General features: G+C 41.7%; 2 protein-coding genes, 1 long non-coding RNA gene and 1 pseudogene across 4 annotated transcripts in view; 2 read left to right on the forward strand and 2 right to left on the reverse strand.

Annotated features, from left to right (window-relative positions):
* Positions 1-2,969: 2,969 nt before the first annotated feature.
* Clec2j lies at positions 2,970-4,892 on the reverse strand (annotated as a pseudogene).
* A 371-nt stretch (positions 4,893-5,263) lies between these two features.
* On the forward strand, positions 5,264-6,987 carry Gm34617. The gene is made up of 2 exons (XR_003956524.1): positions 5,264-6,060; positions 6,900-6,987. It is a non-coding gene; the product is annotated as a predicted gene, 34617 (long non-coding RNA).
* A 3,262-nt stretch (positions 6,988-10,249) lies between these two features.
* Positions 10,250-25,239, forward strand: Clec2h (C-type lectin domain family 2, member h). The gene is made up of 5 exons (NM_053165.5): positions 10,250-10,397; positions 18,646-18,771; positions 21,841-22,025; positions 22,597-22,703; positions 23,646-25,239. Exons 1-5 carry the CDS (start codon positions 10,307-10,309, stop codon positions 23,791-23,793), a joined length of 657 nt encoding a protein of 218 aa, NP_444395.2. The 5' UTR covers positions 10,250-10,306; the 3' UTR covers positions 23,794-25,239.
* A 28,718-nt stretch (positions 25,240-53,957) lies between these two features.
* Klrb1 (killer cell lectin-like receptor subfamily B member 1) overlaps positions 53,958-72,089 on the reverse strand; it is an 18,238-nt gene continuing 106 nt past the window's right edge. The window contains exons 2-7 of one of the 2 annotated variants that reach the window (XM_017321281.1): positions 70,827-70,962; positions 61,448-61,537; positions 60,122-60,196; positions 58,390-58,544; positions 57,912-58,027; positions 53,958-54,496 (exon numbers count right to left, since the gene is read on the reverse strand). In XM_017321281.1, coding sequence (XP_017176770.1) covers positions 54,373-54,496; positions 57,912-58,027; positions 58,390-58,544; positions 60,122-60,196; positions 61,448-61,537; positions 70,827-70,962 — 696 coding nt within the window. In that variant the 3' untranslated portion in view covers positions 53,958-54,372. Of the gene's footprint in view, positions 54,497-57,911; positions 58,028-58,389; positions 58,545-60,121; positions 60,197-61,447; positions 61,538-70,826; positions 70,963-72,089 lie in introns of those variants that run through there. The other variant, NM_001099918.2, reaches the window with a different exon arrangement.

Consider the following 72,089-nt stretch of genomic DNA (forward strand, 5'->3'; position numbering starts at 1 on the left):
TCTGGGACTTTCTGTTGACTACCCCTAGTTCCCCATCCCCCATTGCTACACACCTCTATTCAATTTCCTGATCCTCTGTATATCTCCCACCCCACCCCTGTCTCAAGCACACATATGAATAGTCCTCAGAGAGAGTTGTTGTCATCTTTGATGCAACCATGCATTATGCACTGATTGTGATAATGATTTTAGCAGGTCGTTAATGAGGCAGCAACAATAAATAAGTTGTTATGTGTTGCTCATGATTGCTATGACATAGCCAGGACACAAAACTGCTAGCACAGTAAGGTGTAGTTACTGGATTTGCTACAAATCCACTTCCTTTCTGTGTAGTTTCTGCTACTGCTGATCCCATTGTCACGCAGGAAGCCATGTATTTCATTTCCTTGGCTGGAAACCCTAAATATATATATATATATATATATATATATATATATTCTGCAGAGTCTGCCATTGCACTCACGTCTTCAATCATATCTCACTCCTCTTCACCACTTATTTATGATATGAATCAGATGCAGAGTCCACTGGAATCCCATGCACCAGTTTTGCACCTAGGGACTTGTGCAAACCTTAGGGCTTGATTTGATCACCACACTTCTGACACTCATCCATGTTGAACCCTGGAATGTGTGTACAATGCTTGCTGCCATGTTCAAATGAACTGCAGCAGTGGGTAGCCTCACAAGGGTGATTATCAAAGCTCTCTTGAAGTATTTTACACATGTATAAAAGTGGGAGGAAATGCACTACTTAGGAAATTGCGGTCTTTTACTATGGAGGCAACTGGCTCTGTGTTTTACCATTACCGTGAAATGGGTCTGTTCAAAATGGCTGTGCTTGCATTCAAGAGCTGTTCCCAGTGCTCATTGATGACAAGACCTTAGGGGAGATTCTCACTGCCCCTGGAGTCTCTACTTCTGTGAACAGGGACAACCATGCAAACAGAGGACTGAAACTTCTCAGGCTTGCAGTTCTGAAATAGCTTCCTGTGGTTTTAGAGCCCTTGGTGGCCAACAGCAGGGCTGTATACATCATACAAGGGCCATTATCAGCAAGGAAAGATTTTTAAGTGGTGATAGCAGATATCTACCCCAGATGCCACATTCATGCTAAATATTTGGAATGGAATCAGTATGTAAATGCTTTAAGTGTTGTGTCTGGCCAGCAGACCACAGCCTGGGTTCTAGCCTGGAAAGGCATTTTGGAAACCTGGAAGAGGAGAGGGGCTAGGTGGCGAGAGAAAGAAATGTAGCCAAGACAGTTACTCTGATCAAAGCTCCAATTTTACTGTTGCGACACTCAGTTATGAAGGAAGGGGGAGGGGACCCGATTCCCGCTGAATAATCTCTGGTCCAGTAGAAAGGTGCACGTGTGTGGCTCCGCAGGTTCCAGCAGTGGGCGTGGCAGAACGAACGAGCAGGAAGCTCCACCCCTGAGCAAGCAGGTTTCAGGCTGGGGGAGGGGAGACTACATTTCCTCCCTTTTATTAACAAAATTTAAAAAAAGAAAAAGCTGGCCTGAGGGGGGGGGGGGAAATTATCTATGCTCAATAGTTCTGCCTGGAATCTAGGGCTAAAGAAAAAACCTGCTTTTCTGGGATTCTTTAACTTTTTTAATGGTAAACTGTATCTGGCTAGACTGTCCTTTCTTATCTTAGTAAACAACTAACTGAAAAGCCTGGAGCTGCAGGCTGTGACTGTATAATGCTAATTAGTACTGAGTAGGTAACTTTCTAGTGGAATTTTAAGTAGGGCGTTGGAACTCTGGCTAAGTTTGACTGAACAATTTTGAAATACACTATAATAAGAATAACACTAAGTTGATATTCCTCCGCATTTTTGGATGATAGGTGGGAAACAGGGAGAAGGGGTTCGACCGGCTCTGTAGTACAAGGCCAATTGGCTTTTTTATTTGGGTGGGAGGCAGTGAAGGGCTTGCCCTTTCAATAGTACGGTCTCCAATCTCTCTCCCCCCTATTAATTAAGTTAAATAAGGCAACACTTAATTGAGGTGATCAAATGATTTTCTCATCCGTAGATGAGTGGGCTTTTAACCTTGGCTTGGGTGGACATTGACCCGATTCCTCCCGTGGGTACTGTTAAGACCCACACTTGTGGCTCTCGGTATCTTTTGGGGAGGGGAGGCAGAGCCGAAAAATATTTTTGATTTTTAGCCAAAATTTGATACCAACCTCTTTCAAACCGGGTTTATCTCACAGGAAACTCAGAAATGGTCAAGCTGGACCTTCCCCTGCAGTAGCTCTCTGCACCAAGCGATGCCCATACTGAATTTGTACGATCACAAACCAGTATGCACAGTTCTGAGTGCTGTGCGGCTCCTAAAGGAGAATTATCAACCTCAGATTTAGCAAAGCCTAAGCAAGAATTATGTCATTAGTAACACCACGACTTGTGGCTAAAATAGGAGCTGGAAGTCGTTCCTCCTCATCCCTGTTTTTTCCACAGCCTAAGGACTAAGGGGACCTCGCAGTAACAGCAAGGGTGAAAAGCCAGAGGCCAGCTAAGGGACTAAGCCCGTCTATCAAAATAAAAACCAATCCTTATTAATATAGAAATATTTACTTTTCTAGCCCTCTAGAAAAACCTAATTTTTAACTCAGACTGAAAGCCACGTGCTGGAAATGTCTTTGGAATGGAGATAACAGCAGCCACCCTTTGCTCTCAAGGGGGGGCGGGGATGCACATCCGCTGGTCCGGCTCGAGAATGTTGATTTACCTGTTTGAAAGACAAAATCTCGACAGTGAGAAAGTAGGAAAGCAGAACTTTTTTGGGGGGGCTAATAAATAGAGAATATCCAGTTGATTTAAATTTGCCAGGATGTGGAGTTCCTTGGGGATTGATTGTTGCATGTAAACACATGCTCTACCTCTGAGCCACATCTCCAGCCCAAGGGTTCATTTTTTTTCTTCCTTCCCAGTACAGTTGGTTTCACATGAAACAGGCTTTCAACCCTCATAGCCACAACTCACACACATCACAACGCATGAACACAGTAGGAGGACAAACATTGTAAAAACATCTGTGTTGTTATACTCAGTGTTGTCTGTCCACTTCCAAGCACGCTCTGACGACTCTCTGTGCAGGCCAATCCAGAAATCAAAAGTCCCCTTGTATCTCATTAGGAAATTCTGTAATAAAACACAAAAAGCCAAGAGTACATGTGTCTCTTTCCTTCAGGTGATCCTGGAGTCTCTCCACTCCACACCTTCCTCTAGAGATAACAGGAGGGTGTAACTGAGGCTCATAGATTTTGGAGCTGTATTACCCCCTAGTTCTCCTCTTGACATCTGTAAGTCTAAAGTACCTCATTTGAATCAAAGTAGCAAGTGTAACAACACATTCCTCTGTGGCCTGGTTAGTTCTGGGTTAACCTCACATTGCCATCTTACATGTGCCATCTTAAAGGAATGCACTCATGACCACCAACTATCCCAGTAAAATGCATATTTGACCTTCCACCTGACTATGAGCACTTCATGAGAGAATGTTTCTTGACTATCTCAGGGCTCCAGTCAGAAGTCAAGCATCAGCAAATGGCACACACTCACATTCCCTATGTCTCCATGTTCTTGGGTTGGGATTCTTCTTAGGCCTCATCTGTAACTCTCTATTGCAAGGCAATGTAATATTCAACATAACAGACAGACGAACCAATCCCTGCCCATTGATTACCAGCTCATCCTGGTTGTCAAATCGAGCTAGTTGGGCCTCTTGTGCCATGCAGAAGTTCTGGGCGAATGTCCAGTTACTTGTGTATTCAGAAAAATAAAAACATTTATTTCCAGATCCAATCCAGTTTTGCGGGCAAGCAGCATAGGTCTTGTTGACTAGGATCTGTTCTGTCTTTGTTGCTAAAATGTAGAGAATACAATGGATCATGACAAGCAGGTCTTCTCTCGTTTTGGCACACCCTCCTGAGCTCAGCTGTGAGGTGTGAATCTGATGGTAGCTTTCCTAACTAATCTGTAGGAATCCTCTCCTGAGTGTGATGGGCCTTTAATTAATGGCCTCCCACCGTGGGCCTGTGTCCCATTCTCTCTCAGGTGCTCACTGTCAGTAGGGCTCCCAGGAAGTGCACTTCTATAACAGCATCACTTTCTGAGCTTTGGATGACCATTGACTACAGTGGGGATTGCTACAGCGGCAAGCACTCTGTAGGGACACCTACTGACACCCAGCCTGATAACTGAGATTACTGTGAGAACTTGTGGGTAGGTAGTATATACGGTGCAGACACGTTGCACTAAAGGATGACTTCAAATACTTAAGGGGACAGTGCAAGATTGTATTGCACTATTCTGAACAGTAGTGGTACCAAAATCCTATAAATTTATTACTTCGTGGACTTTCCATTTAATACTTTCAAAATAGAGTTGAGCCTGGTATCTAAACTCATGGGTCATGGTTGGAGGCACTGTACCTTCCTGGCCTCACTTTTGAAGTTCCTACTTGGAGATTTCCTCTTGCTATTCTCTGCCTTCAATAGTTCCCCCAAGGGGACCTATGTCCCCTGCATCTCTGTCTAGAGCTTGCTGGATGTCATCTTCCCGGGGATGTGCCCATCAAAGCCTCTGTGTTCCTTCACTGCATCTTCCTGCTGGAACCTAAATTGTCAGAGAACAGGACCTTCCAGTGTGTTTTCTCTAGAGCCCTTGCCACAGTGCCTGGCTCACAGTGCTTAGAAAGTATAACTGGCAATGTGAATATGGACAGAGTGTCACAGAATTTGGAGGGTATGTCACTTACCTGACAAAGCAACAGAAAGAGCAACTACAGCTACAGTGAGGACCATGATCACTCCACAACAGCAGTAAAGCTTAGCAGGAGACTCAGGGAAGATGGTTCTGAGACTTTTTCCTTGGAGAATTTTACCTGTAAGATATGAATATAAGAATGCCAATTTCAAGAATTTCTTAAGGAAAATAAAATAAATTTACCACAAAACCCACTTTACAATTGTCTATCAGTTCCTGAAAGGCTTCTGCCAACCCTTTTAGAGAAGGCCCTGGTCTACAAAGGATGTCCACGCAGTCAACAGACACTTAACAGTGATGAATGGTTTTTAGACAGGAAAAGGGTGGCATTGCTACACTATGTACTACTGAAACAACCTGCTGTCGGTCTGCTAAAATTAAAAAAAAAAACAACAACTCAAAACTACTACAGTCCATCTGTAGATGTACAGACTCAAGCACAAAATTTAATACTGTAAAGTCATTAGATGTTTAGAAAAGTAAGGAAGAATGTTTGTGAACTTGTTGAGCAAAAATCATCTTAGATTTAAGAGCAAAATCACTGTCTGCATAACAGGATGGTTATACATTGATGCGGATGACGATGTTGACGTAGAACTAACACCTTTTTAAGGCTAAATTGTACAGCGACTACAAAGCTGTTTGTAAGTGTAAAATGTGATATGCTCCTATCCTACCCACATATTCCCACACTGGAAGGACAGCCTGCATTTAAGTTGCAAAAAAATCTATGTGAATATTTACAGCAGCTTTAAGGATCTCTGTGAAAACGACACATTTGTGACCATTGAAACATCCCTAAGCTGATGACAAGGTAAACCTTCTCTCAACACAAGAAACAGCCCAGAACACGAGCTTGTGCTTGCCCTATCTCATGCCACTTTCACAGGCTAAATGTCTCAAGGGCTTCTTACCCCAAAAGTCCCTAAACTAAGCCTGCAAGTAAGCTTATGCAATTGAGGTCAGAGAGCTACAGGGAGTGGTCCCTTGAGAAGAGACCCCCAACTACCACTACTCTTTCCTCCTCTCACTTCTCTAGAAGGCTCCTGAGAGCTTTTCATAACCTTTTTGTATAATATTTGCTGGTGAGATTCATGCAAATTTCTGAATTCAGGTGTTGTAGACATGGTCTCTCAGCATCTCACCAGCAGTGCATGTTTCTGACACACTACTGATTGGCACTGCACTGTGAGTGATGAGCAGAGGCCATTGCTGTGACAAGCTGAAAGAACTCTTGTGGGACATCTCTGCTTCATGGACCCATTTTATGGCATCTGGAAAGGTGAGTACTCACGGCTATGGCCGAGGAGTGGTGAGAGCGAGAGCGTCTGCAGCAGACAATGGGGGAACAGGTAGGGTAGGGAGTCTGCATATACTTTGAAAACTATTGTTTTAGTCTTATGTAGTTTACATGTAAGAGAGCTTTGTCTGCCTCTGTGTGTGTGTGTGTGTGTACGTACATATGTATGTATGTATGCATGTATGTTTGTATACTCCATGAATACCTAGTGTTAGAAGAGCTTAGAAAAGTGTGTTGGATCCCTGAAAATGGAGTTAGGGGTGGGTGTGTGAGCCAACATTTGGGTGCTGGGAATGAAACCTCAGGTCTCTGCAAGAGCAATAAATGCTCTCAGTGGTTGAGCCAAGTCTCCAGCCCATATATATCTTGATGAAGAACACCTGACTATATGTTTTCAAAATTCATGGAAATGTATACCAAATGAATTAATTTTATTGAGTGCTAATTATAGTTTTTACAGAGTTTTCACTGACTTTAACCCTTGCATTTTGCTCATTTTCGCACACCTAAAATACCAGGAAGCTTCTATTACATTAACAAGCAGGAAAAGGATCCTTAGGATTAGAAAGAAGGCTTTAAGCACTGAGCTTTTGGAGTTTGGATCCACACAGAACTCCCAGGCTTCATTCTTTCTAGTTCTACAGGATATAAAAAGATAGCATGATAAATTCTCCTGTGCTCATTTCCAGCCCCAGCACCTCTCAGCCATGTGTTGCTGTGAGCCCTCCTCAGCCCTCCTCACACTCCCTATAGAAAGTAAGTCTTGGGAGATTTCTAAACCCCTTCATATTCTAAAGGCATGGTTTCATTGTGATTTCTAGTTCTGCACTGTGCTTTAAGAAAATCTTTCCAAATCCAAGAAAAGAGTGGAAACTCCTGTCTGCTTTTAACATTTCCTCTATAACTGGTGAGTAATGTTGGACTTTCAGTGCCTAACTAATTTGTCTCAGCATGTCACTAAGGTCCAGCCATGCTGTCACAAAAGACATCCTATCTTACTAGTACATAGTATTCCAGTATATATGGGAGTATGTATCACAGGTTTTCCACACTCATCCACTGATAGATGTTGATGTATATTTGGTTGGAGCCTTCCACTTGGCCCATACCCCACACCTCCCACCACCCCAGCCCTGGCACCAAAAGCCCAGTTCCACATTCATGGTAGCTCTAGCAACCTTCTCTCCAGCCTAGGTGACCACTCTGGGACTCAAGCCCAGCTTGTGGCAGACAGGTCATTTTCCTTCACCAACAATCTATAAGAACACCTTCCCTGCCATAGCCTGGGCAGGACTTCCCCGTTGTGCCCTGAGACTGGTGACCTTGCCCTGGAACTGTTCTGAAACAAATATGCTTTTCTACTTTTAATTCAGCTCGAATTGGCTTATTAAGTCAGCAGAGAAGCCTATTAGTGTGTTCCATGTGCTGGCTATTGTGAACACACAAGTAACTAAAAATATCTCTTACTAGGGGCTGTGGGGAGTAGAGACAGAACAGATAATAATTTCTTTAAAGTGATATCAGATCTGGTGTTCAAAGGCACAGTAGGATGAATACCACTCACAACGTACCATATTTCCTTTAGACAGGAACAATTCTGGGTTAAAATTTTTGAGATGGGTGGCTGGCCCCGCCCTTTACTGGGTGGGGGGCATATCTATCTACTGGAGGTGGTCTCTTCAGGTTCTACCTCCCCAATGTTGGGCATTTCAGCTAATGCCAGCCCCATTGGGTCCCAGGAGCCTCTTGCATCCCTGGATCTGGCACTTTCTATTGGTTACACTTCTGCCCTCCATTCCCCACCCCCACCCCCACGCCCTGTGCTACATGTTTCTCCTCTCCTAGTCTTCTGGACTTCTCTCCTGTCTCTTCCCATACCTTATTCAGAACTCCCTTTCCCCCTCTTTTTCCCTCTCCCACCCAGGTTCCTTTCTTTCTCTCACTCACATGATTATTTTGTTTCCTGTTCTAAGTGAGATTAAATCATCCACACTTTGGTCTCCTACTTCTTAAGCTTCATATGGTCTGTGAGTTGTATCCTGTGTATTCTGAGCTTTGGGGCTAATAACCACTGATCAGTGAGTTCAGACCATATATGTTCTTTTGGATCTGGGTTACCTCACTCAGGATGTTATTTTCTAGGTCTATGCATTTGCCTGCAAATTTCATGAAGTCTTTGGTTTTTTTTTTGTTTGTTTGTTTGTTTGTTTTTGTTTTTTTGTTTTTTTTGTTTTTTGCTTTTTGTTTTGAGACAGGGTTTCTCTGTGTAGTCCTGGCTGTCCTGGAACTCACTCTGTAGACCAGGCTATCCTCAAACTCAGAAATCTGCCTGCCTCTGCCGCCAAAGTGTGCCACCACTGCCCGGCAGCCCTTGTTTTTAACAGCTGAGTAATATTTCATTGTGTAAATGTAACACAACTTCTTCCCTTAAGGGAGATCTGCAGTGTTTCCAGCTTTTGATTATTATAAAAAAGGCTATTATGAACATAGTTGAGCAAGTGTCTTTGTGGAACAATGGAACATCTCTTGGATATATGACCAGGAGTTGTGTAGCTAGTTATTCAGGAAGAACTATTTCCAATTTTCTGAGTAGCTGGCAGGTTGATTTCTAAAATGGTTGCACCAGCTTGCAATCCCACCAGCAATAGAGCAATGTTCCCCTTTCTCCACATCCTCGCTGGCATCTGCTATCACCTGAGTTTTTTATCTTAGCCATTCTGACTGGTGTAAGGTAGAACCTCAGGGTTATTTTGATTTGCATTTTCCTGATGACTAAGGATGTCAAACATTTTTTTTAGGTGCTTCTCAGCCATTCAAGATTCCTCCGTTGAGAATTCTTTGTATCCCAGTTATGCTGGGTGTTGGGAAAGATATTGTGGCCCTGGCTGTGATCTTGAGTATGTCAGAGCTCCAGTGCTCCTGAGTGTGTCTGATCTGGGAATTGAGCTTCCCCTGTGATCCTGTGATCCTGGGCATTTCAGTGTACCTGGGAATGGGACCCCCTCTGGGTATTTGAACAATAGGTGCAGAGCCAACAACCTAGGTCTGCTCCAGATGCAGGTTCAGACTGGAAGGAATCTGTGCCACTGGCTGGGCAGGAGTCCCTGTGTCCCTGGATCTTGTTGGACCCAGTTACTCTGGCTTTTGGAGCAGATGTTGTGGCCTCCTCACCTCTGATCTTGTGTGTGTTAGAACATCTGGGAGTTGAGCTTTCGGTGTTGTGGAACTGGGTACAGAGTCAAATGGCTAAAGTCCTACATGATACATATGGTGGATATACTGGACTTTGCTCTCAATTACTGTTGCTCATTATACTAGGGAACTATTATACAATAAATTTCTTTACTACATGGATATATTTTACTTTAAGAACATGTAGTGAATGCTCCTTCCTCTCTTATCTGTTGTACTTAGTTCTTTGATAAAAATCTATTGCATTGCTGACATAGCTGCTGTATGTTTCGAATTTACTTACTGTAAATATCTCTCTCAAATGTTCCTGTGTCTGCACATTTTGTGTTGTACCCACTAGGATGGAGCTGCTGCTCCTGGGACAGGTTCCTGGACAGGTCATGGCTCTGTAATTGTGTATTCGCCTTCATCTGCATTTCAGCAGTGCCCTCATTTTCTAATCTACATCATAATTATTCATGATCAGAAGAATGGCCAAATCTAGAGATTCTGTGTGTAAAAATGTTCCAAAATTAAAATATATGGGCTGAGTGTGGTGACTTGCATTTTTAAGGCTAACACTTATGAGCAGAGGCAAGCTGTTTTCCAAGAATTTGAGTCCGTCCTGATCTACAAAGTGAGACTGGAGCTAGCCAGAAGTACAAGTGAGACCCCATTTCAAAATAAATAGTTCCTCCAATTAATAACAGCATCTTTCATCAAAGCATTATTTTTCTCAAAGAACCGGTGATAAGTAAGGGATATTTTCTAATTCTCAGGCATTTATCAGTTTCATTTATTGTGTTTAAAGTCCACTTAATTTCATGTCAATATCCCCTACCTTGTGATTCTGTTTCTCCAACAAACAGAAAACTATGTGCTGACACATGATGTGCTCAGTACTGAGAAGTGATTAATGAATCACCAGTCTGGGCTGGGCTTGTAAAGTCCTTGTTAGGAAGCACATACAGTATATAAGGCTCCTTCTCCTTGACAGTTTCCTTTCAAATCACCTCCTGAATTCAGTTGAGTCATAGTTCTTCCTCTCAGCTCACAGATGAATGCTGCAAAGGTTGAAACGAGTTCCATGGGCATGCTGCAGAGGGCAGACCTCACTGCTGCAGACTGCCTGCAGGAGGGAGAAATGGGTATGCATTTTAATGCACTTTAAATTAAGCTAAAGGGATAGAGGGAAGTTTCAACAGAGACCCTCAGAGGAGCTGAGTGTCCTGCCTGTTAGCCTGCCATGGTGAATCTCTGTAGAAGTGGTGATGTTTGGAGGCATCTGTTATATAAGTTACTCTATCAGAGTATTTAATACTCAAGTATTTCTGAGCAAGAGAAATGAATAATGGATTAACCACAAGAGCCTAAGCCATAGGATTTGTTTGCTTTGGTTTTGATTTTTGGTTGTTTGGTTGCTTTTGAGGTTAGGGTTTTGTTGTATATTCGTTTTCATTTGTTTCTTTAGCGTGTTTTTGGTGTGTGTGTGTGTGTGTGTGTGTGTGTGTGTGTGTGTGTGTGTGTGTGTATATAGCTTGCTAGGACACTCTGGTGAATTAGAGGATGTTGCTGTAGAGCATGCTCCTTATAACCCAGAGTGAAGGAAGCTCTAACAGCACAGTTTTCAATGAACACAGCTGTGAAGTTCCCTGTGGTACTGGGGCTTTGCATAGGTGCTTCAAAAGGAAGAGGAAAGGTGAGGTACAGGGTGAAGCTGAATCCACCCCCCCCCCCCCACCAGCAAATCTTCTGGCATGTATGGTTTGTGCTAAATTACAGAAAATGAACAATCCTTTGGAATTTCTGTTTCAGTATTCAGAAAGAAAACCCTTTTCTACATGGAAACTGTTTCATTCTTTTATTTTTTTATTTCTTTCTACCCTCTTTCATTACTTTAATTTTTGTTTGCTTGTTTGTTTTACTGAAAAAAAATATTGGTTTTCCTGGAAAACAGTGTTCATACTCACCAAGAAAGCAAGATCAAAAAACTGTAGATGCTTTTCAACTGAACAAAAATTGTTCCATAATTGGAACATTTTATTTTCTGAATAGATATACATACACACCCCATAGTTCTGTGAGAGAACTTATCCTGAGTTGAGAATTTATCATACTGTTTTTTGTATATGCTTCAAATTTTTCATAATAAACACTTGAGGTTTAAATAAAAGAAGGAGAAACAAGAAGAGGAGGAGTTAGTATATAAAATTAAAACTATTTTGTGCATTCTTATATATTTCCTGCAACATTATAAACTCATTTATGACTTTTAGAGCCCCTGTAATAGATTCTTTAGAAATATATAAGTAGATATATCCATGTAGTCTTACTATTAAAACTTTTATCTCTTTTCATGATGATTGACTGTGATTTCTTATTCTTGCCCTTCTGTCCTGGACAGGACCCCCAGAGTCAAACTAGAATGGTGTGAGCAGACATCCTTGCCTTGTTCTGGGTCACTGCAGAAAAGCATTTGTGCTGACTGATTTTTGTTTTTGTGTATCATGGTCTTAATTAGGGATTCTATGCTTGGAGGAAACACCATGGCCAAAGTAATTTGGGAATTAGAGTGTTGATTGGGCTTACATAGCACTGTTCATCTCTGAAGAAAATCAGGCCAGGAATTCACACAGGGCAGGAACCTGGAGTCAGCAGCTGACACAGAGGCTGTTGAGGGGTACTGCTTACTAACTTGCTCCTAGCAATTTGCTCCTAATTCTTCTTATAGAAGACAGGACAACCATCCCAGGAATGACATCACCCACAATGCACTGGGTTCTTCCACACCAATCACTAATTAAGAAAATGTAGCACTGTCTTTCCTACAACCCAGACTTATGGAGGTGTTCTATTAATTCGGGTCCCCTACTTCCAAATGACTTTAGCTTATGTCAAGTTGACATAAACCTATCCAGTACAAACATTTTCTCAAGTTAGGGAAGTTCCCTCAATTCTTAATGTGCTCAGAATTGTTATTTTGGATTTACCTAGAATTTTGAACATGCTTTTGCCGATTTTAATGAAATGGTTGTTTTAATTTTCTTATTCTGGTAATATATTGAATTACATATCATTAGGTGGTTCTTTAGAGTGAGTGAGTGAATTATCTAGTTAGCTACATTCATAGAGAGATAGAACAGGGTCTGATAGTTCTCTCAGCCTCTTACTCAATATTTAGCCAAGATCAGCCTTGAAGTCCTTACTTTTTTGTACTAGTAGCCACATTCCTGAGCCACCACTCCTGGCACATTGATTTTTTTCCTCTTTATTATTATTATTATGGTTTCTTCAGCCCTAAGTAGGTCAATTCATATATCTATAGATATACAAATATCTATAGATACTATATCTCTAGATATACTATATCTCTAGATACTATACTATAGATATACTATATCTATAGATACTATACAATTGGCGTCCCACACGGGGCCTGGGAAAAGACAGAGGACACGGGAAGGAACACTGCTGGTTTACAGCTCCATGGAAGAAGAAAATAATTAAAGAAAATTCATACCAGAGAAGGTTGGTATGGGCTAAGCTGGAGCAGTGCTAAACCCGCTTGCTAGATTTTCACTTAGATTCAGCAGTGAGATAATCAGGATCTAGGAACGTAACAGGCAGTTAGCCGCAGCTTCCAGAAGCTGCTTTTTTAGGCGTAAGAAAAGAAAGGGTTTAATAAAAAGGATTTAATAATTAAGTGGATTAGCCGCAGTTAGAAACTGCATCAGTGGGATTGCAAGCTTGTACAACCACTCTGGAAATCAGTCTGGCGGTTCCTCAGAAAATTGGACATAGTACTACCGGAGGATACAGCAATACCTCTCCTGGGCATATATCCAGAAGATGCCCCAACCGTTAAGAAGGACACATGCTCCACTATGTTCATAGCAGCCTTATTTATATTAGCCAGAAGCTGGAAAGAACCCAGATGCCCCTCAACAGAGGAATGGATACAGAAAATGTGGTACATTTACACAATGGAGTACTACTCAGCTATTAAAAAGAATGAATTTATGAAATTCCTAAGCAAATGGATGGACCTGGAGGGCATCATCCTGAGTGAGGTAACCCAATCACAAAGGAACTCGCACAATATGTACTCACTGATAAGTGGATATTAGCCCAGAAACTTAGGCTACACAAGATATAAGATATAATTTGCTAAACGCATGAAACTCAAGAAGAACAAAGACCAAAGTATGGACACTTTGCCCCTTCTTAGAAATGGGAACAAAACACCCATGGAAGGAGTTACAGAGACAAAATTTGGAGCTGTGATGAAAGGATGGACCATCTAGTGATTGCCATATCCAGGGATCCATCCCATAATCAGCTTCCAAACGCTGACACCATTGCATACACTAGCAAGATTTTGCTGAAAGGACTCAGATATAGATGTCTCTTGTGAGACTATGCCGGGACCTAGCAAACACAGAAGTGGATGCTCACAGTCAGCTATTGAATGGACCACAGGGCCCCCAATGGAGGAGCTAGAGAAAGTACGCAAGGAGCTAAAGGGAACTGCAACCCTATAGGTGGAACAACAACATGAACTAACCAGTACCCCGGAGCTCTTGACTCTAGCTGCATATGTATCAAAAGATGGCCTAGTCAGCCATCACTGGAAAGAGAGGCCCTTTGGACTTGCAAACTTTATATGCCCCTTACAGGGGAACGCCAGGGCCAAAAAGTTGGAGTGGGTGGGTAGGGGGTTGGGGTTGGGGTGGGTATGGGGGACTTTTGGGATAGCATTGGAAATGTAAACGAGGAAAATACCTAATTAAAAAAAGAGAGAGAGAGAAAAAAAAAGAAACTGCATCAGGCGGGAAGAAAATGTCCCAGAAGCAGAGAGAAATTTTAGGGGTGCCCTGCTTTGATCTCTCTGGGCCTTACAGCAGAAGTTCTCTGCCCTCTTTGTGTTTTTGTCTAAGGTATTGTCTAATGTCTGGTGCACCAGTCCGTTTACATGTCAATTCATGTGTGGTTTTTTTTTCGTTGTCTGAATGACTGAATGTTCTGTGTTTTCATGTTAGAAAATAAAGATGACTAAATCTTTCTCTGTTGGTATAACAAAGCTGAGAGTGGCCACAGGCTTTAGCCAGAAATCAGGCACATAGCAGGAGGGCCCCTGCTGGAGAAACTGTTCTTTAAAGGAAAAAAGGAGAGTCTGCAGCCTCATAATTTTGGGGCAGAAAAAGCTGATAGATGGTTTGTTCTAAGAAAATTCTCTGCATTCGTGATTATTGCGTTTAGCCAATGATAAAGTGCTTTTTATCTTATGATTGTAGTTAGAAAAATTAATATTCTCTGATTGGTCTAAGTGTAACTGCTTCATTTGTTTGTTTTTTTTTTTATTGGTAATGTGCTCTGCATGTTTTCACAATCAGCTCATAAGTTATTGGTTAAGATTAAATAATTGTTACATTGGTAACAGAAGGTTAGCCTTAAATTGACAACTCAAGAGTCTTTTCATAAGCAGGCCAAAAAACTGGGCCTCCTAAGAGACTTTTAGCTGAGATAATATTTAATGTGATTCTTATCCTAGAAAGTAAGATTAAGATAAGATTTAAAGCAATGTCTCTTTAATGAAGCATTAAAGTTTACATTGTCATACATTCATAGATATAAATTGGCAGCCAAATTTCGCAATGTAGTAGAGAAGTTTTAATGTTGAATCTTAAAGTGATAAATTGTTTTGAAATTGAGTTTTGCTTTCCCAAGGTTATAGTTACAATCCAATATTACTAAGGAACTTAGTAGTTCAAAAATTCGGTCTTCATTACGTGAGAGCCATAATGCTTGAGTTGGAAAAATTTTTCTTATGTTCGAGTTATTGCAAGTTCAGAGCAGCCTCGGGGAAGCTGGCTCGAAATCTCCTTTGTTTCACAAACAGTGACTGAGGAACTTCCCGTGATCTCCAACCTTACCTCTCCCTGCCTTCAGGGAAGATTCCTTAAGATTCAGAGGGAATATCTTTTAATACCTAGGTTTTTTAGTTATACTAGAAAATTGTGGCCCAGAAAATCTAAGAAAAAAAATTGATTTGCTTCAAAATTTTATTTTCAAAGGCTTCCAAGAGATGTTAATTGGCTAAGACCTCACCTTAAACTCACCACAAGAGAACTTAAGCCTTTGTCAGGTGCTACTAAGTGAGACACAAATTAATTGACAAAGAACACAAATTAATTTGCAGAAAATAAAGAAAGCTTTTATAGTTGTTATCAATTATAATCAATGGCAATTAAATATTAGCTGTGCCCACAACAATTCTTTGGCAAGAGAAAACATTATTGTAAAGTTATTTTTCTCATCCTCCCAGCCGAGATTGTTGTCCCACGTGGAGCCAGCTAGCTGCTGGCTGCTGTAGGGTGGGGCCTTGGGACACACAGTTTCCCAGAGCTATAGTGGTTCCTCAGCGAACTCAGAAGAGGGCTGCTTTCACCTTTGCCCCATGAGCCTCCACATGTCCCAACCGGGGTAGCCGTATTTTTCCCCCGCTAAGACTCAGGGTTCTCTGCTGTCCTCGCTTGGGTTTTCTGGTCTACAACAAATTGGGCTGCCTTCAGCCTCTTCTGCCTGAGAAGGCCAAGGGTGGGCAAGGCCGAGGTGGTTTTCACCTCAAAACACAGTTTCAACATCCTATTAGAACCACTCTGGTGCTAATAAAGAATTGTAAAATATATTTGTGTGTTTTAGAAAACCTATAACAAAAATTGTGTCTTAAAAACCTGACTAAGTGTCTGTTCCGTGTTCAAAACAGCATTTAATTTTGTTATTACAGAATATTAATAATTGATCTATTACATACCATCATTTTAAATAAGATTGACAATCAATATCCCAAAGATAAGTTAAAATTGTTTTTATGCATGCTTTTGTATCTTCTATAAATTCATGCATGCATACATCCCAGTTACTGTGTTTAAAAACAACCCCTCTATTGGGAAATAACTAGATGTGAATTAGGTCACATGCTTATTCTTTGAGTTTCCCCTTGTTTCAGCACAGATAATTAAGTTGTGTGCTGTAGATGGTGTTTCAGAATGCTGAACAATTAAACCTTAATTTGTATATTAATAGTCAATGTTATATCTCAGAGCTCACAATTGCTTAAGATTGTTCGTCCTTCAGAAGCTATTAATTCTCAAATTTGCAATTGCTTATGCATATACAATTCATAGAAAAAATGCTGTCCTTTTAAGAAGGCAGTTTTTAGACATTTAATAAATTGTTCTAGATTGCCTAGACATCCTAAAGCAATGCCATGCTAGATTTATATCTCAGGCAATCTATAGGTCCTACATATAAGATAGATTGGATATATAATCTCGTTCTTTATATATTCAAAACAGTTATGATTTAAGATAATATTTTAATATTCTTGGAAATTGTGCATGTCAATTTCTGCTATTAGCGTCCTCAGTTACTGCTTGTCTCCACATAATAGTGTTAATTCTTGAAGACTTATACTTAATAAATTGCTGCAAATAAATACTCTTATTTCTAGTTAATAAATAAATAAATTATGCACATGTGACTATTAATAACTTTTCAAGCTTTCTAGTTACAACCGCTCCTTAAGAGAAACAATTGAAAGTGCAGTTAGTCACTGGCCATGTTACATGAATACTGACTATAACAGTCAAGTAGTTGAGATGTTTTGTCAACAAGTTATTAATTCTAAAGGACAAGATATTGTGGAACTTTAAAACTTTAACTTCTTAAAAGACAAAGAAGGGGGAAATTATATCCCCGTGCATATTATTTAGTGCATTCCCATGCACACTATTTAAATCATACTTTTATTTTAGAATTTTAAAATTTGGATGTCAAAGAGTTTAATAAATGCTTTACAGTATCTTAAAAGGATCTACTTATTGGCATATGGTTTGATTAGTCATTTAATAGAGTCATAATGATTTTTCTCTTTTCTTCAATGTGACCAGTCATTCTAACTCAATCTTGGACTGGTCTAATATTAAGTCCAATATTAGAGATTCCTATTGTAGATAGCTAAAATTAATTACCTAGCAAAGTTAATTTAGAGCTCAACCTCCACTTCCAGAGATTCTCTGGCTTTCCTGCAATTCTCAAAAACCAGCTCCCCCACACCTGGAGGCCAGAGCCTAAGCTTGATTGTTGCTAATTTGCAACTGAATAATTACCTGGGCTTCCCCAAAAGAAGCTTTATACTGTTGCTTTTCACTGTCCCACCTTTGTTTCTCAAGCAGGCCAGCAATGCCCTTCAGCCTGTCTACAGCAGATGTAAAACCTCGCCTCCAACAAGGCAGGATGGCAGTTATTAATTTTCCTCAAGAAGAATTCTAAGTACATATTGTGGCTTTGGTCTGATTTGGGAATATGGTGTGAGATGAAGGCCTGACAGTCAATGATGGGCAACCAGATTACGGAATCATACCAATCTAAGACAGGGGTACATGCCAAAAGGCAGTGGTTATTGATAAAACACCACAGAGCCATGTTTGTGTAATTTATTACACATCCTAGCTGCATGTAACCTCCTATGACGGAATTGGATGGTTCGGAGGATCTGAGATCCTAATTCCCAGGCAGGACTTTAGAGCATAAATAAATTTTATGCCTCGGTCCAGTTTTGTTTTATATTATTTAAAGGAAGAGAAATGTTACCTCCTTCCAGCCTAGCTAGGCTGGCCTCAGACCATCTTAGGCAGAGCCACCTGCTGTGCTGCTTCTCAGCACTCTCCTTTGATGTGCCACTACCTGCCTGAGGCCGAACCTGCCTGAGGCCAAACCGGTTCTCTGAGATTTGGTTCTCAGAGATTTTCCAGAGTTAGCACTTAAAAGGCTGATCTGTCTACTTCGAAGGAATTTTGCCTGGCTGGGAATGGGCCTCCCCTCTTTTTTATAAAGCATGTTTGCCAACATTAAAGTTGAGCTTTGATCAGAATCTTCTCTTAGCTCTATCCTTTCTCTTGCTGCCTAGATTCCCTCTTTTCTTCCAGATTCCAAGATGCCTTCCAGGCTTGAACCCAGACATGTGAGCTGCTGGCTGGCCTCAACACTATACTATAGATATACTATATAGATATAGTATAGATAGTATATCTATAGATATAGTATATCTATAGATAACCCTGTTGATGTTTCTTCTTCATTCTGATCTTCACTTTTTCTGTTTCTTGCTCTTTCATTGGCCTTTAGTCAATAACTGGAAGATTACATGACAAAAAGTCTGTTTCCCTTTCCTCTAGTGTTTTGTGATCCAAGGACATCATTTATGGACTGAAAACTTCTGTGAAGGGGTTTGCACTAGGGGAGTACAAGCCAAATGTACATGATTCTGGGGTAAATTTTATATTTTTCTATAAAAGGTTTTCAAAATTGACATTCTCAGATTTATATTTTCAGGTAAAAAAATCCAAGGAAAATGTTTCAGAATCATCTCCACTGTGTCTCCTGTTAAACTTTACTGCTGCTATGGAGTGATCATGGTCCTCACTGTAGCTGTAATTGCTCTTTCAGTTGCTTTGTCAGGTAAGTGACTTATTCTCCAAATTCTGCAGCACTCTGTCCATATTCACACTGTCAGTTATACTTACTGATCACTGTGACCCAGGCATTGTGGGAAGGGCTCTAGAGAAATCACACTAGAAATTCCTATTGTCTGTGAACTTAGGTTCGAGCAGTAAGATGCAGTGAAGGAACACATAGCCCATGGTGTACACAGGAGTCTTGACTCAACATCCCTGGGAAGATGACATCCTGCAAGCTCTAGACAGACATGCAGGGGACATAGGTCCCCTTGGGGAACTATTCAAGGCAGAGAACAAGGAGAGGAAATCTCAAAGTAGGAACCTCAAGGAGTAGGAACCCAAATCTGCAGCTAAAGGGAAGTGAGGACAGTAAGGAGTCATATGGTTGGGAAGGGTAGAGAACCCATGACCCATGGGTAGAAAGTTCTATAATATATGATTCCTAAGGGATTAGTTGTGGACTGTTTTGAATAATGTGATAAAATCTTATATAACTTTGCTGCCATAGCTGGAGTAAATATTCCATGATATTGGTTTATATCATAGTTTCTGGAGACAGGGCTTCTCTGTGTACCCCTGGTTGCCCTGATACTCAGTATTTATACCAGGCTGGCTTTGAACTTGGAGATCAGCCTGCCTCTGGTTCTCAAGTGCTAGAATTAAAGGTGTGAACCACCAACACCAAATAATGCAATCAACTTTAACTGCACTAATGACAAATACATAAGTTTAAAGGAGTAAACATTTTCCAGTAAATATTAGTCAGTGTAACCTGAACTGCTATGTAACCCTAAAAATACTCAGATAAGAGAAATGACATCACGCTCACTGCTCGCAGCATTTGTCCCTTTCACTGAACCTTCACGGTACTGGGTATGAGAACTGGGAGCAACTATGACACGGTCCCCCACACTAAAAATATTTAGGGGATCATTTCCTGAACTTAACATTTTTGCTTCAAAAGTCACTTGTTTCTTGAAACTCACTAGAACTTTGAAGAGCAGCATATTCATTCTGATATGTTTTTTGTGTTTTTTGCTTTTGTTTTTTCAAGACAGGGTGTCTCTGTGTAGCCCTGGCTGTCCTGGAATTCACTCTGTAGACCAAGCTGGCCTCGAACTCAGAAATCTACCTGTCTCTGGCCCCAAGTGCTGGGATTAAAGTCATGTGACACCACTGCCTGGCTTCATTCTGATATATTAAAGCAAGGAAAAGGAGATGGTAGGAAAGAAAAATGTGCGTATTGTTTCTAAGACATGCTCTGAAATTTTGCTGCATTCAGACCTTCTTATACACACACACAGAAATATTCACCAACAGCAGCAACAGCCTACACACACATGCTTGCACAATTGCACGCACACACACACACACACACACACACATTACTTTAATAGACTCACAGGTGAACACATTACACAGTTCCATCAACATAGCCACTCAAAAACTTGCCAAGTCCCAAACCCTCGTACCTAGCTAACTTTTACACAGAATAGCCATTCTGAAGCCATGAAGCTTTGCTGATGGTTTAGCCTTTCATTGTCAGTCACATTTTTATACACTTCTCTGCCACACACACAAAAAAATTGTGGTAGAGTTGAAACTACAAGCACAATTCTGCTTTTAAACTTTTCACAACTGACAGCCTGTTACTTACATTCTGCCCTTCCTCATCACTTTATGTTACTCTTCCTTCTTCTCCTATGTACATGGTATTCCATGCCCACACACACATCTGCTCACATTGTACACAATAGGCTGGGGCTGCATGTGAGGGAGTACAATGGGCTTGTTTTCTTTGAACTTGGGTGCCCTTCCTTAATATTATACTTTCTAAGTCCCACCACTTTGGAACAAATTTCATTTACAGCTAAAAAATTCTGGTCTGGACCTGTAAGATATTTACATTGTCTGTTATTTAGGTCCATTTACATGCTATTATAGACACTGAGGCAATAAACAAGGATGTGCAAGTATCTCTGTGGTAGGATGTTGAGTTCTCTTCATATATTCCCGGGATGGCATAGTTGGGTCACATGGCAGGTCTATTTTTAAGTTTTCTGAGGACCCTCCAAATGGGCTATATCAGCTTGTACTCCTACCAGCAGTAAATAAGTGTTCCCGAGTCTGCACGTGCTCCTAAGCAAGCTGAGTTTTGCCTACCTATGCCTCCCAATTGCTAGGGTTAAAGGCATATATATACCACCACTCCCCAGCATGGTTGTCAGATTTTTTTTTTTTTTTCAAGACAGGGTTTCTCTGTATAGTCCTGGCTGTCCTGGAACTTACTCTGTAAACCAGGCTGGCCTCAAACTCAGAAATACCACCTGCCTCTGCCTCCCGAGTGCTGGGATTAAAGGCATGTGCTGTCAGATTTCTTAAGGATAGCCAACCTGAGTAGATATAACAAGAGCCAGTGTGTGTGTGTGTGTGTGTGTGTGTGTGTGTGTGTGTGTGTGTGTGTGTGTATGTGTGTGTGATAGAATTATAGAAAGTTTATGATCAAAATTTTGGATTCAAAAACCAGTTGACCCTGCCATGTTTTGCACGCTGGAATTTCCTAATAGTAAAATCCAGGCAAGTGAGGAGTTTCCTTTCTTTTGTTAGAGAAAAAGAGGATGTGAAGGAAGATTATGGGAAAGGAAGGTATGTGATTCTAGGAATCCAGGACAGTCCTAAGGAGTTGATGGCCTAGAAATGAGTTCCTCGCAGGTTATGGTCACTTTGGTCCTAGCACTCAGAAAGCACATCCAAGTGGATTACTGCAGCTCCAGATAAGTTCAGTCTACACAGTGAGATAAAGGCCAGGCAGTGGGACACAGCTAGATTCTGTCTCAAAACACAAAATACAAAGGAAAAAAAGAAAAAAAAAAAAAACCAAACATTTCTTTAGAGCCTCCTGGAAGGCTCTGGATTGGGGACCTTCATGCTGTGAGGGGTCTCTTAGTGATTAGTCAGGAAAACTACAGTGCAAGCCCCAACTTCACAAGTGAGATTTGGATGGCTAGGCAAAGGGCCCAGACATGGAAATGTCTCTTTATTACATTTTACATCACTGTCTTGATTTTAGTGAGAAATAAAATCCCAGCCATGGAAGACCGTGAACCTTGCTACACCGCATGCCCAAGTGGCTGGATTGGATTTGGAAGTAAATGCTTTTATTTTTCTGAAGACATGGGAAACTGGACCTTCAGTCAGTCCTCCTGCGTAGCATCAAATTCCCATCTAGCACTGTTTCACAGCCTGGAGGAGCTGGTGAGAAATGATCAATAATAGATTTGTTGTGTGTCTGTTGAATATGTACTGCCTTGATATAGGGAGCATGAGGCTAAATCATGAGGAAGGATCTCACCCAGGCAGGTGGGGTTTATGCGGAGATCCGTAGTTTTTGACATTTCCTGATGTTATTGCTTCTGGCTTGAGCCCTAAGCTATTGTAGAGATCTGCTCTTGTGTAGTGCTCACAGTAATATCTTCCAGGCCAGGCATACAATCTCCTGAAGAGGTTTTCTGAAGAGATACCATGTGGTCATGTAAGCTTTTCTCCAAGCATTCACATGTTGCATACTGAACGAGGCATCTATTAAAAATGGCAAGGACATCATAAATCATGGACTTCCAAGCCAGAGTTGGACAGGTGATCATTATTATATCTTAGGTTATGGATGTAAAATGCTTACACTGAGAACTGAGGGTCATTATAGCTCCAAAATTGAAGACCCTGAGTTACTCGATGTTGCCATCCTGAGAGGAAGCTTTATGGTGGAAACTCAAAGGTCATGTGAAACTGAGAGACACATATATTTCCTTTATCTGTGTTGTGACAGAATTTTCTGAAGAGATACAAGGGGACTTCTGACCACTGGATTGGCCTGCACAGAGCATCAACACAGCACCCTTGGATATGGACAGACAACACTGAATATAGCAACTTGTACGTTTTCAGAAAACTTTCCCTTATACTGTGTTTATTTGCTGTGAAATGTGTGAGTTGTATCTGTAAGAGATGAATGACTATATCATGTGAAGCCAACTTTACTGAGAAGAAAGAAAACATAAATCTTCAAAGTGCAGGTGTGGCTCAGAGCCAGATTGTCTGCTTACACTCAGAGCCATCACCAGCAACACCACCACATCACAAACCTAAGTCCTTCGGATATGCTCCCATTTATTGGCCATGATTTTCAAGGCATTTACTTAATTCAATTTCTCTCAAAACCTTTCACATGGTGATGATATCTAGGGGAGTTATTGTCTGCTCCATCACCAATGGAAAACTTTTCTTTGCTGGTGTCAGAACTATAGGTGGGTGTTGGGGGCTCCAAAGCCCAGCAAGCCAGTGCAGAACTGCATGGGTAAGACTTGTTGGTTCTCTGTTTGCACTGTACCTGTTCACTGAAGCAAAGACTCAGGGGATATTGGGAACCTCTCTAAAGTCTTCTCATCAAAACTCATGAGATAGCTCTTGTGTGTGAGCATGGCTAGCCATTTTGAGTGGAGTCATTTCACTGGAGTGATAAAACACAGACCCATTCACAGCCATCATAAAAGGCCTTTCAGACATTTACTAAGAATTGGGTTTTTCCTCACTTGTATAACTTATATAAAATACTTCAAAGTAGAACTGAAAATCTCCATCAGTGAGGTCAGATGTGGCAGCAGTTTGTTTGAAAATGGCAGCAAACACCAGTCAATTTCCTTGTACACATTACATAGTTCAACACTGAAGAATAATGAAGGTGTGGTTCAAATTGAGCCCTGAAGATGTAAAACATTCTCAGTGCAACTAGCACTGGTGTTTAAATGCACTGTTGACGTGTGCAGTAACTATTGATTGTTTATTTATTTATTTATTTATTTATTTATTTTGATTTAGGGTTCTCACGAGAGGAGGAGGAGAATGTGGCTTCCTGAGTGATAATGGGATCAGCAGTGGCAGGAGCTACACACATAGGAAGTGGATTTGTAGCAAGTTTGTCAGTAGTTGTAAATCCAGAGTAGGAAGTGTACCAAGGCATGTGTGAGAATCAATCAGATGCTCTATGACCTGTTATCTACAGTTGGTGCTCTGCTCCTGATCAACCAAAACCATTATCAAAAACCAAAACCATTATCAAAATCCAGCAATAATCACATTGACAGCCAAGATGAAAATTAGTTTAGAGGAGTGTTGGGCACCGGACAACCTGAGTAGGAGACAACCTGAGTCCCGCCAGAGTACTGGTGCTCTGGGCGGCCATACTCAGGAGTACTGCTGCAAACTTTCAACGTGGCCCCGGGTGGGTGTCTGGCTGTGGGAAGCCAGAGAACCCCAGCCCGCGGGAGTTGGGGTGTGTGGACAAGTGGCATTCCGAGGTCTCTGAGCCTCATGGATGCCAGAGATAACAGGTTCTCCGTCTCGAGCATCCCAGACACCGTTGGACACTGTGAAAGAGCTAAGGACAAAGTGGGAGCCCAGGGGGCAGCTTGGACAATTTTTCCTGATCTGAAAAGAATCTAGTAAAGAGTAAAATTCAAATGGCATACACACGTATGGAATTCTCAAAAAAGATGAGACTCTCGCCTCGCCCCCTGCTGTCTCCTCCCTTTGGTCCTGGGGATGGCCAAGCACTATTTATTGATATTGATCTTACTTCCTGTGCTAAGCACATTATTTTGAGAAATGTTTTGCAGTTCTTATCAAGTTTAGTGTATCTGGTTTTATACTGAAGTCTTTGGTCCATGTCGAACTAAGTTTGGTACAGAGTGATAAGTATGATATATTTGCATTTTTCTAATAAAGACAGTTTGAAGATCAGTTTCACCAGTTTCATTTGTTGAAGATGCTGGCTTTTTATCTGGTGTGTATTTATAGATTCTTTATCAAACATCAAGTGTCCAGGGGCTGGAGACTCTGCTGTTAAGAGCATTGGCTGCTCTTCCAGAGGAACACAGTTCAGTTCCCAGCACCCATGTGGCAGCTCACATCTATTTGTAACTCTAGCTCCAGGAGATTGACACTGTAACACAGACACACATACAGGTAAAACATCAGTGCACAGAACTGGAGAGACGACTCAGTGGTTAAGAGCACTGACTGCTCTTCCAGAGGTCCTGAGTTCAATTCCTACCAACCACATAAAATGAGGATCCTATGTCCTCTTCTGGTATGTCTGAAGACAGCAACAGTGTACTCACATACATTAAATAAATAAATAAATAAATAAATAAATAAATAAATAAATAAATGGATGGATCTTAGATGACCACAGGAGGAGGGACACTGAACCAAGGTTATCTACTGTCCCAAAAAATTAAAATCAATGCACATAAAAATAAATCCTTAAAAAAATGTGAGATGTCCATAAGCATGTAGACTTACATTTCTGTCATTAATATGATTCTGATGCTCAGCAGGTTTGCTTTTTGGTTTTGTTTTAACACTGTGCTGTTTGCATCACTATACCTTTGTAATAAAATCTGAGATCACAGAGAGTGATACCTCCAGCAAATTCTTTTATTGCTCAAGACTGTTTAACTATCATGTGTTTGTGTGTGTGTGTGTCAATATATAGCTAAAGATTGTCCTTTCAATATCTGTGAAGAATTGTGCTGGACTTTTAATAGGGATTACATGGAATCTGTAGATTGCTTTATGTAGGATGGTCATTTTTACTATATTAATCTTACTGATCCATGAGCATGGGAGATCTCTCCATCTTCTAAGTGTTTATCATCTGTAGGACCTTCCCAAAGGAATTTAGAGACTCACCTATATATACTATCATGTCTTCTGTGAAATAAGGTACTTTGACCTTTTTCTTTCCTATTTGTATCCTCGTGATCTCCTTCTGTTGTCTTATAGCTCTAGCTAAGCCTTCAAGTACTATATTGAAAAGGTATGGAGAGGGTGGAAAACCTTATCTTGTTCCTGATTTTAGTGGAAATGCTTTGAGTTTCTCTCTATTTAGGTTGATGTTGGCAGGATGTTAGCTGTAACCTTCATTTCTTATGTTGACTTTCATCATAAATTGATGTTGAATTTTTTTTCTAAATGTGATTTTTTTTCATCTAATGAGATGATCACATGGTTATGTCCTTTGAACCATCCCTATATCTCTGATATGATATCTACTTGATCATGGTTGATGATCTTTTTTTATTGTTCTTACAATTCAGATTGAGAATTTTTGTATCTATGTTCATAATGGAAATTTGTTGGTAATACTCTTTCTTTGTTGTGTGTTAGGTGTATCAGACTAATTGTGGCCTTGTTTGTAAAAAAAAAAATTATACAATGGTTCTACTGTTTATATTTCGTGGAATAATTTGAGGAGTTTTGACATCAAGTCTTTAAACGTTTGTGGAATTCTGTTCTAAATCAATCTATCCTGGGCCGTTTTTTGGTTGGTAGACATTTAATTACCACTTCTATTTCACTAGGGATTATATGTCTGCTCAAATGCCTGCCTAATATTGGTTTAACTTTGGTAAGTGGTATATGTCAACAAATTTATCCATGTCTTTTAATTTTTTCAATTAGGTATACTATAGATTTTTAAAATATGTCCTGGATTTCTTTGTTGCCTGTTGTTATATACACATTTTTCTCTAATTTTTTAATTTGCATTTTCCCTCACTGTCTTTTAGTTAAGTTGGCTAAGGATTTATGAATCCTCTTGATTTCATCAAAGAACCAACCGTTTATTACATTGATTCTTAGAATGGTGTTTGCTTATTGAAAGCTGTTTGTGTCTATTTTACTGATTTCAGCCCTCATTTTGATTATTTCTTGCTATCTACTTGCTCAAGTACTGTGAGCTACTCACCAGAGAAGAATACCCAGACACAGGTTTAATCCAATATAAAGCCTTTATTAGCCACCCGCGAACTAAACTGCCTCTTCAGGACCCCAGGGTAGGCCCAAGTTTATTCCAGTGTGAACTTTTGAGCACAAAACAAAACAAAACGAAACATACTGCCCCTCCAATTTTCTGTCTGTACCCAGAGCTGATCCTGTGCCACAGTGCTCTGTACCCACCCAAATATCTCCAGGAGAGAGCTGGTCTCCCAGGGATGCTGTGAGCACAGGTAAGACCAACACTTCTGCTCTGAGGGACCCACCCGGAGACCTCAGGACTCAGGAGTGGAGGAGCAGCTTGGGACAAGATCCTGCCAGTTTCCATCTGCACCCAGAGCTGATCCTGTGCCACAGCACTCCATACTGAAATACTGCCAGGGAGAGAGATGGTCTCCCAGGAGTTCTGGCACACCTGTGAGCATCACTTCTGTTCAAATTCTTGGCCCAAGAGGAACCAGCATAGTGTCATCGAGACACAGAAACCATTCAACAGCTAGGGACAGGACCTTTCAGGTTTCTGTCTGCACCCCAGAGCTGACACTGTTCCACATCTCTCCATACCCAATGTCCTCCTGGAGAGAACTGGTCTCCCAGGAGTACTGACAGGAAAGCTTGCAGGAAGGACAAGCCACAGTCAGAGACAGCAAAACCAGCTAACACCAGAGATATCCAGATGGTGAGAGGCAAGGGCAAGAACATGAGCAACAAAAGCAAGGCTATTTGGCATTATTAGAACCCAGTTCTCTCACCATAGCGAGCCCTGGATACTCCCAACAAACCAGAATAGCAAGAAGCGGATTTAAAGTCACATCTCATGATGATGATAGAGGACATTAAGAAGGACATAAATAACTCTCTTAAGGAAATAAAGGAGATTTTTCTATCCAGGGTCTCTCTGAGGCTGGCCTGCACAGGAGAGGCACAGGCTGTAAAAGCAACAGAGCTTCTTGGACAGGGTCCTTTCAGGCCTTCATCCTCATCCAGGAAGCAAAGCTGAACCTCAGACCTCTGTGCACCTTCCCTGCCAGAGGAGTGTTGGCCCTGGCCTACTAGGGAGTGCTCTGACCCTGGAACTCAGGAGAGAGCTAGTCTCCCAGGAGTGCTGACAAAGACTAACAGACTAACAGTAAGAAAAAGCTCCAGCCAGACACACCTAGAACATCTAACACCAGAGATTACCAGATGGCAACAGACAAGCATGAGAATCTTACTAACAGAAATCAAGACTGCTCAGCATTATCAGAACCCAGTACTCCCACCACAGTGAGTCCTGGATACCGCAACACACCAGAAAAAGCAATATTTGGATTTAAAATCATATCTAATGATGCTGGTAGCAGATTTTTTTTTTTTTTTTTTTTTAGCATATCTGGCTTATTTTACTTAAAATGTTTTCAAGATTCAGCTATATTGTAGTATGTATCAGATTTTTCTTTCTTTCTTTTTTTTTTTTCCATTTTTTATTAGGTATTTAGCTCATTTACATTTCCAATGCTATACCAAAAGTCCCCCTTACCCACCCACCCCCACTCCCCTACCCACCCACTCCCCCCCTTTGGCCCTGGCGTTCCCCTGTACCGGGGCACACAAAGTCTGCGTGTCCAATGGGCCTCTCTTTCCAGTGATGGCCGACTAGGCCATCTTTTGATACATATGCAGCTAGAGTCAAGAGCTCAGGGGTACTGGTTAGTTCATAATGTTTTTCCACCTATAGGGTTGAAGATCCCTTTAGCTCCTTGGATACTTTCTCTAGCTCCTCCATTGGGAGCCCTGTGATCCATCCATTAGCTGACTGTGAGCATCCACTTCTGTGTTTGCTAGGCCCCGGGATAGTCTCACAAGAGACAGCTACATCTGGGTCCTTTCGATAAAATCTTGCTAGTATATGCAATGGTGTCAGCGTTTGGATGCTGATTATGGGGTGGATCCCTGGATATGGCAGTCTCTACATGGTCCATCCTTTCATCTCAGCTCCAAACTTTGTTTCTGTAACTCCTTCCATGGGTGTTTTGTTCCCACTTCTAAGGAGGGGCATAGTGTCCACACTTCAGTCTTCATTTTTCTTGAGTTTCATGTGTTTAGGAAATTGTATCTTATATCGTGGGTATCCTAGGTTTTGGGCTAGTATCCACTTATCAGTGAGTACATATTGTGTGAGTTCCTTTGTGATTGTGTTACCTCACTCAGGATGATGCTCTCCAGGTCCATCCATTTGGCTAGGAATTTCATAAATTCATTCTTTTTAATAGCTGAGTAGTACTCCATTGTGTAGATGTACCACATTTTCTGTATCCATTCCTCTGTTGAGGGGCATCTGGGTTCTTTCCAGTTTCTGGCTATTATAAATAAGGCTGCTATGAACATAGTGGAGCATGTGTCCTTCTTACCAGTTGGGGCTTCTTCTGGATATATGCCCAGGAGAGGTATTGCTGGATCCTCCGGTAGTACTATGTCCAATTTTCTGAGGAACCGCCAGACTGATTTCCAGAGTGGTTGTACAAGCCTGCAATCCCACCAACAATGGAGGAGTGTTCCTCTTTCTCCACATCCTCGCCAGCATCTGCTGTCACCTGAATTTTTGATCTTAGCCATTCTGACTGGTGTGAGGTGGAATCTCAGGGTTGTTTTGATTTGCATTTCCCTGATGATTAAGGATGTTGAACATTTTTTCAGGTGCTTCTCTGCCATTCGGTATTCCTCAGGTGAGAATTCTTTGTTCAGTTCTGAGCCCCATTTTTTAAGGGGGTTATTTGATTTTCTGAGGTCCACCTTCTTGAGTTCTTTATATATGTTGGATATTAGTCCCCTATCTGATTTAGGATAGGTAAAGATCCTTTCCCAGTCTGTTGGTGGTCTTTTTGTCTTATAGACAGTGTCTTTTGCCTTGCAGAAACTTTGGAGTTTCATTAGGTCCCATTTGTCAATTCTCGATCTTACAGCACAAGCCATTGCTGTTCTGTTCAGGAATTTTTCCCCTGTGCCCATCTCTTCAAGGCTTTTCCCCACTTTCTCCTCTATAAGTTTCAGTGTCTCTGGTTTTATGTGAAGTTCCTTGATCCACTTAGATTTGACCTTAGTACAAGGAGATAAGTATGGATCGATTCGCATTCTTCTACATGATAACAACCAGTTGTGCCAGCACCAATTGTTGAAAATGCTGTCTTTCTTCCACTGGATGGTTTTGGCTCCCTTGTCGAAGATCAAGTGACCATAGGTGTGTGGGTTCATTTCTGGGTCTTCAATTCTATTCCATTGGTCCACTTGTCTGTCTCTATACCAGTACCATGCAGTTTTTATCACAATTGCTCTGTAGTAAAGCTTTAGGTCAGGCATGGTGATTCCACCAGAGGTTCTTTTATCCTTGAGAAGAGTTTTTGCTATCCTCGGTTTTTTGTTATTCCAGATGAATTTGCAAATTGCTCCTAATTCGTTGAAGAATTGAGTTGGAATTTTAATGGGGATTGCATTGAATCTGTAGATTGCTTTTGGCAAGATAGCCATTTTTACAATGTTGGTCCTGCCAATCCATGAGCATGGGAGATCTTTCCATCTTCTGAGATCTTCTTTAATTTCTTTCTTCAGGGACTTGAAGTTTTTATCATACAGATCTTTCACTTCCTTCGTTAGAGTCACGCCGAGATATTTTATATTATTTGTGGCTATTGAGAAGGGTGTTGTTTCCCTAATTTCTTTCTCAGCCTGTTTATTCTTTGTGTAGAGAAAGGCCGTTGACTTGTTTGAGTTAATTTTATATCCAGCTACTTCACCGAAGCTGTTTATCAGGTTTAGGAGTTCTCTGTTGGAATTTTTAGGGTCACTTATATATACTATCATATCATCTGCAAAAAGTGATATTTTGACTTCCTCTTTTCCAATTTGTATCCCCTTGATCTCCTTTTGTTGTCGAATTGCTCTGGCTAATACTTCAAGTACTATGTTGAAAAGGTAGGGAGAAAGTGGGCAGCCTTGTCTAGTCCCTGATTTTAGTGGGATTGCTTCCAGCTTCTCTCCATTTACTTTGATGTTGGCTACTGGTTTGCTGTAGATTGCTTTTATCATGTTTAGGTATGGGCCTTGAATTCCTGATCTTTCCAGAACTTTTATCATGAATGGGTGTTGGATCTTGTCAAATGCTTTTTCTGCATCTAACGAGATGATCATGTGGTTTTTGTCTTTGAGTTTGTTTATATAATGGATTACATTGATGGATTTTCGTATATTAAACCATCCCTGCATCCCTGGAATAAAACCTACTTGGTCAGGATGGATGATTGCTTTAATGTGTTCTTGGATTCGGTTAGCGAGAATTTTATTAAGGATTTTTGCATCGATGTTCATAAGAGAAATTGGTCTGAAGTTCTCTATCTTTGTTGGATCTTTCTGTGGTTTAGGTATCAGAGTAATAGTGGCTTCATAAAATGAGTTGGGTAGAATACCTTCTACTTCTATCTTGTGAAAAAGTTTGTGCAGAACTGGAGTTAGATCTTCTTTGAAGGTCTGATAGAACTCTGCACTAAACCTGTCTGGTCCTGGGCTTTTTTTGGCTGGGAGACTATTAATAACTGCTTCTATTTCTTTAGGGGATATGGGACTGTTTAGAAGGTCAACTTGATCCTGATTCAACTTTGGTACCTGGTATCTGTCCAGAAATTTGTCCATTTCGTCCAGGTTTTCCAGTTTTGTTGAGTATAGCCTTTTGTAGAAGGATCTGATGGTGTTTTGGATTTCTTCAGGATCTGTTGTTATGTCTCCCTTTTCATTTCTGATTTTGTTAATTAGGATTTTGTCCCTGTGCCCTTTAGTGAGTCTAGCTAAGGGTTTATCTATCTTGTTGATTTTCTCAAAGAACCAACTCCTCGTTTGGTTAATTCTTTGAATAGTTCTTCTTGTTTCCACTTGGTTGATTTCACCCCTGAGTTTGATTATTTCCTGCCGTCTACTCCTCTTGGGTGAATTTGCTTCCTTTTTTTTCTAGAGCTTTTAGATGTGTTGTCAAGCTGCTAGTATGTGCTCTCTCCCATTTTTTCTTGAAGGCACTCATAGCTATGAGTTTCCCTCTTAGAAATGCTTTCATTGTGTCCCAAAGGTTTGGGTACGTTGTGGCTTCATTTTCATTAAACTCTAAAAAGTCTTTAATTTCTTTCTTTATTCCTTCCTTGACCAAGGTATCATTGAGAAGAGTGTTGTTCAGTTTCCATGTGAATGTTGGCTTTCTGTTATTTATTTTGTTATTGAAGATCAGCCTTAGTGCATGGTGATCTGATAGGATACATGGGACAATTTCAATATTTTTGAATCTGTTGAGGCCTGATTTGTGACCTATTATGTGGTCAATTTTGGAGAAGGTACCATGAGGTGCTGAGAAGAAGGTATATCCTTTTGTTTTAGGGTAAAATGTTCTGTAGATATCTGTCAGATCCATTTGTTTCATCACTTCTGTTAGTTTCAGTGTGTCCCTGTTTAGTTTCTGTTTCCATGATCTGTCCATTGGTGAAAGTGGTGTGTTGAAGTCTCCCACTATTATTGTGTGAGGCGCAATGTGTGCTTTGAGCTTTACTAAAGTTTCTTTAGTGAATGTGGCTGCTCTTGTATTTGGAGCATAGATATTCAGAATTGAGAGTTCCTCTTGGAGGATTTTACCTTTGATGAGAATGAAGTGTCCCTCCTTGTCTTTTTTGATGACTTTGGGTTGGAAGTCAATCTTATCAGATATTAGGATGGCTACTCCTGCTTGTTTCTTCATACCATTTGCTTGGAAAATTGTTTTCCAGCCTTTCATTCTGAGGTAGTGTCTATCTTTTTCTCTGAGATGAGTTTCCTGTAAGCAGCAAAATGTTGGGTCTTGTTTGTGTAGCCAGTTTGTTAGTCTATGTCTTTTTATTGGCGAGTTGAGACCATTGATGTTAAGAGATATTAAGGAAAAGTAATTGTTGCTTCCTGTTATTTTAGTTGTTAAAGGTGGCATTCTGTTCTTGTGGCTGTCTTCTTTTAGGTTTGTTGAGGGATTACCTTCTTGTTTTTTCTAGGGCGTTGTTCCCGTTCTTGTATTGGTTTTTTTCTGTTATTATCCTTTGAAGGGCTGGATTCGTGGAGAGATAATGCGTGAATTTGGTTTTGTCGTGGAATACTTTGGTTTCTCCCTCTATGATAATTGAGAGTTTGGCTGGGTATAGTAGCCTGGGCTGCAGTTTGTGTTCTCTTAGTGTCTGTATAACATCTGTCCAGGCTCTTCTGGCTTTCATAGTCTCTGGTGAAAAATCTGGTGTGATTCTGATAGGCTTGCCTTTATATGTTACTTGACCTTTTTCCCTTACTGCTTTTAGTATTCTATCTTTATTTAGTGCATTTGATGTTCTGATTATTATGTGTCGGGAGGAATTTCTTTTCTGGTCCAGTCTATTTGGAGTTCTGTAGGCTTCTTGTATGTTCATATGCATCTCATTCTTTAGATTTGGGAAGTTTTCTTCAATAATTTTGTTGAAGATGTTTGCTGGACCTTTGAGTTGAAAATCTTCATTCTCATCCACTCCTATTATCCGTACGTTTGGTCTTCTTATTGTGTCCTGGATTTCCTGGATATTTTGAGTTAGGATCTTTTTGCATTTTCCATTTTCTTTGATTGTTGTGCCGATGTTCTCTATGGAATCTTCTGCACCTGAGATTCTCTCTTCCATCTCTTGTATTCTGTTGCTGATGCTCAAATCTATGGTTCCAGATTTCTTTCCTAGGGTTTCTATCTCTAGTGTTGCCTCGCTTTGAGTTTTCTTTATTGTGTCTACTTCCCTTTTTAGGTCTAGTATGGTTTTGTTCATTTCCATCACCTGTTTGTATGTTTTTTCCTCTTTTTCTGTAAGGACTTCTACCTGTTTGATTGTGTTTTCCTGTTTTTCTTTAAGGACTTGTAACTCTTTAGCAGTGTTCTCCTGTATTTCTTTAAGTGATTTATTAAAGTCCTTCTTGATGTCCTCTACCATCATCATGAGATATGCTTTTAAATCTAGGTCTAGGTTCTCAGGTGTGTTGGGGTTCCCTGGACTGGGCGAAGTGAGTGTGCTGGGTTCTGGTGATGGTGAGTGGTCTTGGTTCCTGTTAGTAAGATTCCTCCGTTTACCTTTCGCCATCTGGTAATCTCTGGAGTTAGTAGTTATAGTTGACTCTGTTTAGAGATTGTTCTTCTGGTGATTCTGTTACCGTCTATCAGCAGACCTGGGAGACAGATTCTCTCCTCTGAGTTTCAGTGCTCAGAGCACTCTCTGCTGGCAAGCTCTCTTACAGGGAAGGTGCGCAGATATCTTGTATTTGGACCTCCTCCTGGCCGAAGAAGAAGGCCCAAAACAGGACCTTTCTCAGACACTGTGTTGCTTTGGCAGTTCCCAGGTGGTACAGACTCTCACCTAAGCAGACTAAATTCCTAAGTTCCTTGGAGTCCCGGGACCAAGATGGCGACCGCTGCTGCTGTGGCTTAGGCCGCCTCCCCTGCCGGGTGGGCACCTGTCCTCCGGTCCGGAAGGTGGCCGGCTGTCCCCGGCCCACACAGGGTGCTGCCTCAGCGCCTCTGTGCTTCTGCCTGTTCCAGAATCTGTCAGGTTCTCTGGCGCACCCTCTCACCTGTTCAGACTAATTTCCTAAGTTCGGCGGGTCTCGGACCAAGATGGCGACCGCTGCTGCTGTGGCTTAGGCCGCCTCCCCAGCCGGACGGGCACCTGTCCTCCGGTCCGGACGGTGGCTGGCTGTCCCCGGCCCACAAAGGGTGCTGCCTCAGCGCCTCTGTGCTTCCGCCTGTTCCAGAAGCTGTCAGGTTCTCTGGCGCACCCTCTCACCTGTTCAGACTAATTCCCTAAGTTCGGCGGGTCCCGGACCAAGATGGCGACCGCTGCTGCTGTGGCTTAGGTCGCCTCCCCAGCCGGGCGGGCACCTGTCCTCTGGTCCGGAAGGTGGCCGGCTGTCCCCGGCCCACACAGGGTGCTGCCTCAGCGCCTCTGTGCTTCTGCCTGTTCCAGAAGCTGTCAGGTTCTCTGGCGCACCCTCTCACCTGTTCAGACTAATTTCCTAAGTTCGGCGGGTCCCGGACCAAGATGGCGACCGCTGCTGCTGTGGCTTAGGCCGCCTCCCCAGCCGGGTGGGCACCTGTCCTCTGGTCCGGAAGGTGGCCGGCTGTCCCCGGCCCACACAGGGTGCTGCCTCAGCGCCTCTGTGCTTCCGCCTGTTCCAGAAGCTGTCAGGTTCTCTGGCGCACCCTCTCACCTGTTCAGACTAATTTCCTAAGTTCGGCGGGTCCCGGACCAAGATGGCGACCGCTGCTGCTGTGGCTTAGGTCGCCTCCCCAGCCGGGCGGGCACCTGTCCTCCGGTCCGGAAGGTGGCCGGCTGTCCCCGGCCCACACAGGGTGCTGCCTCAGCCCCTCTGTGCTTCTGCCTGTTCCAGAGGCTGTCAGGTTCTCTGGCGCACCCTCTCACCTGTTCAGACTAATTACCTAAGTTCGGCGGGTCCCGGACCAAGATGGCGACCGCTGCTGCTGTGGCTTAGGCCGCCTCCCCAGCCGGGCGGGCACCTGTCCTCCGGTCCAGACGGTGGCTGGCTGTCCCCGGCCCACAAAGGGTGCTGCCTCAGTGCCTCTGTGCTTCCGCCTGTTCCAGAAGCTGTCAGGTTCTCTGGCGCACCCTCTCACCTGTTCAGACTAATTTCCTAAGTTCGGCGGGTCTCGGACCAAGATGGCGACCGCTGCTGCTGTGGCTTAGTCCGCCTCCCCAGCCGGGCGGGCACCTGTCCTCTGGTCCGGACGGTGGCTGGCTGTCCCCGGCCCACAAAGGGTGCTGCCTCAGCGCCTCTGTGCTTCCGCCTGTTCCAGAAGCTGTCAGGTTCTCTGGCGCACCCTCTCACCTGTTCAGACTAATTTCCTAAGTTCGGCGGGTCCCGGACCAAGATCCTGGTAGCAGATTTTAAGAAGGACATTAATAACTCCCTTAAAGAAACACAGGAGAACACAGCCAAACTTCGTAAAATGAAAGTATGCTTTTGATATTGATTTTAACGAGAATGGATTTTTTTATAATTGGGTTTTGCTTTCCAAAGTTATGGTTATTGCAAAAGAAATTTAAAAATTATGGTTAAATTGCCAGTGTTCCATTGGCTGTAGTTTGCAGTTTGATCACAAGTTCAGGATTCTTAACTCACCCATATTTTGTAATTAGGATGATTGCAAGAGTAATAAAAGTTAAAAACAGCTGTGGCCAGTATGGGCCCACTGCCCCATTCACATGAGCTTTATTGGATACAATGGTAAAAGCAAAATTTACCCACCAAGATTGGAAAGGAGATCTCAGTGGGAATTTATTTGGTATCAGACTGGCTCCTGATAAGCTGTTTCAGGAATTTGTGGATAGACTAGTAAAAACAGCTTGTAGAATTTTCAGAGACCCTCAAGCACGGTTCCTTTTATTACACAATTATCTTATGAGAATGCTAATTCAGCTCACTGTGGCCATCCAGCCATACAAAGCAAAGCCAGACTTATCTGGATATATTTCTTTTTGTGCAGAAATTGGACCCTCATACACTCAGGGTCTAGCTATGGCTGCTGCCTTCGAGGGGACTACAGTACAAGCAATGCTTTCACAGAACCAAGGTTATAAGGAATGTTTTAAGTATGGGGGCATAAATCATTTCAGGAAAGACTGTCTAAAAATTAGAGGCATAGACAGACAGTAGAATTGCTCTTCTGGAATCTGTCCTCACTGCAAGAGGAGTAATCATTGGGCCAGGACTCAGCCAATAGGCTCAGATTAAGAAATATTTACATTTGAGTTAATGCAAAGCTCAGAGAAGCCTCTATGTTTGTATCTTGCAAACCCTGCCTACAGAAGTTTGGGGCCCTCACCTTGCCTCCAGGGAAATATTTTAAAGCCAAGACAGCATTATTACAGCTCTATCTAGGTGTTGTTCAAAATAAAGTTCAAACTTAAGATATATGAAAGGTCAATGAGGGTGTGGAACTTGTAGAGTCAGTCTGGCCTGCCTACTCCATATAGAATTATTAGGGATTTGGAGGGTTGTTTTTCTTTTGCATCCTGATAATTGTAAAGAGTTTGCTTCTAGTGAGCTTGTAATCATTGGAAAGTTTTGCCTCTAAGAATGGCTAATAGACTTACATTATGTAAAAAAAAATTGTTTTTGTCTCTGCTTTAATACAAGAAGTTAGGACTGTGAATCTTTCAGTGTATATTATTCATTATGTGTATATTTTGTTAGCTAATCCCTCTGAAGGAATTTTACTACAAACCTTTGCTCCTATTCAATGAGCTCTAAAACTTTGGGGAGTAGTTGTTGCTCCAGAAAAGATTCAAAGGCAATATCTTTTTCAATATTTGGGGCCTCAGTTATATCTTAGAAAAATTGTGGCACAGAAAATTCAAGAAAGAAATGATGATTTGCTTACTTCAAATTATTTTCAAAAGCTTTTAGGAGATGTTAATTGGTTAAGACCTTACCTTAAGCTCACCACAGGAGAACTTAAACCTTTGTTTGATAATCTCAAGGGGGATGTAAGTTAATTGGTGAGGGATGAATAGTTTTGCAGATAGTAGAGGAAGCAGCGATAATCAATTGCTGGCAGTTTGTTATGTGCCCACAGCAATTCTTTGGCTAAGGGAGCATTAATTCATCTCTAAGTAAAATTTTACCATCTTACTATGAGCTGTTGTGGTGTTAATAAAAAAAAAAATTGTAGGTGTGGGAAGCCGCCCCCACATTCGCCGTTACAAGATGGCGCTGACAGCTGTGTTCTAAGTGGTAAACAAATAATCTGCGCATGTGCCAAGGGTAGTTTTCCACTACATGTGCTCTGCCTTCCCCGTGACGACAACTCGGCCATGGGCTGCAGCCAATCAGGGAGTGATACGTCCTAGGCGAAGGATAACTCTCCTTAAGAGGGACGGGGTTTCGCTTTCGCTTTGGGCTTGGGGGGCTTGCACTCTTGCTCCTGAAGATGTAAGCAATAAAGTTTTGCCGCAGAAGATTCTGGTTTGCTGCGTCTTTCCTGGCCGGTCGTGAACGCGTGTAAGAGTTGGTGCCGAAATCCGGGAAGAAAGAACCCAGGACGAAAAAACCCGGGACAAGAAAACTCGGGACGGGAGTTAACCATCACCGGCGCAAGGAAGATTCTTCATTCCGGAACCAGAACTGCGGGTCATGGTAATGAAGTGTTCCCATAAAACAGACTGTTGAGAAGGATTCAACTGCATGAATTCAGAACTCTTCAGCTGGGGAACGGTGGTAATAAAGTGTTCCCGCAACACAGACTGTTGAGAAGGATTCAACTGCGTGAATTCAGAACTCTTCAGCTGGGGAACGGTGGTAATAAAGTGTTCCCGTAAAACAGACTGTTGAGAAGGATTCAACTGCATGAATTCAGAACTCTTCAGCTGGGGAACAGGGGTACCAGTGAGTACAGCTTTACAAGGTAAGTCTGGTCTTGAACTTTCTAACGAAATTCAAGACAGTCTATCAGAAGTAAAGTGGGAAATAGCTTTACAAGGTATGTTTGGCCTTGAACTTTTTTTAGTGTTAGGAGCCCTTTTGTTCCTTTTCACATGTTATCAAGTGGTTAAGGCAGGGCTGAAAATTCTGGATGAAATTCAGGGCAATCTATCAGAAGTAAAGCGGGGAGAGAGAGTAGGAGCAAAGAGGAAATATGGTACACAAACTAAGTATACAGGCCTTTCCAAGGGTCTTGAACCCGAGGAAAAGTTAAGGTCAGGTAAGAATACCTGGGGAGAGATTAGAAGGAAGGAAAAGAAAAAAGAAAAGAAAAAAGATCAATAAGCGGAGGTCTCTAGGAGAAGGAGCCTATACTCATCACTAGATGAGCTCAAGGAGCCAGCTCTTGGTAGCTCTGAATCAGATGATGAATTCTCCTCTGAAGAAACAGACTGGGAGGAAGAAGCAGCTCATTATGAGGGAAAAAGGTACCAGCCAGATAAAGTGCTAGCTAATCAGTTAAGGAAAAAGCCAAAAGCGGCTGGCGAAGGCCAGTTTGCTGCTTGGCCTCCGGGCAGTCGGCTTCAAGGTGCACTTCCGCCCTATGCAGAGCCCCCGCCCTGCGTAGTGCGTCAGCCCTGCGCAGAGAGACAATGCGCAGAGAGGCAATGCGCAGACTCATTCATTCCCAGAGAGGAACAAAGGAAAATACAACTGGCATTTCCGGTCTTTGAAGGAGCCGAGGGTGGGCGTGTCCACGCTCCGGTAGAATATGTGCAGATTAAAGAGCTTGCCGAGTCGGTCCGTAAATATGAAACCAATGCTAATTTTACCTTGGTGCAGTTAGACAGGCTTGCCGGCATGGCACTAACTCCTGCCGACTGGCAAACGATTATAAAAGCCGCTCTCCCTAGTATGGGCAAATATATGGAATGGAGAGCTCTATGGCAAGAGGCTGCACAAGCGCAGGCCCGAGCAAACGCAGCTGCTTTGACTCCAGAGCAGAGAGATTGGACTTTTGACTTGTTAACGGGTCAGGGAGATTATTCTGCTGATCAAACAAACTACCATTGGGGAGCTTATGCCCAAATTTCCTCCACGGCTATTAGGGCCTAAAAGGCGCTCTCCCGAGCAGGTGAAGCCACTGGACAACTAACAAAGATCGTCCAGGGACCTCAGGAGTCCTTCTCAGATTTTGTGGCCAGAGAGACAGAGGCAGGCTCTTGCAGCCTACAAGGTCTTATTGTCCACCCTGGAGTTGTAGATCAGGATTATAAAGGGGAACTTCAGGTTCTCTGTTCTTGTCCTCAAGTTGTCTTTTCTATATCACAAGGGGACAGAATAGCTCAACTAATAATTTTGCCAAGCCTACATGGCTGTTTTTTCTTCCTCTGGTATTCCTAGAGCTGCCAGAGGGATCGGTTCTACTGGAAATGATTCTGATTACTTAATAATGCCTTTAGATTGTTGTCAAATTTTATCTACTCCTCATGTAGGGGTAAACCCTCGTGGCATCAGGCCATTACAGGTCTGACAAATGGATGTCACGCATATTTCCTCCTTTGGGAGAAATCAATGTTTACATGTGTCCATTGACACATGCTCTGGCATCATGTTTGCTTCTCCATTAACCGGAGAAAAAGCCTCACATGTGATTCAACATTGTCTTGAGGCATGGAGTGCTTGGGGGAAACCCAAACTCCTTAAGACTGATAATGGACCAGCTTATACATCTCAAAAATTCCAGCAGTTCTGCCGTCAGATGGACGTGACCCACCTGACTGGACTTCCATACAACCCTCAAGGACAGGGTATTGTTGAGCGTGCGCATCGCACCCTCAAAGCCTATCTAATAAAACAGAAGAGGGGAGTCGAGACTCTACCCCGAGTACCAAGAGTGTCTGTGTCTATGGCACTCTTTACACTCAATTTTTTAAATATTGATGCTCATGGCCATACTGTGGCTGAACGTCATTGTTCAGAGCCAGATAGGCCCAATGAGATGGTTAAATGGAAAAATGTCCTTGATAATAAATGGTATGGCCTGGATCCTGTTTTGATAAGATCCAGGGGAGCTATTTGTGTTTTTCCACAGAATGAAGACAACCCATTTTGGATACCAGAAAGACTCACCCGAAAAATCCAGACTGACCAAGGGAATACTGATGTCCCTCATCTTGGTGATGTCCAGGGCGTCAATAATAAAGAGAGAGCAGCGTTGGGGGATAATGTCGACATTTCCACTCCCAATGCCGGTGATGTATAATGCTCAAGTATTCCCCTGCTTTTTTACCACTAACTAGGAACTGGGTTTGGCCTTGATTCAGACAGCCTTGGCTCTGTCTGGACAGGTCCAGACGACTGACACCATTAACACTTTGTCAGCCTCAGTGACTACAGTCATAGATAAACAGGCCTCAGCTAATGTCAAGATACAGGGTGGTCTCATGCTGGTTAATCAATGCATAGATCTTGTCCAGAAACAACTAGATGTATTATGGCAAATAGCTCAGCTGGGATGTGAACAAAAGTTTCCGGGATTGTCCGTTACTTCCATTCAGTATGAGAAATTTACTAGGGCAGCTAATTTGTCAAAAAGTCTTTCTCAGTATATGTTACAGAATTGAACAGCTGAATTTGAACAGACCCTTCGGGAATTGAGACTTCAGGTCAACTCCACGCGCTTGGACCTGTCCCTGATCAAAGGATTACCCAATTGGATCTCCTCAGCATTTTCCTTCTTTAAAGAATGGGTGGGATTGATATTATTTGGAGATACACTTTGCTGTGGATTAGTGTTGCTTCTCTGGTTGGTCTGTAAGCTTAAGGCCCAAACTAGGAGAGACAAGGTGGTTATTGCCCAGGCACTTGCAGTACTAGAACATGGTGCTTCCCCTGATATATGGTTATCTATGCTTAAGCAATAGGTCGCTGGCCATTCAGCTCTTGCACCCCACGAGGCTAGTCTCATTGCACGGGATAGAGTGAGTGCGCTTCAGCAGCCCGAGAGAGTTGCACGGCTAAGCACTGCAGTAGAAGGGCTCTGCGGCACATATGAGCCTATTCTAGGGAGACATGTCATCTTTCAAGAAGGTTGAGTGTCCAAGTGTCCTTCTCCCCAGGTAAAACGACACGGGACCAGACCAGGACCCCTCTGGGTGATAAGCCTGGAAGGAGGTTATGTGTACGGCTCCTTTACCTGCACACTGGGGATTTGACCTCTATCTCCACTCTCATTAATATGGGTGGCCTATTGCTCTTATTAATAGAAAAGGGGGAACTGTGGGAAGCCGCCCCCACATTCGCCGTTACAAGATGGCGCTGACAGCTGTGTTCTAAGTGGTAAACAAATAATCTGCGCATGTGCCAAGGGTAGTTTTCCACTACATGTGCTCTGCCTTCCCCGTGACGACAACTCGGCCATGGGCTGCAGCCAATCAGGGAGTGATACGTCCTAGGCGAAGGATAACTCTCCTTAAGAGGGACGGGGTTTCGCTTTCGCTTTGGGCTTGGGGGGCTTGCACTCTTGCTCCTGAAGATGTAAGCAATAAAGTTTTGCCGCAGAAGATTCTGGTTTGCTGCGTCTTTCCTGGCCAGTCGTGAACGCGTGTAAGATGTAGGATAGAATCATGAAAGTATTTTGGAAATGATGTGTTAAGAACCTGATGAGACATCTATTACTTGTTTCAAGCAGCAATTGAATTAGTTATTGCAGAATACTGGTATTTGGCCTATTACATGGCAAACGTTTTAGAAAATTGATAATCATTGTCCAAAAGACAAGTTGTTACAATTTGTTTCTATGGATGCTTTTGTAATTCTAGTAATTTGTATATATAGCCAATAGAGAAAGCACTTACTGTATTCACAGATGGCTTATCTTTTTATATTTTAAGGCATTTTTCAATAGATATTTTCTTCATTTACATTTCAAATACTCTCCCCAAAGGCCCCTATAGCTTCCACCCACCATGCTCCCCAACCCACCCACTCCCACTTCCTGGCCCTGGCGTTCCCCTGTACTGGGGCATATGATCTTCACAATACCAAGGGCCTCTCCTCCCATAGATGGCTGACTAGGCCATCCTCTTCTACATATGCAGATAGAGAAACAAGTTCTGGGGCTACTGATTAGTTTATATTGTTGTTCCTCCTATAGGGTTGCAGACTCCTTTAGCTCCTTGGGTACTTTCTCTAGCTCCTTCATTAGGGGACCTGTGTTCCACCCAATAGATGACTATGAGCATCCACTTCTGTATTTGCCAGGCATAGCCTCAGAAGAGAGAGCTATGTCAGGGTCCTGCCAGCAAAATCTTTCTGGCATATGCAATAGGGTCTGGGTTTGGTGGTTGATTATGGGATGGATCCCCAGTTGGTGCAGTCTCTGGATGGTTTTTCCTTCCATCTCAGCTCTGAACTTTGTCTCTATAACTCCTTCACTGGGTTTTTTTGTTCCCCATTCTAAGAAGGAGCAAAATATCCACACTTTGTTCTTCCTTCTTCTGGAGTTTCATGAGTTTTACAAATTGTATCTTGGATATTCGTGTGGGCTAATATCCACTTATCAGTGAGTGCATATCATATGTGATGGGGTTACCTCACTCAGGATGATATCCTCCTGATACATCCATTTGCCTAAGAATTTCATGAATTCATTGTTTTTAATTGCTGAGTAGTACTCCATTGTGTAAATGTACCACATTTTCTGTATCTATTCCTCTGTTGAGGGACATCTGTGTTCTTTCCAGCTTCTGGCTATTATAAATAAGGCTGCTATGAACATAGTGGAGCATGTGTCCTTCTTACCAGTTGGAACATCTTCTGGGTATATGCCCAGGAGAGGTATTGCTGGATCTTGTGGTAGGACTATGTCCAATTTTCTGAGGAACCACCAGACTGATTTCCAGAGTGGTTGTACCAGCTTGCAATCCCAGCAGTGGAGGAGTGTTCCTCTAACTCCACATCCTTGCCAGCATCTGCTGTCACCTGAATTTTTTATCCTAGCCATTCTGACTGGTGTGAGGTGGAATCTCAGGGTTGTTTTGATTTGCATTTCCCTGATGATTAAAGACGTTGAACAGTTTTCAGGTGCTTCTCAGCCACTCAATATTCCTCAGTTTAGAATTCTTTGTTTAGCCCTGTACCCCATTTTTAGTAGGGTTATTTGATTTTGTGAAGTCCAGCTTCTTGAGTTCTTTGTGTATATCAAATATTAGTCCCCTATCAGATTTAGGATTGGTAAACATCCTTTCCCAATCTGTTGGTGGCCTTTTTGTCTTATTGACAGTGTCCTTTGCCTTAAAGACGCTTTGCAATTTAATGAGGTCCCATTTGTTGATTCTCGATCTTACAGCACAGGCCATTGCTGTTCTGTTCAGGAATTTTTCCCCTGTGCCCATATCTTCGAGTCTTTCCCCCACTTTCTCCTCTATATGTTTCAGTGTCTCTGGTTTTATGTGGATTTCCTTGATCCACTTAGACTTGAGCTTTGTACAAGGAGATAGGAATGGATCAGTTTGCATTCTTCTACATGATAACCGCCAGTTGTACCAGCACCATTTATTGAAAATGCTGTCTTTTTTCCACTGGATGGTTTTAGCTCCCTTGTCAAAGATCAAGTGACCATAGGCGTGTGGGTTCATTTCTGGGTCTTCAATTCTATTTTATTGGTCTACCTGTCTGTCATTGTACCAGTACCCTGCAGTTTTTATCACAATTTCTCTGTAGTACAGCTTAATGTAAGGCATGGTGATTCCACCAGAGGTTCTTTTATCCTGGGGAAGAGTTTTTGCTATCCTAGGTTTTTTGTTATTCCAGATGAATTTGCAAATTGCTCTTTCTAACTCAGTGAAGAATTGAGTTGGAATTTTGACGGGGATTGCATTGAATCTGTAGATTGCTTTCATCAAGATAGCCATTTTTACTATATTGATCCTGCCAATCCATGAGCATGGGAGATCTTTCCATCTTCTGAGATCTTTTTTGATTTCTTTCTTCAGAGACTTGAAGTTCTTATCATACAGATCTTTCATTTCCTTAGTCAGAGTCACACCAAGGTATTTTATATTATTTGTGACTATTGTGAAGGGTGTTGTTTCTCTAATTTCTTTCTCATCCTGTTTATCCTTTGTGTAGAGAAAGGCCACTGATTTGCTTGAGTTAATTTTATATCCAGCTACTTCATTGAAGCTGTTTATCAGGTTTAAGAGTTCTCTGGTGGAATTTTTAGGATCACTTATATATACTATCATCTCATCTGCAAATAGTAATATTTTGACTTCTTCCTTTCCAATTTGGATCCCCTTGGCCTCCTTTTGTTGTCTAATTGCTCTGGCTATGACTTCAAGTGCTATATTGAATAGGTAGGGAGAAAGTGGGCAGCCATGTCTAGTCCCTGATTTTAGTGGGATTGCTTCCAGCTTCTCTCTATTTAGTTTGATGCTGGCTACTGTTTTGCTGTATGTTGCTCTTATGTTCAGGTATGGACCTTGAATTCCTGATCTTTCCAAGACTTTTATCATAAATGGGTGTTGGATTTTGTCAAATGCTTTCTCAGCATCTAATGAGATGATCATATGGTATTTGTCTTTGAGTTTGTTTATATAGTGGATTACATTGATGGATTTCTGTATATTAAACCATCCCTGCATCCCTGGAATGAACCCTACTTGATCATGATGGTTGATCGTTGTGATGTGTTCTTTGATTCAGTTAGCAAGAATTGGAATTCGGTCTCTTTTGAAGGTCTGATAGAACTCTGCACTAAACCCATCTGGTCCTGGGCTTTTTTCGGTCAGGAGACTATTAATGACTGCTTCTATTTTTTTAGGGGATATGGGACTGTTCAGATTGTTAATCTGATCCTGATTTAACTTTGGTACCTCTTATCTGTCTAGAAAATTGTCCATTTCACCCAGGTTTTTCAGTTTTCTTGAGTATAGGCTTTTGTAGAAGGATCTGAAGATGCTTTGGATTTCCTTAGATTCTATTGTTTTAACTCCCTATTTATTTCTGATCTTATTAATTAGGATACTGGCCCTATGCCCTCTAGTGAGTCTTGTTAAGAGTTTACCTATCTTGTTGATTTTCTCAAAGAACCAGCTCCTGGTTTGGTTGATTCTTTGTATAGTTCTTTTTGTTTCTACTTGGTTGATTTCAGCCCTGCATTTGATTATTTCCTGAATTCTACACCTCTTGGGTGAATTTGCTTCCTTTGGTTCTAGAGCTTTTAGGTGTGCTGTCAAGCTGCTTGTGTATGCTCTCTCCAGTTTCTTTTTGGAGGCACTCAGAGCTATGAGCTTTCCTCTAAGGAATGCTTTCATTGTGTCCCATACGTTTGGGTATGTTGTGGCTTCATTTTCATTAAACTCTAAAAAGTCTTTCATTTCTTTCTTTATTTCTTCCTTGACCAAGGTATCATTGAAGATAGTATTCAGTTTCCATGTGAATGTTGGCTTTCTATTATTTATGTTGTTATTGAAGATCAACCTTTGTCCATGATGACCTGATAGGATGCATGGGACAATTTCAATATTGTTGTATCTGTTGAGGCCTGTTTTGTGCCCAACTATATGGTCAATTTTGGAGAAGGTACCATGAGGTACTGAGAAGAAGGTATATCCTTTTGTTTTAGGATAAAATGTTCTGTAGATATCTGTTAAATCCATTTGTTTCATAACTTCTGTTAGTTTCCCTGTGTCTCTGTCTAGTTTCTGTTTCCAGGATCTGTCCATTGATGAACATGGGGTGTTGAAGTCTCCCACTATTATTGTGTGAGGTGAAATGTGTGCTTTGAGTTTTACTAAAGTTTCTTTAATGAATGTGGATGCCCTTGCATTTGGAGCATAGATATTCAGAATTGAGAGTTCATCTTGGAAGATTTTACCTTTGATGAGTATGAAGTGTCCCTCCTTGTCTTTTTTGATAACTTTGGTTTGGAAGTCGATTTTATTCGATATTAGAATGGGTACTCCAGCTTGTTTCTTCAGACCATTTGCTTGGAAAATTGTTTTCCAGTCTTTCACTCTGAGGTAGTATCTGTCTTTTTTCCTGAGATGGGTTTCCTGTAAGCAGCAAAATGTTGGGTCCTGTTTGTGTAGCCAGTCTGTTAGTCTATGTCTTTTTATTGGGGAATTGAGTCCATTGATATTAAGAGATATTAAGGAAAAGTCATTGTTGCTTCCTATTATTTTTGTTGTTAGTGTTGGGATTCTGTTCTTGTGGCTGTCTTCTTTTAGGTTTGTTGAAGGATTACTTTCTTGTTTTTCTGTTATTATCCTTTGAAGGTCTGGACTCCTGGAAAGATATTGTGTGGATTTGGTTTTGTCATGGAATACTTTGGTTTCTCCATCTATGGTAATTGAGAGTTTGGCTGGGTATAGTAGCCTGGGCTGGCATTTGTGTTCTCTTAGGGTCTGTATAACATCTGTCCAGGATCTTCTGGCTTTCATAGTCTCTGGTGAGAAGTCTGGAGTAATTCTAATAGGCCTGCCTTTTTATGTTACTTGACCTTTTTCCCTTACTGATTTTAATATTCTGTCTTTATTTAGTGCATTTGTTGTTTTGATTATTATGTGTCGGGAGGAATTTCTTTTCTGGTCCAGTCCATTTGAATTTCTGTAGGCTTCTTGTATGTTCATGAGCATCTCTTTCTTTAGGTATGGGAAATTTTCTTCTATAATTTTGTTGAAGATATTTGCTGGCCCTTTAAGTTGAAAATCTTCATTCTCATCTACTCCTATTATCTGTAGGTTTGGTCTTCTCATTTTGTCCTGGACTTCCTGGATGATTTGAGTTAGGATCTTTTTGCATTTTGCATTTTCTTTGATTGTGGTGTCCATGTTCCCTATGGAATCTTCTGCACCTGAGATTCTCTTCCATCTCTTGTATTCTGTTGCTGATGCTTGCATCTATGGTTCCAGATTTCTTTCCTAGGGTTTCTATCTCCAGAGTTGTTTCCCTTTGGGTTTTCTTTATTGTTTCTACTTCCTTTTTTAGTTCCTGGATAGTTTTGTTCAATTCCATCACCTGTTTGGTAGTGTTTTCCTGTAACTCTCTAGGGGATTTTTGTGTTTCCTCTTTAAAGGCTTCTAGCTGTTTACCTGTTTTTTCCTGTATTTCCTTCTTAAAGTCGTCCATCATCATTGCGAAAAGTGACTTTAGATCCATGTCTTGCTTTTCTGGTGTGATGGCGTATCCAGGACTAGCTATGGTGGGAGAGTTTTGTTCTGATGATGCCAAATAACCTTGGTTTCTGTTGCTTCTGCCATCTGATTATCTCAAGTGCTTGCTGCCCTCAATATATCTGACTGGAGACTGTCCTTCTTATAATCCCAGTTGATTCAGGACTCATAGTCCAGCTTTCTCTGAGATCCTTTGATTGTGATCTCCTGTGAACCTGAGATTCTGGGTGTGTCAGAGTTCTTGGCAGTCAAGCTCCTCTGAGACCCTGAAATACTGGTGTGACCCAGCTCCTGTTATCCTGGGATCCTGTTGTCCTAAGATCCTGGGCATGTTAGTGTCTAGAAATGGTGTCTCCTTTGAGGACTGTGGAACTGTCTGGTCTGTTCAAAACCAAGGTAAACCAGAACTGATCAAAAGGAACCTGAGCCTCTGGTCAGGAAGGGCTCTGGTGTCCTTGTTCCTGCTGTCAAGGGCTGTCACAGTTGGATTGGAACTGATGTTGTGTTCTGCTGACTAGTGATCCTAAGATCACGTGGAGAGTCCTCTAGGGACCGTGGGGTGTCTGCCGATTCCACACCCAAGGTGACCTGGTGCTGACCGGAAGGGACTTGTGCCCCTGGTCAGGCCGGTTTTCTGCTTCCCTAATGCTGTCTCAGGACCTGCGTGATTGGATTGGAACCGATGTGTTCAGCTCACCAGTGATCCTAAGATCGCGTGGAGAGTCCTCTAGGGAACATGGGGGTGTCTGCTGACTCTGCGCCCAAGGCAACCCCATGCTGGCACCAATTGGAAGGGACTTGTCTGTTAGTAAGATTCTTTTGTTTGCCTTTCGCCTTGTGGTAATCTCTGGTGTTAGATGTTCTAGCTGTCTCTGGCTGGAGGGTGTTCCTCCTGTGATTCTTTAGCTTCTGTCAGTACTCCTGGGAGACCAACTCTCTCCTGCGTCCCAGTGTTCAGAACACTCTCTGTAGGCAAGCTCTCCTCTTTCAGGGAAAGTGCACAGAAGTCTGGAACTCAGATCTACCTCCTGAGTCCTGGGGTCAGAGCCCTCCCTGGAGGCTGACACTCCTCTGGCAGGGAAGGTGTCTAGGGGTCTGGGTTTCAGCTCTGTCTCCTGGCAGTGATCTCAAGACCCGGGTATGCTAGGGTACCAGTGATCGCCAGGTCCTAGGTGTACTAGGGTACCTACATCATGGAGAGTCCTCTAGGGCCCTCTACCGAGATCAAGCTGAAGATGATGTGAGGGGGCGCTGACCAGAATGAAGCCAAGCCACTGGTGGGACAGGTATCCTTTGTCCCTGTTCCTGCTAGCACAAGACCTTCTGGGTTTTTTGGAACTGATGTTGCATTCCACTCACCAGTAATCTCCCGGCCCCAGGTGTGCTAGGGTGCCTGCAGCGTGGAGAGTCCTCTGCTGAGATCAAGCCAAAGATGGCGCAAGCCCAACTTATCTTTAAACAAACAAACAAACAAAAACCAAAAAACAAACAAACAAACAAAAAAACCCAGCTCATTGTGCCCTTCCCCAGCCTTGAGTGGGCTAACCAGACCTTAATTTTTTTGCCACAATCAGTCTTCCACTGACCTAGCCCACCTAGGGTGAAGTCTTCTGACCTAGGTGGAAGTCTCCAGTCTTGCCACATCCACAGCTTCCTGCAGAAGCAGACTGCCTGCTGACCTTGTTTTGCAACAGATTCCAGATGAAACAAAGGAAGGGCCTTTGGATTTTCCCCCTATATATTCAGAGTTTAAAAATTTAACATTGACACCATTGCATACACTAGCAAGATTTTGCTGAAAGGACCCTGATATAGCTGTCTCTTGTGAGACTAGGCCAGGGCCTAGCAAACACAGAAGTGGATGCTCACAGTCAGCTAGTGGATGGATCACAGGGCTCCCAATGGAGGAGCTAGAGAAAGTAGCCAAGGAACTAAAGGGACCTGCAACCCTATAGGTGGAACAACATTATGAACTAACCAATAACCCGGAGCTCTTGACTCTAGCTGCATATGTATCAAAAGATGGCCTAGTCGGCCATCACTTGAAAGAGAGACCCATTGGACACACAAACTTTATATGCCCCAGTACAGGGGAACGCCAGGGCCAAAAAAATGGGAATGGGTGGGTAGGGAAGTAGGGGGGAGGGTATGGGGGACTTTTGGGATAGCATTGGAAATGTAATTGAGGAAAATACATAATTAAAAAAAAAGAAAACCTTCACTTTACCAATTATTAACTGTGCAACCTTTGACCATTTACTTTTCAAAACCTTTTTGCTATACATGATAATAATTACTCAATAAATTGTTATCAAATGACCTAAAAAAATATTTTAAAAAAATGGAGTCAACCATGCCAATAGGTGTGGGCAGATGGGGAACCCAGTGGCTTGCCTGTCACTACACAACATGGCAGGGAAGAGGAAGACAACCAGAGGTCAGTCTGTAGCCACACTGCACAGGAGGCTATATAGACACACAGAGGCTGCCCTGCAGCCATGCCACACTGCGTGGGCAGAGGGCACCCAGGAGTCTTCCTGTTGTCACGTCACACAGAGCAGGCAGAGGAGGTCACCCAGAGGCCCTCCAGCCTTGTGGTCCACCTGCAGTGGGAACCAATACACTGTGCAAGTATGTGGCAGGCAGATGGGAGAGAAGGGGAAGCCGATCAGTTGCAACATTATGAAGAGAGTTGGAATTGGAGACATGAGGATGGAGAGGAATAGCTTGCTGTGAGTAGCCTGCCCCACCACCTGAAGCCATGGTGAAGTCCCAGCCTGTGCTGTGATTGAGGGCCATGTCTGGATCTTTGGCCATGCAAGCACAGAGGTCTCAACGTTTGTAGCTCATATTACCACTAAAGACCATGTATACATCCTTGGTCTGGGCTGCCACTCAGGACCACATAAATGTCCAAGGGCTGTGCAGAGCTGGCCCTACCTCTCACTGGTTGCAGCACTTTTGAGAATGGGCCCTATATCTTGCTTGGGCAGCACAGTAGAGCTAGACCTAATGGCAAAACCATAGGTGAACCAGCCCTGAGCATATGAGAGCAGGAGAGCTGGCCCAGCCCCTTGCTGGCTGCAGCACTGGGGAGACTGGACACCCCTACACCTCTACTGAGCAACATAGTAGAGCTGGTGTGATTGGGTAAGCTGGCCCTGAGAGCATGATAGAGGAAAAGCTGACCATGGTCCCTGCCAGCTATGGCATTGGGTAAGCTAGCCTGGGTAGTACTGGAGATCTCACCCTGGTGTTGTGTGTACAGAAGAGCTGGTAGGCTGACCAACTCAGCTACCACCCAGAGCCAGATCCAGGGCTTTGAGTTGGCCCACTGCAACATCTACCTCAATCTATATGCTAGAGTGTGAAAGGGCTGGTTCTACAGATCCAAAGCTATAGGATATATACAACACAGGGCAAAAACAGGGGAGTCCCAGCTAAGATCCAATATTGATGATGTAGCAGAATCTAGAGGCCTTGAACCAGACCAACAACTCACTGCAATAAACATTTGCAAGTAAAGGAGTGTGGACGAAAGGGTACACGGTAGGGCACACTCTGATATAATGTAGCTTCCACAAAAAAAAAAAAAAAAAAATTAACATTGAGCCTTGATCAGAGAACTTTGTCTTGGCCTGTTATTTCTCTCACCCACCCATCTTATTTCATCCCCAGCTCTTCTTCCAAGTGTACCCAGTTCTCCATGGCTGCTGGACAGCTACAATGACCCATCTGTTATGTTCTACCCTGTGCCTACAGAGCCCTTACTGAGATGAAAGATGTGGCTCTTCAAAGGTAAAATATGGATCAAAACTCTCAAGACCAAGTTCTCAACCCAAAGGTGAATTACCAATTGTCCCAGAGGGTTGAAAGCAGGGATGAACGACAGACAGAAGATAGGGAAAGAAGGACAAGGGGAAGGGAACAAATGAGAGAAGAGGAAAGGGATAAGGGAGATGGGCCAGGGGAATTTGTGACAGAGTAGGACAAAGGACTGTCTCTGGGTAAAGAAGAGACAGACATGGCACATAGGAAAATAGCAGCTTATAAAGTTGCAAGGGAAAACTGTAGAATGAGGTGTCAATTTTGATCAGACAAGTTAATTATATGATTCAAAGTGGGTATTTGATTTCTGGACTTCAGTATTTTGATAGATTGAACTTAGTAGTCAGCCTCAGGAGGAGACTGTGGCCAAATAAGAAAACAGACCTTGGGAGCTAGATTTTACAAATCTGTACGTGAAATATAGACACAATTGCTAAAGAACCCTTTTGTTCATGAGAAGGATGTGGTAGGAGGCCTATCAGAGTTTTTAGACAGGAGTTTAAAGGATCAGGGAACACTGAGGTAAAATGATAAGTGAGATGGGAGGGGCAGGCGGGTAAGAAACATGAGTGGTGAGTTTTCAGTAAGAGAAGTTTGGAGAAATGGAATACAAGATAATGGATGAGATTTAGGAGATAGGGAGATCTTGGTGGGAAGAGATTGTGAGATGAAATCAGTAGATTTTGAGAGGGATCAAAAGATTGTGAGAGGGAATCTGAGAGTTTGATTTTTGTTTGTTTGTTTGTTTGTTTTTAGGTTTAGAGGTGAGCTAAGGGACAGTGGTAAGAGCACAGAGAAGGGCAGGTCAGCCATGGATGATGCTGTCAGAAGTTTTGGAGAGGGAGTAGGGGGAAAAAAGAGTTTTGGAAAAGTCGCTGACAGGAACAAAGGTCAGGCTTAGGAAGTGTGTGTGTGTTTTCGAGGTATAAGAATGGAAAGATGGGCATAGATCTGGGAGGTGGAGGGGTAGAATAAAAAAGACACCATTTTAAGTTTAAGGAACTGTTTGTGGATAGGAGGATAGAAGAGAACCAATAGTGGCTTGGTATATAGGATGTACTTGGGACCCATGAGTGGAGGAAATTGGTCATGAGGTCAGAGATAAGGAGCAGAGATGAGCAAGGTAGTTTAAAATGAGGTGTTTCTGGGTTGGTATGAGAGAGACTATCAGATAGGTGACTTGGGAGAGGAGAATTTAAGATTTGGAAGGTGAGAGCCAGAATCTTTAGGATCTGAGAAAATTGAACAAAGTAGTGTCAGATTGGCTGTCTGAGATGAAAGGGCTGCAAAAGAGGAGTTTATCTACATGCTGAAGCAGGTAGGAGAAAACATGGGGGAAGGTAGGAGGGAAAGGAGGGAGCCTGAGAGACCAGACCAACTCTGTCTTGGGTTCAGGGTCCATCTTAGAGAACCTGACCTAAAGGTGAACTCCACTTAACCAACAAGTATGCACCTAGAACCAGTTTCCAAGTTACTCCAAACAAGCCTGCCCCTGGCACTTCACTTCCTAACAACCACATATCAGGAGGAAGTTAAGTTTAAGGTTTGGCTCCCAGCACCAACCAATTATTTTAAAGGGCAACAAAATTCCATAATAGCTCCCCAATCAGATGTGTGCCAGGCTAGAAAGTCCCTTGCTTGTACATGCTTGCCTTTATAAATGCTTGCTTCAAACTGGGCTCAGGGCTTTACCCTCCCACCTGCTACATCAAGGTAGAAGGTAAACCCAAGCTCAAGCTAGAATAAAAAGACCCTAGTGGAATTGCATCAGAATCCGTACTTGGTGGTCTTTTGGGGCTCAAGAATGACCATAACAAGACAGGCCCAGGATGATCTCTGAAATTCTGGAGAAAGACATTCCAGGTCAGTTGTAGGGATTCTTGAGTTACAGGATCCATTGATGGGTAGACAAAACTGTTTCAGAGTGAATGTCCAAGAGTATTACCCACATTACAGCTTGCAACCATCTATAACTCCAGCTAGGGGACCCAATTCTGCTTCTTTCTTCCAAGAGCACTGGCTCCTACATAGTACACAGATACACATCCAAGGAGAACATCCATATACCCAAAAGAATAATTTTAATTTAGATTTCTTTTCAATTGAGATTTTACTTGGATTTAATTAAATTTAATTAAATTTAATTAAATTTCACATTGACTGATGAGGGTCTGTGGGTGTCTATTTTAATAGAAATTTCATTATGCCTCTTTATTAAGTAAATTCCGTTTTTTTTTTTTTTTTTTTCATTTGATTACAATGGAAAATTTGTCAAGTTTTTGTTGTTGTTTTAGGGTTTTGTTTTGGGTTTGTTATTGTTGTTGTTTTGAGATTTTTGTTTGTTTGGTTGGTTTGGTTTGGTTTGGTTTTTAGAGATGACCACTTCCGAAAGATTTTTCAGAATAAATGCTTATTTTTGAAGATTTCTCTAACTGAAGAATTGAAAAAATTTTTAAAAAATGTTATTTATTCTCTACTATACCAAATATTTAGCTGCATACTTTCTACAGTTTGTGCATAGCCATAAGCTATAGAGAAGTATGGAAGAAAGAAGTGATGAGAAAATTAAAATGGGATGCCTGTGGACAATAGGAAGAGGCAAGTCTGTCAGTATTTTATTTTTATTTATTTTTATTTTTTTTTCTATAACAGGAACCTGGACAAGAAGAGATCCCACTTTCATACAGCTAAGGAGACTGAGAAACTCGGCACCAATGACCCAGGGTGGGAGCCATAAGGACAGAGTTCAGTTTACATACAGTCACACTCATTTTCAAAGCATTAGTCCATTATTAATTGACTGATTTGCAGGTGTCAATCAAAGCAAACTCTTCCCATCCCAAGCTCCTTAACTCTGAGCCTCTGCTGTCAGTCAAGAACAATACTTTATTCAAAGTTCTACAGTTCAGATGTTAGATGGTTTGAGGAAGGGGTAGAGTAGAGATCTAGACTTTACAACATCTTTTCTGCAGCTGTCTGCAGATGACCTCAGGCACAGAGATCAGCAAAACCTTCCCAGACTCCAGTGCCCCCTGATGACCCTCTGTAGAACTCCTCTCTTAGAATGGCACATCTGTGTCGGTGTACATTTGCATTTACACAATAAAGAAACTGGACATGAGCATCTGTAAGAGTCACTGTGGTTTTGGAATTCATGCTTTGTGCCACTAACGGTGCACTGGACTGGCCAACAGCAAAGACTGTTCAATTCACAGATCTGGCGTGAATAGTGAAGTAACAGAGATGAGATTCATAATCAGGAGTCAGGACACAGGGTTTCAGACGTGTTTCAGTGTCTTTTGGCAGATCCAATGGTTGTCTGAAGAACAGGAATCAGAAAACACTTCTGTTTGTGAGATGAGGGCACAGCTGTTTTCTTCATCCTTGCCAGTGATTTGTAATCTGGAGAGTAAAGCATAGACCCTACTAGTGTCCAAGATTTCCTTACAATTATTGCACTGGCCATTATTTTTCCTTAGACTTTTAAGGACGCTCTAGAATACATGGTGTTTAAACATAGTAAACACACAGTGACAAACATTATTAAGACATAAACAATGATACAGCTGGTGGAAACTTCTATAATTTCCACTTGTACCTTCACTAGAGAAGAATTCTTCCAGCAAGAATCTTTATTATGGTATACAAAAAGGAGACTGTTTAGGAATTGGGGGTGGAACTCCTCATTCTACTATGAACATGTTGTATGATCATATGGAAAGCATCATCATTTTGCTGTCCCCTTAAATATATAGTATAACCAACCAGCTAATGCTAGAGAAGGCATTTGGATATATATGAATGTGCAACAAAAGTTACACACAGTAGGCTCTCAGTAAATGTACTAAATATATAGAGTGAACACAGTGGGTCTACAGAATTGGGGGAAGAGAGATAAAAAGGGCTCCAACTCGTGTGGAACAGGATCTGGATTCTTCCTATCTCATCCCAGATGCTGTCGGGTCTTGGCTTCATAGCAGCACTAGACCTATACCTGGAGTTCCTGCAGATTCCTACAGGTGGGAATGAGACCAGAAGCCAAGCACTAACACAGGCTTCTTCTGGGTGATTACAAGAAGGGTGAGTTCAAGACAAGCCTGTCTCTAGCTGAGGAGGTCACACATCTGGCAGTAGGCAAGGCTCCCTCATGGCTGTGCCTTTGTATCTGTTAATTTCTTCATGGAGTCCCTTGGGCCTCAACAGCAAATTTGATGTCACCATAGTGCCCAGCATGCTAGTCAAACTATGAACTTCCCTCAACTGAGCATCTGTAAATGTCACTTAATTTTATTTTTCACCCTTTAACTTCTTTCTTTGATCTTTAAGATCCTTTTCTTAAAGTCAATCTGTTCACATCAATGACTTCTTTGCAAGAAGCCTGTGATGGATTCCTAGGCCTTCTCCAGCCAGACTTCCTGTAAGGACTCTAACATTATCTTATTCAAATCCCCCAAATAATTCTGTTTGGAAAATGTTATTTCCCCCTTGGCTTCCTTACCTGAAAATCAGGGCTGAGGAAGGTAAAAATAAGTTAACGAGGAGATGGGTGAGGGAGGAAGGGTCAGAGCTTATGTAGAAGTCAGAGGTAAATGTTGGGTGTGGTCTCCTTTCGGCCTTGTTTCTGCCACTGTGATGTCATACAGGTATACACTTGCACATCTGGCTTTTTATATGGATTCTGTGGAATGAACTATGAGACTATACAGATAGAGCTTGTACCTGGAGTCATTGTGTCAGTCTGGTTCAAACAAAAGCAGGCTGTGGCTGACTCTCTTTCTCCTATAGCATGAGATTTCCCTGGTCACTGCTGTCTAATCAGAGCATCATTCATCCAAGGAGTAAAATCACACAGCAGCTGAGCTTAATCCTCTGCCTTACGTGTATTCTCTTACTTATTATCATAATACTTTTACTATTATTATCATAATATTTTTGCTATTAGTTAAATTGAATTAGCATTTTAAATCATATCAAAATTAGGAAACATACACCAACACACACACACACACACACACACACACACACACACACACACACACACAATCACCATACACACAGATACAGAAAAAAACCAAACCTTTCTATGTATGAAATTATTTTCAAACAGAAATGTCTATTCCAATTCTATCATGACACACTATGCTGCAATTTTTTGTTGCCACATTCTAAACTTAAGAATTTCTGTGTAGGAGCTGAAGAAGTTGAGTGCTTAGTACTCATCCAGAGGATGAAAATTCAAGTTCCAGCTCCCACAAGACAGCTCGCAACCATCTGTAATTCTAGTTTCAGGGAACCTGATGCCCTCTTTGAACCTCTGTGAACTCCTGCATGCACAAGGTATACACAGAGACACCCAGGCACATACACATAAAATAAAACAAATACATATTTTAAAATATGTATATAAGTTTATGTGAGAGACAAAGTTTGGAGCTGAGACAAAAGGATGGACCATCTAGAGACTGCCATATCCAGGGATCCATCCTGTAATCAGCCTCCAAACGCTGACATCATTGCATACACTAGCAAGATTTTGCTGAAAGGACCCAGATATAGCTGTCTCTTGTGAGACTAGGCCGGGGCCTAGCAAACACAGAAGTGGATGCTCACAGTCAGCTATTGGATGGATCACAGGGCCCCCAGTGGAGGAGCTAGAGAAAGTACTCAAGGAGCTAAAGGGATCTGCAACCCTCTAGGTGGAACAAGACTATGAACTAACCAGTACCCCAGAGCTCTTGACTCTAGCTGCATATGTATCAAAAGATGGCCTAGTCGGCCATCACTGGAAAGAGAGGCCCATTGGACTTGCAAACTTTATATGTCCCAGTATAGGGGAACGCCAGGGCCAAAAAGTGGGAGTGGATAGGTAGGGGAGTTGGGGGGAGGGTATGGAGGACTTTTGGAATAGCATTGGAAATGTAAATGAGGTAAATACCTAAAAAAAAAAAAAACAAAAAAACAAAAAACAACTGAAAATGGAATAAATCAATAAATTACTCAAATATAAAAAAAGAAAAAGATTCTAATATGGATATGTATGTATATGATGGTATGTACATATATGTATACTCAGTGTTATGAAATGTCCTCTTATTGCTGGTTTAATTCTTTCCCATGTGTTTGAGTATACTGTGTATTTACATGTACTGGCTAGTTTTATGTCAACTTGACACAGCTGGAGTTATCACAGAGAAAGGAGCTTCAGTTGAGGAAATGCCTCCATGAGATCCAACTGTAAGGCATTTTCTCAATTAGTGATCAAGGGGGAAAGGCCCCTTGTGGGTGGGACCATCTCTGGGCTGGTAGTCTTGGTTCTATAAGAGAGCAGGCTGAGCAAGCCAGGGGAAGCAAGCCAGTAAAGAACATCCCTCCATGGCCTCTGCATCAGCTCCTGCTTCCTGACCTACTTGAGTTCCAGTCCTGACTTCCTTGGTGATGAACAGCAGTATGGAAGTGTAAGCCGAATAAACCGTTTCCTCCCCCCCAAAAAAGAAAAAAAAATGTATATAAGTTTATGTGAAAAATCTATGTATTCCAGATAGACTTTTAAAAAATTTTATCTCTAACACTAAATTAATTGTTTCTTGTCCTTTAAAATTCCATTGTAAATTAATAAATACACACATACACTATTATAAAGAGGTGATGTCAAAAAAATTGAAACTACATAAAATATTCAACTAATTTTGGAATTGACTCTTCAGCCTATTTCAACCCTCTCAAGAATTCATAAGGTAAATTAAAGTTACAAAATTCAATTAGAATTTAGTAAAATGAATGAGAATTGAATACTCAAATTAGCTCATTTAATACTTACAGATTAGTATTTAAAATAGAACCATTCATCCACTTCCAAACCTTGTCCACTTCTTCATATTTTAGTCCAATATAAAATTGTTGTCCTTTTCCCTTTGAGAAGTTCTGCAATAATCTCTATTATCAAAACAGAGTGGGAGACTTAATTTTGAATCTTTGTATACATGGCTTCCTTTCTTCTAATAGCCTTTTAAAGCACTATTACTCCTGTTTGAAGTCCCTCCTAACTTATCACCAGCATAATTCTCTCTCCTCTGTGAAGGTGATCTCTCTCTATTTGTACTTTTAATCAATTCATCCCATTGTTTTCAGTTATTAATTCACATGTCCAATTAGTCTCTCAGATTATGAGCAGTTTAAAATCCAGCATAGACATCCTGAGATGTTGACAAGTACTCTTTTCTTTATATTTTTATTGTTTTTATTTTACTTAATAAGTTTGTTTTATTTATTTTGTCTTATTTGGATTAACAGCTTACCAATTCTTCTTCATCTTGAATGAGCAGCAAAGTGGCTCCTTTCAAATTACAGTCAACCAGACCGTCAGCCCAAGGTCTGGAAGTTTGAGAAGTAAATAAGCATTTATCACAGTGTGGATGCCAGTCTCTCGGGCACTCTAGTGTGGCTGATCTCCCTAGAGAGAGAAAGAGAGAGAAAGACATGTTCTCTTTCTGCCCTGCTCTTGATGCACTATAACCAACTACACACAGTGTAGGTGTTGCATTGGTGCATGTTGCAACATATTGAAGGTCGTATGTCAGAGAATCACAATTAAGGACAAAGGACTTGTTTTATGTTTTGCTTTTATTAATTAACTTAGGCCAAAGTAAACTGTGCAACACGTTAAGTAGAAAAATGAATGCTAGTACTTTTAAAAAACATTTTTATTAGATATTTTCTTCATTTACATGTCAAATGCTATCCCAAAAGTCCCTTATACCCTCCCCCCCAACCTGCTTCCCTACCCACTCACTCCCACTTCTTGGCCTTGGTGTTCCCCTGTACTGGGACATATAAAGCTTGCTAGACCAAGGGGCCTCTCTTCCCAATGATGGCTCACTAGGCCATCTTCTGCTATATATGCAGCTAGAGATAAGAGCTCTGGGAGTACTGGTTAGTTCATATTGTTGTTCCACCTATAGGGTTGCAGACCCCTTCAGCTCTTTGGGTACTTTCTCTAGTTCCTCCATTGGGGGCCCTGTGTTCCATCTTATAGATGACTGTGAGTATCCACTTCTGTATTTGCCAGGCACTGGCAAAGCCTGACAGGACACAGCTATATCAGGGTCCTTTCAGCAAAATCTTGCTGGCATATGCAATAGTGTCTGCGTTTGGTGGCTGATTATGGGATGGACCCCTGGTGGGGCAGTCTCTGGATGGTCCATCCTTTCGTCTTAGCTCTAAACTTTGTCTCTGCAACTCCTTCCATGGATATTTTATTCCCTATTCTAGGGAGGGATGAAGTATCCATGTGTTGGTCTTCCTTCTTCTTGATATTCTTGTGTTTTGGAAATTGTATTTTGGGTATTCTTTCTAGGTTTCTGGGTTAATATCCATTTATCAGTGAGTGCATATCAAGTGACTTCTTTTGTGATTGGGTTACCTCACTCAGGATGATATCCTCCAAATCCATCCATTTGCCCAAGAATTTCATAAATTCATTGTTTTTAATAGCTGAGTAGTACTCCATTATGTAAATATACCATATTTTCTGTATCCATTCCTCCGTTGAGGAACATCTGGGTTCTTTCCAGCTTCTGGCTATTATAAATAAGGCTGCTATGAACGTAGTGGAGCATGTGTCCTTATTACAAGTTGGAACATCTTCTGGGTATATGCCCAGGAGAGGTATTGCTGGATCTACCAGTAGTACTATGTCCAGTTTTCTGAGGAACTGCCACACTGATTTCCAGAGTATGCTAGTACTTTTTAACTTGACATCTGCCTATTAGGATCATATGCACCAGCAGCCTGAGGCAGCATAGCCAGGTACATAAGCTCATAGATGTCAAGGTCACTCAGCTCCAGTTAGTTCTGAGAATCAGCATTTACAAGCTATGTGAGTCTTCATAAATTCTTAATATTATGCCTATCTTCTTAAACAAAACCATGGTGATATAGTGTCTTCATGGAGAGCTGTTATAAACTTTGACTGAAATAACTCACATTTTGTTACCTATTATTTTCAGGAAATTCAAGCCATACAGTTACCTGTTGGTTCAGTCCTGTTTTCTTGAACAGCCACACTGCATTTTTCTATTAGAGGTTTTTGCACCAAGAATCCCACTAGCAAGCAAGAAATCAAACCAAGAGTATTAAATTCTGAAATGAATGGTGGAGTGTACATTATTTAGTTTTACAAGACAGAGTTTCTCTGTGTAACATCCCTGGCTCTCTTGGAACTCACTTTTAGATCAGGTTGGCCTCCAGCTCACAGATATCTGCCTGACTCTGCTACTCAAATGCTGGGAGTAAAGATGTGTACCAGCATACCCAGCTTGTTTTAATTCTAATTTCAACAAATCAAGTTATTTCATCTAAACATCTGAGCAAATCAGATTAAGGGACAAGTTTGGTGACAGGATATATATGAATAAGAAAAGCACAGAACACATGGATTCTCACAGCTCTGAAGTGCTGAGGTCTGGCCCAGCAACATGGCTGTAGCCTGTTTGCTCCATGCCTGCCAGCTATTTCATATTGTTGCTTTAATATGTCTGCCAGTCATTGACTCAAAAACATAGATTATCTGAAAGCAGGGTCATAATGACCATATTTCCTGTAATGTTCTGTATGCTCTTAGGTTTGTCAATCTTAAGAAATACAACAAAGCTTTATGTAGGACCCATAAAATTAAACATCAGTATGAACTTTATGTCTAAAATGGCTTGAGCCAGAACCAACCACCAGGCAGCACTTCCTGTGCATATGAGCTCACTGTGAGCTTTGTAGGGTTTTGTTTTTCTTTTTAAGCTTGTTCTGAGAAATGATTGTTGTAGTAGCTCAAATAATTCTGCACTATACCCCTGATCTGATCAGTATTAGGGTGTGCATTCAATAAACCATCCTTGTCTGACTGAGATGGTGTTAATATGCTTTGTGGAGCAACTCTCAGACCCGAGTAGAAGTTGCATATGATCTGATTGACAAGTCAACCTATGAGTGTTGCTGAATCTCTCAAACTGTTCACAAGTCACATCCGAGCTTGCCTGTTTTCAGTCACATCCACACAAGAGAAGGTTTATTAAACATATAAGAAGCCGAAGCTTTTAGTTTTCATTGTTTTTGTCATCTTTTGTTACAACTGTGACTTTTATTTTTCTACATTCTAGATGCACATATGACATACCCCATAATGCTACTCACAAAAATCAAGAAGCATGGAAGAAATGTGAAGTTTCTTCAGAGGGCACAGGATATTGACCTGTAACATTACAGACATATAGGCCTTCCCCTAGGCTTAAGGAACCCAAATGCTATGAAAAAATTAATGTTTATGTGGGAAAATTATGAAGCAAAAGCTGTTGCCTCACTTACCTAAGACACTGAGTACCATCAGAAGAAAGATCAGCCCAGCACAGCCGAGTTTCAGAGCCACCCGATGCCAGCCTGGTCCCTGACAGGCATCTAAGAAGAGCAAATAATAATACACTTCATAAATCCACTTGAGTATATCTGAGATAAAGGTCAGAAGTGGTTCACAACTACATAAGACATCCCTTAGCTATGAGGACTATTTTGAACAAGATAGTAGACTGACTCATACTGGAGATAGTGTTACAATTTGTGTACACTGTTTCACAAAGAGAGAGACAGAGAGAGAGAGAGAGACAGAGAGAGAGAGAGACAGAGAGAGACAGACAGACAGAGAAAGACGAGACAGAGAAAGACGAGACAGAGGCACAGACAGACAGACAGACAGACAGAAAGTGAGAAAGTTTTCCATTTTAACTAAGCCCACACTACACCTAGTGGCTATAACTTTCATAATTTGATGTATGACTATAAAAGAAAATGTTCACTAAGTGGAGTACTTTGTGATAACACCTTTTATTTAAAAGGATGCCCTATGACTTCTTTTTGCCATGAGTCGGCTGTTGGTATCCCAACTTTTGCAACTTGGGTCCATCATTGAGTGAGTGAGTATTACTGGGACACAAGCACTGGTGACTAGTTGTGGTGGTTTGAATATCCTTGGCCCGGGAAGTGGCACTTTAGAAGGTGTTGCATTGTTGGAGTAGGTGTGACCTTGCTGCAGGAAGTGTGGAGTGGGCACTGTGGAGTGGGCAACGAGATCTTCCTCCTAGATGCCAGAAGCCAGTCTTCTCCTGTTTGCCTTCAGAACAAGAGGTAGAATTGTCAGTTCCTCCAGTGCCAGACATGCTTCCTGCCTTGATGATAATGGACTGAACCACTGAACCTGTAAGCCAGCCCCAATTAAATGTTATCCTCTATAAACGTCAATCATAGGATCTCTTCACAGCAATGGAAACCCTAAGTAAGACACTAGTGGTTGACACCTTAACCTACATGCCATGAGATTTCATCATTGCTGCTCAGGGCAGTGTCCATCTTAAAACACTGGTTTCTTATTCCTAGAATTTTCTAGTTAGTAGTTTAAGACCACTGTTGAATGCAAGTAGCAGAAGCTACAGACATTGAAGTAGCAAATAAATGGATACTGTGTTATAACATGACTGTTACCTGTAATTTTTAAAAATCATGCTTCTGCCTTCCAGGGAGCTCTGCCAGAGCTCACAGCTAGGCTCCGAGATCAGCTGCCGCTGGTCTCACTCAACTCCACCAATGGGCAGCTAGCTATTTTTCCTCAGAGCTGAGATCACTCCCCCAGACTCTCACAGCTTTTGCCAACAACTGCCCAAACTGCCCTCTTTCTCCTCCTGTCCACCTTAGCCCCACGTGAGATGGAAAACACTAGGTAGTTTTATTATTTAAAACTAGCCAGATAATTCAATGTCTGGGTAAAGAATTTCCTGCCCTAATCTTATCAACTAGCTCCCTCAATCCTCCTTGTCCCTCCATGTCCACCCCCCAGCAGAGGCTACAAACTCTAGGTACCCCAAGACCTATATGACTTCAGCTTCCTCCTCGTTTCAAAGCCTGGTCTGAATCTCTCTTCTCTCCCTATGTTCCTTCTTTTCCTCCTGGGACCTGGAAGTCTCACCTTTTTCCTTTTGCCCAGCAATTGGCTTCTGCCCTTTTTTATTGACACAATCAAGAACCAACTATAGAAACAACACTTCCCTCTACACATGACATATACTAAGTCTATACCTGGCAGTCCCCATGGAGGAAGAACTGCAATAGGCAAGTGAGCTTCCTGGAGATGCCCCATCATTTACACCATGGTACAGCTGCAGTGGGTGTACCATGGAGAAGTATGATCCCAGGATCTTTGTCCCAGGATTGCTTCTTGCTATTTATGTGCCTTCTCATGCTTATCATTGCTAAATTCTCCATATACCTGACATAGTGTGATTGGGCACAAAAAGACCCTCACTACCTGTAGCCTGGGATGATTACTTCCTGGATGATAGTTCACGCTGTTGGCCATGTTTCCTGCAGAACAATATGAAAATGAAAGTTCTTGAGATAATGCTGTTTATATGGATTACTGATTTTATGGAATTCCTGTTTTGATTCAAGTAGTTGTAGGAAGTTAGTTTGATTTGAATAATTTGGGGAAGCTAAGGTAGTTAATAGAAAATTTAAAGTTAAAATCAAGAACAGAATATGCCCCTTCCAGAAAGAGTAGCAAGAGCCTCACAGGTGAAAAAAGGAGTTACGTGAGCTTTCATGGGTTTTAAGTGTGAATTGTAGTAGCAAGAAAATTAGGCTTGGGACAAGTTAATGTTCAAAGAACACATTCATCCTAGATTGGGCCTGACTTTACTGATCTTTTGATCTAGGGATAAAGTCACAGGTTTTGCTGTGTACCATAATAAGGAAGGTCATAAACAAAGAATAGGTTATTTCATTATGAATGTAAGAGCAGAGAACAGATAATTAGCCAGTTTAGCTAATCAAGGCTTCAAAAATAAGACATAAGACTGATTGATTACCTGCTCCTTAGTAAATACAGATTGTCCCTAGCTAAACATAAGAAATAAAGTTGCTACTACAGACTTGGCTTGATCAAACTTTGCTAATCTAAGACAAAAGAAGCATTGCCTTGGGGTTACACTGAACTTGTAGAGTGAAGGATAGATGAGAAATGTATAGGCACCAGGCTGTGTGTCTGTCTCACTGCTAGGGTGTCAGGATCATGGGGAGGCAGAATGCAGTCTGTAATGGGAGTTCTCAGTCCATGCACACACACACACCCATATAAAACTGCAAACTTTGGGACAATTGCTGTGGTTCCTAGTCTCCTGTGTATCCAGGTGCTGCCAGCATCCTGCTGGGAGTTGGGAACAAGGTTCCCAGTCCCCATTTTCCCTCAGGACATCTACCCACCAGACAGGAGGGGAAGGTAGAGTCAAGGCTGGGGGCAGAACTGGGTTTTGTTCAAGTGTCAAATGTACAGAGGTTCTGGGAGAGAGAAAGTCATCTCTCAGAGATTTAGGTGCAGCTCCTTACAGCAAAGGCCTCACCTCCACTGTGATCTGTGATCCTTAGTTCAAACTGCTTTATTTGATGGCGAATGTAAATGCATACACCTTACTCAGGGTAAGCCAAGGATTAAATACTTTCTTCCCAGAAGGGATGCCCAGGAAAGGAAGCTTATTGGCTAAACACTCAGGGCCTATCTAGATACTTCATTAGCATGGAGAAATCCAGGTTTTTATGCAACATGACTGATTGCCGTGGTCCTCTCAGTCAGGTTTCATGGTTATGTGTTCCAGAGCAGACAGAGTTTGGCAGGGATCTGACCTGACATCTATCATACTCAATTCTGAGTTTCATGGGGTACTCAACCTTACCAGTTCTTCTGTCTGGTGGCATGCTCCACTTGCCTTACATAAAGGTAGATATAAGTTTGAGAAGAAGAAAGTGTAATCAATAATCCTGTGTTGATTCCCCTTTTGTGTAATGATTTAAATCTATTTTTTGAAGAATATGTTGTTGTGGTGATTGTTTTTTTTAGAAATTTTGTAACTGTGGCCATGAGGTAATTTTCTTCTTACATCAAAATTTTTTTCTTACAGGCCATAAAAGGATTAAGGAAATAAAGTTGTTGTAGTCTGCTTTTGGAGCTTGCTTTCTTGATTCACTCAGAGAGAGAGAGAGAGAGAGAGAGAGAGAGAGAGAGAGAGAGAGAGAGAGAGAAAAATCCCTCCCTTTCTTTTTTCTAGTCGCTGGCTGCCATCAACAACAGCTCTTGTTACAGACCATCAGCTCCACCAGTGCTGACCTCAGTCAGCTGCTATTAGCACAAACCCCAATCATTGATACCACGCTCAGCCCTCCTGAGTTAGCGCTATGGTGCTGAAGCTGGCCTTCAGCATATATTATCAGATAAGAGGATACTGTGGTAAAACTTTGGTGGGTCTCTGTGACCACCACAGCCAGCTATGCAATGATATTCAGAAGGCAAAAAGACAGTTCAGTTCAACATGACTAATTAGCCTATATTGGTTAAATTTGGTCATCTGACCTCAGATAGTTTCTTTTGAATGGAAATAAAACTTGAGACCTGTGATTCATGTAATGTATGTCAAATAGCCCAAAGAGTTGTTTGTGAGCTTTGAAACCTGGGGCTGAGAACATAGCAGAACAGGCCAGGACATGCCCGGGCAGGCCCGTCTACATGTCCGGACTGGCACGGCACATCCCTATCTCCCACCCCTCTGACCTAAGTTAAATGTTAACAGGCTGCTGATGTTTAAATGGACCAATCATGTGAATCCGCGCCAATTCCTCCCCCAGCCCCACCCCTTTTCTATAAAAACCCCTAGCTTCCAAGCCTCGTGGTCGAATCAACTGTCTCCTGTGTGAGATACTTTTCGAACCGGAGCTCCGCCATTAAATTACCTCATGTTGTTACATCAAGGTGTTGTGTTCTGTTCGTGATTCTTGGGTGCACGCCGAATCGGGAGTTGAGTGGGGGTTTCCCCACTAGGTTCTTTCACTTTTAGGCATATTTAAACACAGCAAAATTTAGAGAAAATTTCCCTGTGATTGATGGAGGATGGTTTTGTGCACTGTGTATTTAAATGCTGATTTCCATACCCAGAAATCTGGTTGCAGTCAGGACTTTGGTATTGTCAGTATTACAAAGCATCTCTTAACTCAGTATTTTGTAGAACACTGTTCTCCATCACCTGCAGATTTGTTAAATATAAAGCTGAACTGTAGTCTCCCCTCCCCCAGCCTGAAACCTGCTTGCTCAGGGGTGGAGCTTCCTGCTCATTCGTTCTGCCACGCCCACTGCTGGAACCTGCGGAGCCACACACATGCACCTTTCTACTGGACCAGAGATTATTCGGCGGGAATCGGGTCCCCTCCCCCTTCCTTCATAACTAGTGTCGCAACAATAAAGTTTGAGCCTTGATCAGAGTAACTGTCTTGGCTACATTCTTTTCTCTCGCCACCTAGCCCCTCTTCTCTTCCAGGTTTCCAAAATGCCTTTCCAGGCTAGAACCCAGGTTGTGGTCTGCTGGCCGGACACAACACTGAACAGCAAATAACTGAGCAGGAGAGGAAAAGGCAGGACTTCCAGGCTCAAGGGGGTGGGGGTGGTGTCTCGGGTCGGGATCAGGGAGGCACCATCAAGATTTGCTTGGATGAGTTAGTCTAGCCAGGGTGAGACTAAGATGTTAGGTAATATACCATGTGTCTGGGACATAGGCCAGGTCAGCATATCAGGTTAGAACAGCTCAGTATCTGCCCAGCTATAGTGCCTAAATCTTTTAATAAATATAAAAGACCCCATGTCATAAATTCACAGCAAATGAAGGCTGTGCTTGCTTCGACAGGTGATAACTAACTCAATCCTGTGTTCACCTTAAGATTACATTGAAATTTTTGTAAAGAACGTGTTATATCATCCATGAAGATGAGTTCTATAGCTCATAATAAGGGTCTGGGAGATAATTCAGTTTTGTCTCAGCCACACAGATAGTGCAATAGTTACAAAGTGTAAGAGTCCAAACCCAGCTTTCTGGATGTATAACAAGTTATGCATCCCTTCCTTTGAAGTTCCTGTGAGTTTAACATTCCTGGTTCCCCTAGTGCTTGCTTATCTGTGAGCATGAGGACCTCTGTTACTCCTATATAGCACGGCATATAGTATGTCTACCACACTGCACCACCTAAAGACCATGTTTGATATCTCAGCTGTCCTTGGTAACTGTATCAACAATGGGTATTTTATTAAGCAGGGAGATGGACTAATGTTTGAGATGCAGTCAGCATATACCCCAACTTTGTGGATTTAACTTTTTGCTAGACAATTTAAAAAATCTGGGTTTCATATGGAAAATAATTAGTTTCATTTACAAAGGTAATAATGAGAAACACTAGCTGGCTTTTAATCTCTAAATCAATCATAATCCCCTATTCCTATCATTTAGTTTAACAGTTCCATGTATTATTACCATTATATTAATGGCTTTCTAGAGTCAATAATTAGAATCAAGTACTGTACCGTTCTGAGCAAAGCTTTCTTACCGCTTTTTGTTTTGCTTTGGTCTGTTTCTGAGGTTGTACTTCTGGCATCTTAGACTAGTCCCAAACTCTCTGTGATTAAGTGTGACCTTGAATTCCTGATGACCCTGTCTCCACTTCCTGAGTACTAAATTTACAACTGTTCCCCACTCTGCATGACTGGGATTCCAAATTTAACAGATACAGATTTATTTCAGGTTTTTATTAGTTTTCTGTTGCTTCTAAATATTCTCTTATATAAATGATGTCATGCTTTGAGTTACATGTTAAAATCTGAAACCAAGCCGGGCGTGGTGGTGCATGCCTTTAATCCCAGCACTTGGGAGGCAGAGGCAGGCAGATTTCTGAGTTTGAGGCCAGCCTGGTCTACAGAGTGAGTTCCAGGACAGCCAGGGCTACACAGAAAAACCCTGTCTCGGAAAAAAAGAAAAAAGAAAGGAAAAAAAAAAAGGAAAATCTGAAACAAATGTGCTAGCATGTCTTTTATTTTTGTTGTGTGGTCCACAATTGACTGTGACCATTCCTACTTTTATAGTTTTACTTTGTTTTGGATTTTTTGTTCTTTTTTTTTTTTTTTTTTTTTTTTTTAGATTTATTTATTCATTATATGTAAGTACACTGTAGCTGTCTTCAGACACTCCAGAAGAGGGAGTCAGATCTCGTTAAGGATGGTTGTGAGCCACCATGTGGTTGCTGGGATTTAAACTCTGGACCTTCGGAAGAGCAGTCAGGTGCTCCTACCCACTGAGCCATCTCACCAGCCCTTGTTCTGTTTTGTTTTATTTAGCTTTCATTATTTTTGGTGGCTGAATTATATGATCCAGAATGCAGACAAACAGTAGTGGTCTCAGGACTGTAGATCAAATTTAGGATGCTGACAAAAAAACCATTAAGAATGTTAAATCATTTAAAATGTTCTTGAGGAAAAAACAACCAAAGAATGAAGAGAGAAAGATAGACTAGAAATGGTCCCAGGAAATAGAAGACAGATTCCCCCTAGCCTTAAGAACCACTCGTATCGGTGGACACAGTTCAATGATGACTAAAACTTTTCGTGTATAAAAGTATACTGAACACATACAGACATTTACCGTCATATTCTCTAGACAAATACTTATAACAGCTATTTGTATGTCACACAGATAATCTTAGGTATTGTGGTTAATCTGGAGATCTCTGCACAGAGATCTGCCCATAGGTCCTGTGCAAATACCATTTTTATAAAAGAGACTTGAGCTTATATTTGGCAGTTCTATAAGCAATCTTCTAGTGAGAAATGCTATGTATTCAGAGGTGCTACAAGACTGTCATGGGAGGATATAGACAGTATGCTGGACTTTTAAAATAGTAGCATGAATTGTAATTCCAGCTATGTAAGACATGCTATGTTAATGGACAAGGAGGCAAAAGCAGACACCAGAGAAAACTCTAAGGTCCCAAAGACACCCTGAATATGAGAAGAACTGTGCATGTATGCCAGCCTAGAATTTCTCCTGACACAGCATACCTAACCATAGTAGATATGTCTAGTGAATTACATTTATTATTTTATACATGTCTTACTTTTGGTTTCTATTGCTGAAACAAAACACTATGGGAAAAAATTAAAAAGACAAGTTGGGGAAGAAAGGGTATTGGAGGAAGTCAGGACAGAGATTAAAGCAGAGCTGGAACCTGGAGAAGGAGCTGGTGCAGAGGCCATGGAGATGTGCTGCTTACTGGCTGGCTTCCCATGACTTTTTCAGCCTGTTTTCTTTAGAACCCAGGACCACCAGCCCAGGGATTGCACTACCTATCATGGACTGGGCTCTCTCCCATTGATCACTAATTGAGAAAATGCCTTACAGCTGCATATCATGAAGGCATTTCCTCAACTGAGGCTCCTACCTCTCTGATGATTCTAGCTTGACACACAAACCCAAACAGTACATAAGCATTATTTCACATTTCTCTCTTTTCTCACACTTCTACCTTTGAAATTCTAAGTCTTTTTGTAAAAAAGTCTCATCTTCATACAGTCACTATTTTGATGCTTTTTTACAAAAGTCTAGTACTCAGCACCATCATATTTCAATGTTATCAATAATATAATATAATGTAGAATAATACATTATTGGAGGGCATATGTTAAAAATTCATAGACACTAGATTTCCTCATCTGTAAAATGACTGGACAATATCTACTTCACAAAATTTTAGGATTTGATAAAACAATTCTTATTATTTCCAAAGCACAGTGTCTGCTCCAAACCACTATTCAATACACAGTAATTATTTCCTGTCCATCTTAAGTGTATTTTGTTTTTTATTTTTGTTTTACTGAAAGTAAAAGCCTATTTGGGTGATTTCAGAAATCGCTACTCCTTCACATTAAAATATAAGGAACTGAATACCCATCCTGACCTGTTTGAGCTGTTCTGTATGAGACTGGGCTGAGGAGAACAGCCATTGATCCCTGAAGAGGCTGTGTGAGGTTTGGTTATGGGGAAGAACCTGCTTTGGGTATTCCTTGCTATCCACAGAATGCTAAGTATTCTCCACTGTTCAACACATTTGAATGGATGCCCTCAACATTTGTACCTATGGAACGCGCTCCAAATCCTTTTTGACCTGTCACCATTCCTCCTGACTTGATTTCTGCAGCACACTGGGGATGCATGCTTCCATGCAACATCACAGACATATTCTTCCTTTGTATTTTTGAGTCCATCTTTCTAGGTGACATCTTTCACATACTCAGTCTTGGTCCCAAGTATCATTCAGGGCTGGATTCCAGGAAAGCTTGATTTGATTACTCTACTTGACATGATGCTGTCTCTAATGGTAAAAATCTTAATTTTCATTTTAATATTTTTCTTGCTAGCATTCTACATCATGTTGTCTCTGATATAGGTGTTTAATGATTACAAACCTATACATTCATCTTTCATGAACTCTATGAATTAAATAACATTTAAGTTTTTCTCTTTGTAGTTGTGTTTATCTGTTGAGTTTGTGTGTGATTAAATGTGAGTGTGTGTGTGTGTGTCTGTCTGTCTGTCTGTCTGCAGATGTGTGCATGCTACACTAGGTGTAGAAATCAGAGAACACTTTTCAAGAAGTGATTCTCTTCCCACCAAAGGCATTGGGAATTGAGCTCTGGTTGTCAGGTTTGTGCAGCAAGTATTTTACCTGAGGAATCATCCATCTCACCATCCCAAAGCAATCATTTGAAACTATAATATGACAAGAAATGCTTAACTCTCAAAGATATTCAAATGCCAAAAGAAGAAATAAAGCCACTTACCTTGGGGGAGAGATGGAGCTGATGTACACCTGAGCCCTCTGGTCTCGGCTAAATTTAATTCAGCATAGAGCACTGGTGCATCCATTAGAGATGGGAGATGTAACACTGACCTTTGAGTGAGAACAAACTCAGCATTCTGTGATGTGAAATGAACAAAAGAATATCCGCTATCAACATTATGCTCTCTGTGGCCACACCTACTCACATTTGCAACTGGTGCTGTCTCCAAAGATATTAAATGTGGGTCTATTATGCTCACATTTACATGTTCTTATCGTTAAAACTGAAGGTGTAACACATGGTATGATTTTTGAAAAAATTCTGAAAAAGGCTTTTTTGTTCACAGCTCTTCGACCATCCATTCTCAGTTATTACCTCAAGGCAAATGTCAGTGTAAATTGGATGAACCGCTCAATCTCAAATTCAAATTTAAGAGATACGCTCTCCACCAAAGTCTCTGAAATTATAATGCAATATATTTTGTGACTTTTTAAGAAAATAAAAATGAGTGCATCAGTGTTTATAGTTATATTGGACACTAGTTGAAGCTCAAAAATCCTCCTGAAATATTTATGTCATGAAGGAAGGTGTGGAATGTGGGAATGAGGACAAGAGTATGGCTGACACAATAGGAAAAGCACTGAGGAGGGAACTACATATACCTCTCATCATTGTTCTGAAGGTTCACTTGGATATAACATCATTCACCTGAGTGAAAGGACTTCATCTGTCAGAGCTCAGGGAGTGGAGGACTTGGGTCTATGGGATGTGCTAACTCCTCCAAGGGCTTTGAGTCCTAGACCCTTAGAGCAAAGACTACTAATGTCATGTCACACATTCACACATTATAAGTGAAGAAGAAAAGCAAGGATTTCCTTAAAGTCACCTTCTGTGGTCAGAGTGGAACTGTACCAATCGCTCACAATGACATGGCAGTGAAGTAGTCTGTTGGCTATGAGTTTCAGAAGACAGGAGATGTATACATACAACATGGGGCTCACACTAATTCTCCAACACCAGGATGATTGTGAAGTGGGGCAAAGCCAGTGTGAGGGTCTCACAGCTCACTTATGACTCAATGAAATATCCTCAGCTGTCTGCGTTAGATAACAGTCATTTCACTCAATGCCAGGAATAGGGCTCTGCCTCATGCTTCATCTAAACCTAAAAAAAAAAGTGTGGAGGACTTTCCTGACTTGTCCATCTTAAGTGATTCTGCATACATTTCTAGAAAAATGATTAGATCTATTATATAGACGTTTC

Source organism: Mus musculus, chromosome 6 (assembly GCF_000001635.26).
Source record: "Mus musculus strain C57BL/6J chromosome 6, GRCm38.p6 C57BL/6J".
NCBI lineage: Eukaryota > Metazoa > Chordata > Mammalia > Rodentia > Muridae > Mus > Mus musculus.

Coding starts and splice junctions, on each gene's coding strand:
- Clec2h (NM_053165.5), top strand. CDS start 10,307: ATGAATGCTGCAAAGGTTGAAACGAGTTCCATGGGCATGCTGCAGAGG. Junction 18,772..21,840: donor TCTTTCAGTTGCTTTGTCAG/GTAAGTGACTTA, acceptor TCTTGATTTTAG/TGAGAAATAAAATCCCAGCC. Junction 22,704..23,645: donor AACACTGAATATAGCAACTT/GTACGTTTTCAG, acceptor ATTTTGATTTAG/GGTTCTCACGAGAGGAGGAG.